The 72089-nt window shown below is 35.3% G+C and overlaps 3 protein-coding genes across 5 annotated transcripts in view; 1 reads left to right on the top strand and 2 right to left on the bottom strand.

The window, feature by feature from the left end:
• LOC146135659 (uncharacterized) overlaps positions 1-3894 on the bottom strand; it is a 32540-nt gene extending 28646 nt beyond the window's left edge. For 2 of the 3 annotated variants that reach the window (XR_014501567.1, XM_083395210.1), the window contains exon 1: positions 299-461. Coding sequence is in view for 2 of the 3 variants with exons in the window: in XM_083395210.1 (XP_083251336.1) it covers positions 299-446 (148 nt within the window). In the remaining variant the exon portion in view is untranslated. Of the gene's footprint in view, positions 1-298; positions 462-3798 lie in introns of those variants that run through there. The other variant, XM_083395211.1, reaches the window with a different exon arrangement.
• A 9854-nt stretch (positions 3895-13748) lies between these two features.
• Positions 13749-45288, top strand: LOC146135658 (uncharacterized). Its single transcript, XM_083396110.1, has 43 exons — positions 13749-13839; positions 16449-16484; positions 17622-17752; positions 18667-18722; positions 19404-19500; positions 19602-19766; positions 20095-20234; positions 20429-20514; positions 25204-25349; positions 25756-25814; positions 26398-26494; positions 26592-26753; positions 26961-27079; positions 27433-27518; positions 27804-27962; positions 28546-28673; positions 29376-29434; positions 29953-30049; positions 30412-30570; positions 31183-31301; positions 31631-31716; positions 32190-32348; positions 32750-32889; positions 33675-33733; positions 33847-33943; positions 34016-34100; positions 35179-35305; positions 36329-36496; positions 36797-36882; positions 37373-37527; positions 38130-38188; positions 38752-38848; positions 38945-39103; positions 39440-39588; positions 40053-40138; positions 41166-41327; positions 41552-41700; positions 42842-42900; positions 42976-43072; positions 43163-43321; positions 43748-43866; positions 44084-44165; positions 45150-45288. The coding sequence occupies exons 1-43, from the start codon at positions 13767-13769 to the stop codon at positions 45153-45155; spliced, it is 4719 nt and encodes a 1572-aa protein (XP_083252236.1). The 5' UTR covers positions 13749-13766; the 3' UTR covers positions 45156-45288.
• Positions 45289-52568: 7280 nt separating this feature from the next.
• Positions 52569-57050, bottom strand: LOC146135657 (uncharacterized). Its single transcript, XM_083396109.1, has 5 exons — positions 57015-57050; positions 54496-54573; positions 53916-53989; positions 53152-53208; positions 52569-52681 (listed from the first exon to the last, which is right to left on the bottom strand). Exons 1-5 carry the CDS (start codon positions 57048-57050, stop codon positions 52612-52614), a joined length of 315 nt encoding a protein of 104 aa, XP_083252235.1. The 3' UTR covers positions 52569-52611.
• Positions 57051-72089: the final 15039 nt, after the last annotated feature.

The raw sequence follows: 72089 nt of genomic DNA, 5'->3' as shown, positions 1-72089 counted from the left end.
CATATGCAACTGGGTCAGTTGGAAACAATGGACAAAATGCGTTCCGAATAATTTATTAATCGTTTGGATTACCAGTGATCAACACTTTTTTGCTCCAATTTTTTTTTCTATTTTTAAACTCTTAATTATATAATCTTTGAGTTACATTGCGCCAATAAAAACCATTTAATGATTTGAGAACCATTTTCATCGTACATTGTGTTTATTTAATAAAAAATAATTTTTTCCATTAGTAAACTAAGGTAATAAAATGTGGCCTAGTTATTTTTTAAAAATGTTTACAATTAGAACTATAAACCTTGGCTTGTTCCAGGCGCGAAGACACAAATTAAGAGCAGTATTTCCACAAAAATGAATCCTTCCTGTACATTGTGCCTTAAAGTAATAACTGAAGCAAAATATGTTTGTCTGTAGCGCTGTACAACATTCCAAAGCGAAACAGTCATTATGGGGATTTTCCATTTAGCGCTTTATTGTCGTTTTGCCCACAGGCTTGATTGTATGTTGTCAAGTGGCGAAGCCGGTCTTAAATGTACTGTCGTTTCTGATATAGCTTTAACCACGTGGCAATTCAACTAATACAGTTATAGGGTCTTTTGAGCGATTAACACTCTTTCGTAGAGACAGCTAAAGACCAGATCAACAAATTTTTGGAGTGAGTGCAAAGTTTACCGGACTATCTTGATGTTGCAAGCTAAAAACCCAAATTTTCTTTGTTGTGTGATAATTAAGATTCATGAAAATACCGGTATGAATATATTTCTCGGTAGGCTGCAGCACACATTCATATATGTAGGCTACACATAGCGCACATCGAAGTGGGCTATACTTCAAAATAGCAAAATGCAGTGTTTCATTAAGAATTGTGTTGTAAAATGGAGTTATGTAATCCAATTATTTTACGTAAAACAATTTGCGTTTTGTATTGTACGTTTTTGATTTTTTTAGTTGAGTTATTGCTCATTAATTATCGGAAGAGTTTATCCATTTTAATAGCTTAACTTAACGTGTAACTTTTTTTAACCTGGACTTGACTTGCTCCAATTGTGACTTAACTTGCTATTATTTAAAAAGACTGGACTTCGCCTTAAGTTGTTTTAAAAATGACTTGACTGGGACATTTTAAATTTACACGTTTGGCAAAATGTGATATGAATCGGCCAAAACTTGATACACAAAGGATCATAGGTCTATGTGGATACTTTTGGTAACAAAATAATATTTGAATTCTTAATTGAATGATTTAAAAGGAATTTTGTTGTTACAACGGTAATAAAACTAAAGTAATCTACTTAAATTAAGTTATCCAAGTTCAAAATATTACAAGCAATCAGAAACTTATAGCCATACGACCGAACTATAATAACAACATTAACTTAAAAAAACACACTTCGAAATAAGATCAAACTAGGAGTAATACCCTAATAGTACTAATACCGTCTAAATCGGAGAATAAGTCCTAAACCAGTCGGAATAAGACTTCAAATGGCCAAAATCAGGCCTATACAACATTTTACCTAATCCCAACCACCACCCCAAGTACATTACTAACTCCCCTAATAATTTTAACCCTAACCCAATTTCGAACCCCAACCAGGGCAAACAATCCGGTGCCAAAACAGCGGTACCGGTCAGACTAGGGGGATTATATTTCATGTATGACTTAAAGCCTTCTATTCGTTTTAGCTAATCATAAAAATCAGTTATACGCCCAAAAAACAACCGGGTCACCGTATAAACACGTTTGTAAGACGAAATGCAAACCCAGAAATACATTAACACCAAATAGAAGTAAATTAATTTTCAAAAAGTCAAATAGACAAGATTTGGCCTGTGTCGTGTGTGATAAGAGTTATCTAACATAGGCAGAATACTGGGTACAATGTATAGCCTACTCATTATATTGTGTAGTTGAGGTTTCAAATAAAATGGAAACACGGCTAATGTGCCAAGAAAATACTTAACAAAGGTGTTAAATACTCATAATATACCGTTTATAATCAGCAAACAGCAATTAAATTAGGGTTCCTCTTTTTCCCGGATTTTTTCACTCCCGGGAAACGGGATTACAAAATAAAAATTCCCGGGAAATAAAAAATTTCGTGTCCTAATTACGTCCTCATGATGTTTAAAATTACTTTATATTAGCTCCAAATATTTACTTAAGCTTATTATGTTCTGTAGTATTGCTTCTGCAATCTTACAAGACCTTTTCGTATTAAAGGCTGGACCATTATTTGCTTTTATTTAGAAAACGCGCATGCAGGTGCATTTTTATCGGTAAAATAAATTTAATTAGGATTTTTCCGCTGGTAAGCGCAAATAAAGCAACTCAGGCAACAACTTTAACAGGTTTGGTAATATTATTTTTCTTTATATTAGTCAAAAATGTTTCTAATTTGGGGGGCGCGACGTTTTTTTTATTTAGACAAGGTATAGAAAACCGCGAATACGTTTACTGTGCTTTATAGCGTAAAAGATGTCTATTTTTAGCCTGTCAGTCGCTGTGGGCGTTTTTCTAGTGCCCCATGACAGAAACAAACAATAAATTTACGCTGCTAGTTGCCAGTTGCCACGAATGACGAAAACGAATTGACAAACCAAAAATAGCAGATGACTTGAAATACAAAACTATGGCATAAATCAGCGTTTTCCAATCTCTGCGCTATACTATATAAGGTTGCCTTGTGTGCCGACGAAAAAATATCTGACATAAATTTATAAAATTATTACTTTCTATTCCGGCTTAGTACATTGAGTGAGCAGTAATAGAAAGAATACCTGACTATAGAGCCTATAATTTAATAAAAATGTGCATCAAATTTGCGGTAGGGCCTATCCCCGAAGTTGCGGACTATAAAAAAAGTTCAAAAAAATTGTCGTAGGGTGTTTGGCTGTTGTGTAACCGAGCGGCCACTTAATAGCTGATGTAGACATTGTATTTTATAGTTTTAAGCCAGATAAAGTGATAGTAAATAGCCACTTTGCTGAGTTTTAGCTCGTCTTATTTTTTATCTCAGCAACGGAAACCTTTACTTATTTCAGATATTCATTTTTACTCAATAACAAAAGTACGCGAAAAAAGTCGTCATCGAAAAACAGGAAAACACTTCAGGGCCTATTTTCAACATATGACGAATCGATAGCCGACACACGTTAACAAATAAGGCCTCGGGTGGATGAAAAATGTATTTTAGTCTGGACGCTGAGTTTAATTACGTTTAATCACTTGCTGGATAATCTTTTAACGTCGCATATTTTGCGTGCTGTGCAATCTCGAGTGTAGCCTACCTGTGTTGGTTTATACGTTGCATGTCTAACATTTGTTTGGACTACTTACTGACTGTACTTTTCTGTAAAATCAAATGAAAAAGGTTTGAAGTAAAGTTTGCACAAATCATTTGATTGACAAAATATGAAGTAGGTTGGTGCTAAATACAAAACTGGTGTGCACGTAGGTAATAAACATACATCACACTAACACACACACGCACGCATATGCAACTGGGTCAGTTGGAAACAATGGACAAAATGCGTTCCGAATAATTTATTAATCGTTTGGATTACCAGTGATCAACACTTTTTGCCCCAATTTTTTTTTCTATTTTTAAACTCTTTATTATATAATCTTTGAGTTACATTAAAAACGCGCCAATAAAAACCATTTAATGATTTGAGAACCATTTTCATCGTAAATTGTGTTTATTTAATAAAAAATAATTTTTTCCATTAGTAAACTTAGGTAATAAAATGTGGCCTAGTTATTTTTTATAAATGTTCACAATTAGAACTATATACCTTGGCTTGTTCCAGGCGCGAAGACACAAATCAAGAGCAGTATTTCCACAAAAAATGAATCCTTCCTGTACATTGTGCCTTAAAGTAATAACTGAAGCAAAATATGTTTGTCTGTAGCGCTGTACAACATTCCAAAGCGAAACAGTCATTATGGGGATTTTCCATTTAGCGCTTTATTCTCGTTTTGCCCACAGGCTTGATTGTATGTTGTCAAGTGGCGAAAGTGGTCTAAAATGTTCTGTCGTTTCTGATATAGCGTTAACCACGTGGCAATTCAACTAATACAGTTATAGGGTCTTTTAAGCGATTAACACTCTTTCGTAGAGACAGCTAAAGACCAGATCAACAAATTTTTGGAGTGAGTGCAAAGTTTACCGGACTATCTTGATTTTGCATGCTAAAAACCCAAATTTTCTTTGTTGTGTGGTAATTAAGATACATAAAAATACCGGTATGAATCTATTTCTCGGTAGGCTGCAGCACACATTCATATATGTAGGCTACACATAGCGCACATCGAAGTGGGCTATACTTCAAAATAGCAAAATGCAGTGTTTCATTAAGAATTGTGTTGTAAAATGGAGTTATGTAATCCAATTATTTTACGTAAAACAATTTGCGTTTTGTAATGTACGTTTTTGATTTTTTTAGTTGAGTTATTGCTCATTAATTATCGGAAGAGTTTATCCATTTTAATAGCTTAACTTAACGTGTAACTTTTTTTAACCTGGACTTGACTTGCTCCAATTGTGACTTAACTTGCTATTATTTAAAAAGACTGGACTTCGCCTCAAGTTGTTTTAAAAATGACTTGACTGGGACATTTTAAAATTACACGTTTGGCAAAATGTGATATGAATCGGCCAAAACTTGTTACACAAAGGATCATAGGTCTATGTGGATACTTTTGGTAACAAAATAATATTTGAATTCTTAATTGAATGATTTAAAAGGAATTTTGTTGTTACAACGGCGATAAAACTAAAGTAATCTACTTAAATTAAGTTATCCAAGTTCAAAATATTACAAGCAATCAGAAACTTATAGCCATACGACCGAACTATAATAACAACATTAACTTAAAAAAACACACTTCGAAATAAGATCAAACTAGGAGTAATACCCTTATAGTACTAATACCGTCTAAATCGGAGAATAAGTCCTAAACCCGTCGGAATAAGACTTCAAATGGCCAAAATCAGGCCTATACAACATTTTACCTAATCCCAACCACCACCCCAAGTACATTACTAACTCCCCTAATAATTTTAACCCTAACCCAATTTCGAACCCCAACCAGGGCAAAGAATCTGGTGCCAAAACAGCGTTACCGGTCAGTCTAGGGGGATTATATTTCATGTATGACTTAAAGCCTTCTATTCGTTTTAGCTAATCATAAAAATCAGTTATACGCCCAAAAAACAACCGGGTCACCGTATAAACACGTTTGTAAGACGAAATGCAAACCCAGAAATACATTAACACCAAATAGAAGTAAATTAATTTTCAAAAAGTCAAATAGACAAGATTTGGCCTGTGTCGTGTGTGATAAGAATTATCTAACATAGGCAGAATACTGGGTACAATCTATATAAACTACTCATTATATTGTATAGTTGAGGTTACAAATAAAATGGAAACACGGCTAATGTGCCAAGAAAAGACATAACAAAGGTGTTAAATACTCATAATATACCGTTTATAATCAGCAAACAGCAATTAAATTAGGGTTCCTCTTTTTCCCGGATTTTTTCACTCCCGGGAAACGGGATTACAAAATAAAAATTCCCGGGAAATAAAAAATTTCGTGTCCTAATTACGTCATCATGATGTTTAAAATTACTTTATATTAGCTCCAAATATTTACTTAAGCTTATTTATGTTCTGTAGTATTGCTTCTGCAATCTTACAAGACCTTTTCGTATTAAAGGCTGGACCATTATTTGCTTTTATTTAGAAAACGCGCTTGCAGGTGCAATTTGATCGGTAAAATAAATTTAATTAGGATTTTTCCGCTCGTAAGCGCAAATAAAGCAACTCAGGCAACAACTTTAACAGGTTTGATATATTGTTTTTCATTATATTAGTCAAAAACGGCAATTTTTTTAAGTTTCGCTATGTTGCCGAATACCCGGGATTGTAAAAAAATTTCCCGGGATTCGGGATCGTAATTTTGCGGGAAATCCCGGGAATTTCCCGTCGAAACATTCCCGGAGAGGAACCCTAAATTAAATACAACACAGTTTGCTAATATATGTAATACAACATAATATTACAAATAATAAACAACGTCTGTTTAAAGCTATTTCACAAGAAATTGTGATGGATAACTGTACAAATAAAACAAACGAAAACATTGTCCAAATACTAATTGTTCCTAAACGTTCCAGGACATTGACCTAAAGTTTGCCCGAGGCTTTAGCGCTATTTCTGATAATATGAAAATTTGAAAACTTAACGCATTTAAGGAAATGGCGGAATGTCTGTGCCTGGCATTACTACACGTTAGTCTGTAGCACAATTACATTTGATAGACACACAATTTTGATCAGGTAAAGGTTATCTGCAAGTAATGAAAAAATGATTAGGTCGCACTGCACGGCTACATTGAAAGTAAATGCTATACAATAGATCACAGTTCACAACTAGTAAATGCTATATAATGGATCACAGTTCGAATACCTAGGCCAAAATTGAATTTTAACTATTTTTTGGGGTTTATAGTGGCTAAAAAATTTAAAAATAAATAGATTTTTAATGAACTTCTCTGACAAAGTCCACTGGCAATCTACTTTGTGACTCAACACCATGCCCAAAAATGACACGCAACTTCGGGCCACGTCCGTGTTTGCCTGCTAAATCATCGAAACGGAAAATATTATTGGGAGCATATGGAAAACGACAAACAAGACCCGTTGGAGGAATATAGTTAACTACCTAATACCACTCTGACAAAATTTAGCAGCACTGCGCTATTGTAAAATACAGTAGTACCGCGCTATAACCCCAGGCAAAATGTACAACAACCGCATACTCAGTCTAAATTTACAACTGTTTATTTGCTCATATTAGGCCGGGCAACTGATAAAATAGCTATCAACCGACCAAAAAATCATGCAATACTTTTCAGGCCAATTGCGAACATAGGTTATAGAGATTGTGACACGTGATTCAGCAAACCTACACAGGGATTCTACAACATAATATTTAAAAGTGATCAAGGGGCGACAGTTTTAAAAACTTCTTACATTTTGTTTAACCACGTTAATTGGGGTAAAGCTTCCGCGCTCATGATAATTAATTAATTAGTGTGGTTGCCTTATTTGTGTTTTCAACAGAAATTGTCCGATGCTGCTTTTGCATTGCCATTTTCCGCCGAAATTGTTTCCCAATCTTCCGGACTTTTGTTTTCCGACGTAAGTTAAGCCGCATGCTACATTATAAATATACATCTTGCGCGTATTAGTAAATTTGGATTGAATGAAAAATATTTTAGCCTATAAGGAAACGTGATGCATTGCCACAGTAATTTACGCTAGTGATTCTCAGCATTTTATGAGTGGTAACCTCCTTACATGTGCTTTTGTTATTTTGCGCCCACTCTATTCACGTTTCAACAAACTCTCCCTTCGGAGGCGCACATTACTGGATAATTTTTCGTCGTGCTGCAACACATCTGCGTTAATATGATTCGATCTTTCATATTCTTTAAAACCTTTTATAAACTTCATCAAACAGAAAGCTGATGGTGATTTAGCGTCAACTCTCTTGGTCGAGACAGCAATCCAACTTACCGGAGCCCCTTCTCCCGAGGTGAGCAAGCTTGACGACACAGCCAGTGACGTAGCATATTAAGATTATCAAATGATTTTTGCATCGATCTTTTTTGGCAAGTGACGTTGTTAACAAGTATTGAAAAATACGGTAGGTGAACCCTTATAAACCTAAAAACTGACATACGCGGCCGTTTGTCTTGCAGAGCCCTTGTTCGACCTTCAAAAGATCGAGAAAAAACTCGGATTCTTCAAACGAAGTAAGACGTTAAGTTACCACACATCAACTATGCAATTATATATTTCATAAATTACTGCGTTAGTTTCTATAAAGAATGCTATTTTGTTGTTTTACGCGTTAAACTTATGCATTAAATCGTATATCATATTTAAATTTTAGCAACTTTCTCTTGGCGATAAAACACCTCATGCCAGAAAGGTTGTTCGGAAAAATCCTCGACCGATGGTGCCTGGTGAATTAGCAATTGTTTTTCCAGGCAACACTTTTGCACCCTACAGTGTTCCTCAGACAACTTAATGTTCATTTTAATATGCAAATCTGGTTTTGTTTGTTTGTAATATGCCGTTGGTTTTCATACAATAGGACCCTTATTATCTACAAATAATATAATAAACAAGTAATATATTATCTATATATTATTTATGCCCGTACTCCAACGCTTGGCTTAAACGCCGTGCTAAAATTTCGTCCAGTCCCTATTTGAACTGTGCGAACTACAGGTGTTTAAAGATTATCGCGATCGGTTATAAGTATGAATTTCGGATATCGTCAATTTAAACCAGAGGTTCCCAACGTGGGCGGTACCGCCCCCTTGTGGGCGTTGGCGAGTTACAAGGGGTCGTTTTGGGTCTGTTTCTAATTTGGGGGGGCGCTGAGCTTTACATAAAATAAATATTATAAAAACGGCCCACAGAGACCTTTCTAAGTTTGATTGTTACCCGTGACAAGAAAAGGTTGCCGACCCCTGATTTAAAGTATTGGTGCAGAAAGTTGAATTTTTCCTGGTGACATAACCTGGTGAATTAATTAATCCATAAATTCCCATAGTGAATGTATGTTAGACAACCTAAAATTAGATTGACAGCTTATCGAAACGAATGTGAAGACAATATGATGTTATACAACGATCAATATAATACTTTACTGTAAAGCAAGGTGAAGGGGGCGTTATGAAATAATATTAAGCCCAAGGGGACAGTAGTGTCAAAAAGGTTGTGAAACACTGATTTAAACCCTTAACCACATAATCAGTGACATCAAGTGTAGCATCGCTACAAAGGTGAGATCAAGGCCTATCCCAATTTGTTGGTTAAACGGTTGGCAAATGTTTTTATCTTGTAATATTTGGCGAATAATAATATTCAATCTTGATATTCTTTTAAGTTTTTATTTATAAAATATAGAACTGTCTTAGTGTGGTGGTAAAATATATTTTCTTAAATTTTGAATAAATATGTTTTTTTATGCCATTGAAATTTTAGTATGAGATAGGGCGAGATTTTGTAGGTTCGCTAGCTCTTGGCTCACGAATGACATCATCAGAGAGGTATAAAAGGCTTGTAAAGTTAACATTATTGAATTCATTGAGGTGAACTCAAAAACAAAAATTGTCGACCGTCCAAAACTAATAAAACACGTGTTTTACTCGGCTTTGAATCGCTGATGGTATCCAACTCAACATTGAAAGTTGGGGAAAGTAGGTCGCCTGAAACACAACAATCATCAAGCCTCACTTCGCTTGCTGTTGCTTCAACTTGGTACACAGACGACTCTGCATCATTTTGTATAATCGGAAGGAACTGAAAGCAAAAAAAGTAAGGTAAGCCCATGGACAAACATGTGTATGCGGCAGAACTGAACTGCCTGCTCCACGAACGTCGAACCGATATCAATTACGTCAACGCTATCTTGCACTAAAGCCATGTGGCTACGTTTCTGTGTCGATTTATATAATGAAGTAAACATTTAAATTACCTCCGAACTACTGTATGATGCAAAAGAGTTGTCATGAAAAACAACTGTCAGTTTACCAGACACCAACGTTCAAACGAGTCGAGGTTTTTCCGACCAACCTTAGTAGAATGGGATGCTTCATCGCCTAGGAAAATTTGCTTAGATTTAAACAGGAAATTTTGCCATTATTGGCTGTTTTTCCTCAATTTTATGCGTAAAATAAAAAAATAAACTTTGATATAGCAATGAACGCAATAATTTATAGTATGAAAAATAAAATTACAGAGTTGCCATGTGTTAGTTTAACGTCTTACTTGGTTTGAAAAACCCGAGTTTTTCTCTTCGATCTTTGAAAGGTTAAAACATTGCATTTATCATAACATGTTTGCTGAATTTTAGGCCATTTTCATGATAACCTGTATGGGGCGATGTAAGGCTTAAATGTTACAATATTCCAGCCTATATAATGGGTCAAAAACGATGGTTTAAAACTTTTTTGAAAACTTAAAGACGGCAACGCAAGCTGATCGGGTAAAACGTAGCAACTATAAAAACTAATGCTTTACTAATGGTTGTTTTTTCGAATCTCAAAAGACAACTTTATAATGAAATGAAAAAGGTCTTATTTTAAATTCGGAACAAAACTTTCGGAAGTCTTTATAGCTGGGTTAGTTGGAAGAACAGTACCAGCACTTATTTAGCAACCAACGTAACCTGAATGCACCTGCTATAAATGGATAACTGTGTTTAAATGTTTAATTGGGTGCATTTAAAAAAACAGATAAGCAAATAGTAAAAATGCATTTCGTATGAGTTCAATAAAATTTATCTAAAAATAAAATTTAAATGCGTTTTGTTTAGCCTGTAGATTGCATTTCACGAATACCGTTGCAGGATTTCGTTAGCAGGTTCCCCTACAATCTTATGAAATATGTACCCATATGTCTCAGCAATAAGTATTTTCCTAAGAAACTGCGCTACTATGTCTCAGCAATAAGTATTTTTCCTAAGAAACTGCGCTACTTATTATAATGTGCCCGCTGCGAAAGTTTTACGACAGTCTACAATATCCCTTTGAGCAGATCCATTTCTTGCTGAAAAATTATTAACTGGAGCTGTTTTCAACAAAAACTTTGAACCGTAAACGTAAACATTAGTCGCATTTGAAAAACTTACTTCAACAGAAGAGTAAATCCAAACACGGCCTTGTCGCCTCCCGATCGGACAAAAGCTAGGTTTTCTGTTTTCGTTCCATGTTTACGTTTCCAATGATACGAAGGAACATCGCTCTCTTGCAGGCTAAGCCTGCGTTTTGAATTCTGAAGCGCAACAAGTGCTTTGATGAATCTGCGGTTTTTCACAGTTAAACACAAAAAAAATTGTTCACATCGAGGGTAGTCGACGGTTATCATAAAAGGTTAAATTGTTTGATCTCTTTTGACAGTTAGACGTCAACCTAAATAATTAACTCTTCTTCCTTTATAAAAAAGAAATTAAGCCGAAATGATGTTTAATGAGAACAAAATACCCTCCTTAATGGGAATAAATTAAACCAGAATGAGGGGGTGTGTTTATAAAAACCTGCCGAAAGGTAACAAAACATTATAAATGCGCAACAATATGTGCGATCCGTTTGTCCAAATCCGATTTCTGTGTAAGTTTAAGGGTTGCCAAACGTCCAGATTTGTACGTGACATTTCGTGAACAACATTTAACGATAAAATCTGTTTTAAAAACGTGTAACGGGTTGTTAGAACGTACAATAAGAATCATTTCAAAGCAGTGGTTAAACGTTTTCACATTGCGGACCCCTTTTAGGCTTTCTTGAAATATTGGCTGACCACTTAAATGTTTTTCAGAACAATGTTTAACAGCTGTTAAAAAAATATTTTTAATAGATTTTGAAAAGAGATCTATTGTCGCACCAATACAACTTTTCAGCCTATAAAAAGGAATGTTCTGCCGACGCCCCTTTCCCATGGACCTCTAGTTTGAAAATCTCAGCTTTTAAGTTCAAATTCTAAAGCTAGAGAAAATTTGCAAAAAGTACGTCGAAGCATTCTACTTTAATTTTGCAGCATCACCACATATTTTAGTTTTGTTTATTGCTGTGATCTCCATTATTGTCCAAAGTATTTCCCAAGATCAGTAACTGTTGTAACTCTGGTGTTAATGCCATCCAGAATAAACTACAAGTTTTTGTTTCCCTTTTAAACAACCCCTCTCCAAATCAGAAATCCATATATATTTCTGCTTTTGGCCTATAGAGGGATGACCGGCAATATCGGTTAAAAGTTAATACCTGACGGAGTAATGTTATCGGAACTGGTCCAATACTAGTTGCAGGGATGACCGACAATTGTAATCCAATACAAAATTAATCCAAATATTTCAGCTATATTTTGCGACGGTTTAAACCCTTGGTCGTCACTGGAGGTAATTAAAACCTCTTATCAAAAAGCAAATTGTGACAAAATAATAACTACGAAATCTTATTTAATTGTCAACTATGTCGCTTGTTTGATCATGGTAATGACGTTATTCAGTATCAAACGGCATCGCGGTACATTTTCTCCAAAGTTTCGAGTCGTAAAACTTGTAAATTAATTATCGGATATCTCTAGTTGGGCCTAAATAGTTACTGGAGTGAGCGGCAAGAAAAAGTAAACTTCGCAAGCCGTTGGATCCTTTTTGGAGGACAGTTGCGTGCCTCGATACTTGAGAGTGTAGTTTTGAAGGAAAACCGAGCCTTCGAAATTCTCAAACAAGCCACGGACGTGTGTGTTGAATTCGGAGATCACCTGTAATATTGACAAGTCGTCCAGACGAAATAGGTAAAGGTTAAGACTACATTGGCTAAATGATGAAATTCAATAGAAAACAGGTTTTGCTCACCTTTATTGAGTACTGTTGAGGACCCGATTTTTCATTTAGAAGAAAAAATTCTGTAAACAATTTTTTATTGCAAAACTAAGGCATAGATTATCCGGTGGTAATCAACAACTAACAATCTATATTCTGTCAATACCTTTAAAATGTTCTGCTAAAAATCATCCAAATAAAGGACCATGCCACTTTTCTAAACAAACTCCAAATTAATTGTAGTTAACTCATTATATACACAATGGACTTTTCCTTCCGGAGAGATTGTTTTTTCTTCAAGACTATTTAATTATTAACGCTACATCTAATTTGCCAACATTTTACTGACCTGTGAGTTTTGTTGTGCACAACAAGTTGTCTATAGGCTCGTCACCAATTTTGAAGTACAACTGAAATGCAGAGGGGTAACGTCTTAAGCAATGGTATGCAAAACATCTATTTAAATTGCGTTGACTCTATTCATATCGTTTCATGACTAACTTCACTTTTTGACACTGTAAATTACCATTAGCCTTCTGCGTTGATGATGACATTTTATTGGCACTTATAACGTGACTCGTTTGTGTACCACACAAAATGTAGGGCACAATTTAAAATCCTAGCAATCCGTTTTATTTCGCCTTGTATATAATTTACATATGCATATATATTTTTTGTTAATTTAGTTAAAATTGAATAAACATATTTGTGCAGCGTTCCGACGGCAGTTAAGTTTACATGATCTAAAAATGTTTTAGTAAACAAAAAAGGGCTTTTAAGTCAGGCACTTCGCAGTATTTCGTGATGGTATTGCATCATACAAAGAAATGAAAATGAAAAGTTAATTAAATTAAAACTAAATATTGAAAATATCCGTTTTTCACCATTAAATTTAGCCTATAGAACATGGTAAATGTTGTTTCTGGGTGAAATTAGCTATAAATGTTATAACCAGCTGGTGTACATTTACCAAATGATCAATAAAAAAAGAGAACATGCACACTTTCAAAAAAACAAAACACGTGAGCTACTTTGATCTCAAAAATCGGTGTATCAGATAAGAGCAAAAATTCATTGAAGGTAACCAGTAATGCTACCCGGTTCGCTGATCTCATAAAATTTTGTGAGAAGGTTCTACACAACCAGTGAGAACCGACTGAATCGCCACCACTGGTTAAAGCTATAGCAGAAACGACTTTAAAATTAAGACCGCTTTCGCTACTTGCCAACATACAATCAAGCCTGTGGGCTAAAATGACGAAGCGCTAACAGGAAAATCCATAATGACTGTTTCGCTTAGGAATGTTATACAGCGCTACATAGGACAAACATGTTTTTCAGTCATTTCTTTAGGCACAATGTATAGGAAGGATACAGTTTTCGTGGAAATACTGCTCTTGATTTGTGTTTTCGCAACTGGAACAAGCAAAGGTATATATTTGCGATTTTGAAAATTCATAGAAACCTATAGCCACTTTGTATTTACTCAGTTTACTAATGGCAAAAATTAGTTTTTTAATAAAAAAATAATGTAGGATAGCCCATTTAATGTTTTTTAGTCGCGCAACATACCTTCAAGATTAAAAGAGTAGGTATAGCCTATACCTGATCAAAATGAATAACAATATGCTATTTTTAAAAAGTACAACAGAAAAGTATAGGATGTTGTTTATTATACAATTTGTTCGTATGTATCTAGTTATCGTTTTAAAAGAACTACAGCCATAGGACCGAAATAAGAACAACGCAACGTTGGAATGAGACCAAAATAGAGCATATACCTTATTGTTGTATTGCCGTTTAAATCGTAAAAATGTCCCAAATCCGACGGAATAAGACCTAAATGGCCAGAATCAGGCCTCCACTACATTTTACCTCACCCCAAACTTCACCCCTAAGTAGGCTACATGACCAATTTCCCTAATAATTTGAAACCTAACCTATTTTCTTACCCTACCCATTTCCCACCAATATTCCTAAATAGGGCCGAAAAATCCACTGCAAAACATGGGCGCTTTAAATTAGCCATTCAAACTATAGGTCGCCCTAACGTCCCATAATCTCTTCCTTCAATTTCAGGCGTTATTTTGGCATTTAACTTTTATTTCGATGAATTTAGGACTTAATCCGACAAGTTTTTTTGTCTTACTCAAACGATTTAGACCATATTCTATCATGAATAATACTGGGTATGGATTTTTTATGTCGTTGATCTTAATATTACGGTTTTATAGATTTTTCTGCTTTAGATTTTGTTGCTTTTTAGGTTTTATTGTGTGTCCCCCTTGAAACAATGAAATTGTGCGGCGCATCTTAAGTAAAAGTAAAAAAAATTGGACAAAAAGTGTTGGTCACCGCGGAACTAAACAACTAATAACTTATTCTGTACCGGTCCGCACTTTGTCCATTGTCTAGAACTGAAGCAGGTGTATATGAGTCCGTGTTTATGTGTTTGTGTGTTAGTGTGTGTGTGTGTTTGTGTTTCTGTGTGTGTGTGCTAGTGTGTTTGTATGTAAGTGGTGTATGTGTATACGCGTACGGCTTTTCGGTGTACTATTGATACGGAAGCCGTAATCGTTGGTCATAAAGCAACTTCCGAGGGGCTAGATCACAGATGTTATTAAACACATATGTTTGTGTGTGTCTTTCATTGATTGATACGGACTGATGATCCCCCAGTGTGAAGTTGCTTGTACTAACAAAATGTGCAAGTATTGGCGCATGGTTGTTTCTCGACTCGCTCCTCTCTGAGCCTGCATAGGTTAGTTGGTAGAGCGACGGTGCCGGCTTGACCGGAGGTTTTGAGTTCGAACCTCACTGCAGGCCAGTTGTTTTTCTGGCTTGCTCTGCTTGCATCATAGATCGACAGATTCGGCGAGTCTGCGATGGCTTTTCGGTGTACTATTGATACGGAAGCCGTAATCGTTGGTCATAAAGCAACTTCCGAGGGGCTAGATCACAGATGTTATTAAACACATATGTTTGTGTCACTTTTGTATTTAGTACAACCTACTTCGTATTTTGTCAATCAAATAATTTGAGTGAACGTTCATACAAACCTTTTCATTTACGGTAATTTGACAGAAAAATACAGTTGAAAATACAGTTAAGAAGCACACAAAAAATACAGTTTAGAAGCAGCCACTTTGAACGATAGTCCCGCAAATTAACATAATTAAACTCAGCGAAATACGTTTTCATACACCCGAGGCCACATTTGCAACGTGCGTCGGTTATCGAATCGTTATATTTTGAAAAGTGAGCCCTGACGTGTTTTCTGTTTTCATGATGACTTCTTTTCGCGTGTTTGTGTTACTGTATTGCGTAAAATTTCAAATAAGTAATGGTTTTCGTTACAGCAACAAAAATAAGAAGAGCTAAATCCAGCAAAGTGGCTATTTGGTGGAACGTTACTGGTTTACAACACTATAAAATACAACGTCTACAGGTATTAAGTGACGGCTCGGTTACACAAAGCCAAACACCCTATGACAATTGTTTTGAACTTTTTTGCGCAGTGCGCACCTTTTACGCAGTATAACGGTAGTTATCGTAAATTTCATGCTCGTTTTTATTGTATTATAGGCTTCATAGTTTTGTTACTGCGCACTCAACAAAGTAAGCCGAAATAGAAAGGAATAAATATAAATATATTTCGAATATTTTTTCGACGGGCTTGGGCGCACAATACAACCTTCTGGCGCACCAATTGAGAAATGCAGCTTTATACCATAGTTTTGTATTTCAAGTCATCTTTTCTTAATTGTCAATTTGATTTCGTCATGCGTGGCAATTATGCAGCAAAAATAATTGTTTCTGTCATGATTGCCTCTAGGAAAACGCCTACAGCGGCTAACAGGCTAATAATAGACATCTTTACGCGTCGCTATAAAGCACAGTAAACGTATTCGCGGTTTGTCGGAATAAGAAAAACACCTCTACGAAGAATACATTGCATCGTTGACTAAACATTTTTCATAATGTCGATTCAATAGCGTTATCACATATTAAATTGTTTGATCTTTATTTTTCGTTTCCAGCATTTGCGTCAGAGACCACTGCATCATTCGCGAATGGTGAGTATAACGTTCATAAAACCTTTTCTGAACTGTATGGTGAATATAAGGCCAAGTCACGCTATAAACAATTTGTACATTATTGCCTCGTGAGTTTTTATATAAACTAATTTTGTTATAATTATTTTATGTTTGAATGAAGTGGTGGACAATTATTTTACCTTCCTCCCAAATATAGATAAACATACTTTCTGTACTTCCACACCCTAATACATATCGTGTGACCACACATAATACCTTTATGCCTTTGAATTCCTAAAAAAGACGCCCAGGATAAACTAACCTTTCAAAACGTGAATTTGTCATTTTTTAATCCAAATAAATCTTATACAAATAAAAAAACAAACACCAGGGTCTGAAGTTGAAACTGTTAAAAGCGATCACTAATTGTCCCACGTTACAGCCGAATTAAAATTTATACACATATGTGTTTGTTCGTAACTGGCATCATTCACTTCTTTGTATTATCAGTATTCCAAATTTAGGTTTAAAACCTCATTTTGTTATCATAAAACAAAACGAGAATGTTATAGTTGCGTTTTTTTGTTAAAGATTTTTATTTTTAATTTTGCTTGGTAACATGTTTCTGCAAATGTGAAATGGTTACCCGCGCGAAACCGTTCAAAAGTTTGAATAACCCATCGCGAGATTTACGGGTTAAATGTGTGAACAATTTGTGCAATTAAGACTAAAATTATACACACGATACAATGGTGTTTAGTAGCATCTGCTTTGACTATACTGTGATCAATTACTTCGGTGGCAGTGGTGCTTAAACTTTTGTAACGGGGACTACTAAAATTTTATTTTGGTTTGCGTAGAACATGGTCGGCAGGATTTTCTAGTAGTAGTAAACATGGCAAAACTGCCGTTTGCGTTCCAAATTTTTTGCAATTGAAATGGAGTGTAATAACATTTAAGGAGAAGGTTCCAAGAGTTTTGTTTTAGTTAATATATTTTCTTCAAAAAAAACTTTAAATCATTCGTTTTTAAAATAATACACTAATATTTCAGTTAGGCCTACGTGGACGCCTTAAACTAGTCCACGTACCCTCAACGGATCCTCGGGCCCCTGGCTTAATCGGTTCAAAACTCCAATTTAATTACAAACAAAATGTATAACATATATTTCAACAGATGCCGTCGAGCGCCTTCGAAGCAACTCTGCTAATCTGACAGGGAACGTGGAAAAGTTTTTCTTCTACAAGTTACCCTCATCCCCGGGAGTTTACAAAATACGCAAGGGCGGGCGAAGAGATGGAAACCATGTGAGCACAAATCCCAGACGCTTATTTATCTCGGCTATCTAATAGTAAACCATAAGATTGAATTTTAAACAAAATTTTGATTATTTATGTCTGTGGTGTTCAAATGGCGGATCTCGATCTGCCATTTGTCAACTTCTTGTGCGCATCGTCCAATTTAGTCTCAAAAAAACTTTTTGCATTATTTCAGATTCAATGCTGTTGTGAGTAGATCTAAACCAACTCATTATAAATATTTTTCTCACTGAAACAATCTTGCATACTTCACTTTTAACTTTTACAAGGTTATTAATATGTTGTACGGTACTATAATAAAGCACACTGAAAATACCATGTCCAATATATTTGCTATTGTGTTTAGCGGATCATCATGTTGTCAGGTTTGACTGTTGCGGACAGAAACCATTTCAACACATCTGATCTATGTTATTGGTTCTTAACTTTCTTTATATCGTTACCTCAAACAATTTTTTTTTTATGAAATACTCTTTTCAGTGATTGAACATCACTAGAATGGCCTAATAATTTGTATTCCTTACCCAAAAATGTTAAACAATCCCATAGGTTGGATACTACATTTTGCTTAACAGCCTTAACATATAGCAATATTATTCCATTGTCAAACTTCTATTTTTTATGTTTAAATTATGTTGTATTTGAATAAACATTAAATAATTTAAAACTGAAAAGCTGTTTACTAGAAACTTTTTGAAATGTGTTGAACTGCGGTGAAAAACAAACATTTGTTTTGAAAAACAAACATTTGTTAAACATTCACATTAGGATTACTTACTCCTTTGGTTAATTAAACCCCATTAGTCGTAACTCGTAATTATACCCCTAGGATTAGGTTAACAAGAGCTGCTCGAACTAACGCTAAAGAAAGTGTTTTATTAACCCATCGAACGCGTTTTCAGGTATCTTTCGAAGGAAAGAAAGGACCAAAACGTGCAATTTACAACAAAACTTACACGTGAGTTCAAAGGGAACGTCAGTATTTCGGTTGGCGCATCTGCCACAAATTAATTATCCCATGAGCGTGGCAAGTTCGGAAGAATCATGGAGGATAGTTAAACTGTGCCAAGCTTGCCTATTTTTAATATAGCAACTATATAGTGAGTTTATTCAGTCGTTTAAAAAGCGGTCGGATTCCATTGACTCTATAAGCATGTTCTATTTATTTATACTTTCACCAGATTAGTAGGACGCTTTTCAAGGATGCCCCAAGTTTGGTTAATATATCGGAACCCGGCCTTTATATCAAAATGATCTGCAACATTTTTTATAGCCACGGGTCAATATTTGTGCGACCCTGAAGTAGCCTATATTCTTTATATTGCCTGACGTAATCAAAGTCAGGGATTTTGTAAGATTGAACGAGAAATGTATTTCGCTAATCTTTCTTTTATTTTTTGCCAAATATATATCTCTGTAAGCGTAAATACAAACTGACTTTCATTTCTTATCACTTATCTTAATTATGTCACTTGCCGTACCTGTAATACCTGTATTGGACATAACCACTTATCGCCTGGCTTGGAAATGGTTCGTTCCATATAATCTGGTTAGGACGTTGTATAAAACCGCATATATAACATTTTTTAATTGGCTGTAGTAGATTATGAAAAGCATCGTTTAATCCAGTTCATTTCAGGGAACCTTTATTCACATTTACATCGTATGGTGTCACACCATTCACAGCACTCTTTCTTCTCGGTGAAAAATCTGGTCCGGAAAAGTACGAAATAAGGGTCAGTGTTTATACTATTATGAAACATTGCTTCATGATTATTTTACGAAATTAGATTACGCATGCCATCACTTAAATAGTTAAACGCAATTTTGTGACCAGGTGCAGAGTTTCCCTACTTACATTAGCGTCGAAGAAGTCAAATTTGAGACTTTTGCGGGCTTGGTTTCAACGCGAAACTATACAATGCAATATGGAGGCGTGCAGGATTTCGCGCCACAAGAACCAACGTTTTGCGAAGTTTACTTTTTTCTGCCACTTTTTCCGGTAGGTATATGTGACAACTCGGATACCTTACTTTGACGGTTGTTGAAAATAGCAAATACATTAATTAATTGCAAGTGTAAAACATAGAAAAACAGACTCGTTATTCCATGTACATTTTATTCAACATTTTTTTCGCATTTATTAAGCTACACAAAAGATTGTTTTAATAATACTTTAATTATAACTGCGGCGAAACGTCTGTCCAAATTTGTACCTGACGAATGGAGAGGGAACTCAAATACCATCTGGAACCATACCTTTTAATATAATTGTTTAATTGTTGAAAGTTTCATTCAAGGAAAAATAAATCTTTTGATATTTTCAACAGAACTCGAACCGTACTTTTGTTGTGTCGACGTCGTATCACGATACTGGACGTCGTCCACGTTATAAAGATTATTCGAGAAACAGGGCTACGGTGAAGTCTGGTGGTGGTCAAGCTGTTCTTGGTTACATACTCTTGTCAAAGTAAGATAGCAGTTAATAAATCTCGCAAAATACTAAAATTATAGTTTCTAAGCTCACGTAAAACTCGTTTGGTCAAAAAAGTGTCTAAGTCAGGTGGAAATGCGAAAGTATTCGTTTGCAAAATTAAAATAACCTAAATAGAGCTATTAGCTTTTCTAAATTTTTCTATTTATAATTTCTACTTTCTTTTGCAGACCAACTGGTGAAACAATTTCGCAAAAAGAAATCAACGCAACAATGATGACGATGATGCATATCATATTGGATGGCGATCGAAGCGGTATGTTACGCATTGAGTGTTGCGAGTCGTAAGAAAGTTATCTCCCAGTGATGATCGTAGTTTACCCAATCTTTTACTCACACATGAGATATTTCAGTGGTTGCATGTCGATTTTTTGTTTAGTTTTACTTCTATACAGTGTAATTTATATGTCGACATATTCTAGGGCAGGGGTCGGCAGCCTTTTTCTAGTCGCGGGCCAAAACCAAACTTAGAGAGGTCTCCGCGGGACGCACAAATGTTAACTAAGAATTGTGGTATTAAAATGTTAGAGCAACTGTCAATCAGGCGGGCCTTGGACATTTTTTGCACTTAAAAACGTTTAATCACATTTACAGTGGCAGTAAATTGTTGACGCAAAGCGCGAAAAAAAGCGTTAGTTTGGTTAAAAAGTCAAGTTCTCACGTCGTCATCCGTGCTACTAATGAAGAGTGTAATAAAACTACTTTGAGAAACGCGATAACATTTAAAGTCAATCTAGCTCAGTGTTTGTTAACCGTTTTAAGTCAAGGCGCACCAGATGAGTGAAGCGAGCGCGATTTTTTTTTTGGCATACAAATATTTCTTTTAAATTTTTTGCAAGTTTTTGTTACTTTGCCGAAAATAAAAAAATGTTAAAAAATATATGTCCAATAATTTTGAATACGTTTTCCGTTTGTCTGCGACGCACTTGGCAGCCTTTTACGGCGCAACGGTAGAGAATCGCTGACCTAGTTAAAAAGGTAGCTTCAATACGTATACAAACCAAACATATAATGAACATTCGCGCGAAGCGCGAATATTTTTCGCAATTACGTAGTTAAATTAATCAAAAAGTATGTCAAATAGACTCGTGTCTGGTTTGTCTAGGAGACGGCGGGCCGAATGGATTTCATCGGCGGGCCTGATCCGGCGCGCGGGCCGTAGGTTGCCGACCCCTGTTCTAGGGCGTCCACAAAGTTAAGCCAGGGCTGACATTTTAAGATTAATTCGGTTACGAATGACGTTTCAATTCTTTTTTTAACTTCCTTGTCAAATCATCGCACGTAGTCATTTGGCCGACTTGCCACTTCACATTGTATCATTTGCATATAACCCGTAACGCTATACCAGTAAGGTAACTGCCCTGTTTAACGTGATCTCTTATGTTCCGTCACTGATGTCGCTCAAGTGTGACCAATGCGCATGAGCTGGATGGGTAAAACGCATCACCACTCTAATACGTTATTCTAATGTGTTGTGGTCCCGCTTCGTTTACTGTCCTTAAGGCAGTAATCGCGTACGCGCATTTTACAGTCACGTGTTTCGTTCATTGTACCGCATTTCTTTACTGTTTTGCCTGTGGTGATTACCACTCGTTTGTGCTATGTAAATTGCCAATTATCCAAGCTTTATAAGCTTGTGCCTTTTTATTCTTACGCCTTTTTCAATTCTACTCTTCGAGCGAACAATACAAGAATACAACAGAGTTATTGGTGGCCAGTACTAAACTCGAAGGGGATTCTACCAACTGAACGAGTTCTACGCAGTTTGGTATCGAATATATTCTTTTCAACGATGGAGAAAGTTGCAAAGCTGATGCAAGAACAACTACAAGAGCAGCAAAGGCGCCATGATGAACAAATAAAGTTAAATTCTTGCCCTAGTCGAGAAAGCCGGTTCAAGTCAAAACGCTGCACCTTCCGTTGCTACACCAAGCTTTACCTCATTCGACTCCACGTCGGAGCTGTGGGACGACTACTGGTCCAGGTTTACAACGTTTATACAGGCACATGCTGTACCAGAAACGAGGGTGGCTCAAGTTTTTCTTACCAATCAAACCCCTACGACGTACAAGCAAAAGGAAAACTTCTTCAACGGCTTAACGACAAAGGTCTACGCTGTCGTTTGGAAAAATGTAAATTCGCGCTAGCACAAGTGGAATACTTGGGACACATTTTGTCAAAAGATGGTATTTCCAAAGGATCAAAGGTGGATGCCGTTATTAAAATGTCATCACCAAAAGATGTGTTAAGCTTACGTTATTTTCTTGGTTCGGTCCAATTCTACTGCAAGTTTCTGCCTTCACAATTTTCAAGCGTGGCAGAGCCAGTGTATCGACTTACCCGGTCAAACATCGCATGGGAATGGGGTCATAACGAGCAAGCTGCATTTTGCAGATTAAAAGAATTGCTGACAGCTGATACAGTTCTGATACATTTTGACCCAATGTTACCTATTGGGATTTCCTGCGATGCATCAAACGTTGGAATTGGTGCAGTTTTTTTTCACCGCTATCATGATGGAAGCGAGAGGCCAATTGCCAACGTATCCAAATCACTAACTAAAAGCCAGCGCAACTACAGCCAAATTCAGAAGGAGGCTCTTGCTATCATCTTTGCGCCGAAGAAATTCTACCAATATATATGTGGTAGGAAATTTATTCTACTGACAGACCACAAGCCACTACTGGCATTGTTCTGTCCTACTAAAGCTACGCCTGCTCTAGCTGCAAATCGCTTAGCACGGTGGGCACTTTTTCTTGGCCAATTTCAATACGATGTTGAATATCGAAATACATCGCAACATCAAAACTCCGATGCACTCAGTCGTTTACCAGTTGGTGAGGATGCTGACTTCGACATAGAGGAAAGTGCACATGACACCGACACGGTTTGTGCAATCACCAGTCTTAGTTTACAAGTGCAACCCACCGATTCGGCGTTACTCCGAAAGGAAAGTGAAAAAGATCCAACCTTATCCAAAGTCATGCGTTTTACGAGAGAAGGTTGGCCATCTACTATTGAATACAACGATCCAGTTGCAAAGTTTCGCAAGGTTGTGGATTCGTTGAGTACAAGTTTTGGGTGTCTACTGTATGGTTCACGGTTAGTTATACCGGAATCACTTCGTTCTGCAGTTCTACAGATCCTTCATCAAGGACATTTTGGGATTCAACGAATGGAGCAACTGGCAAGAACTGCAGTCTATTGGCCAAATATCGATGACGACATTACTGTTCTTTGTCACAAGTGCCAAACTTGTGCTGAACATCAAAACGCTCCACCAAAGGCGCCTGTACATCCATGGATGATGCCGGAAAAGCCATGGAGTCGATTACACATTGATCATGCAGTTAACTTTCTGGGAAGTAATTGGCTTGTGATGATAGATGCTCACTCAAAATACCCATGTGTACATCAAACGCAATCTATGTCATCGAGAACAACTATGGAGTTGTTGGAACAAGATTTTGCCCATTTCGGTTACCCCCATACTATTGTTTCCGACAATGCGCAAGCTTTTATGTCCGCCGAGTTTTAAGACTTCTGCAAACAAAGGGGCATCGTTCATCTGACCGGAGCTCCATACTTTCGTGCTACAAATGGTGCGGCAGAACGATTAGTGCAAACTTTTAAAAACGCACTTAAGAAGTCTTCTAAACCTCCCAAAGAGGCATATTTTAAGAGTTTCTACTGCAATACAGGCGTATTCCGAACGCCAGTGGATTTTCACCAAGTGAACTACTTAACGGCAGACAGATTCGGGCCAAAATAGATACTCTGTTGCCTTCGCCAGCACACCTGATGCAACGTAAACAAACACAGGGAACACGAAAACCCGTGAAGATCACTTCTTTTAACATTGAAGACCCATGTTACGCTTTCTATCTTGGTCCAAGACGTACCGAGGATGCTCGCTGGGTTCCTGCCACCATTATTAAACGATGTGGCAGCCGTACTTTTCATGTTAAGGTTCTTCCACGTGGTCCAATTTGGAGACGTCATATCGACCAGCTACGCGCTCGATACGCGTCCGATGAGGATTTGGAACCGGGAGCGGAAGCAAGTATTCCGCAGGGCCTTACTGCTAGTGCAGATTCAGACATGTCACTGAATCACAGCTCTCCTTCATTCGGTCCCGACAATCCTCGACGAACGAAGAGATCGCGTAAACTTCCCGAGCGATTTCACTTCTGATGAGGGGATTTCGATCTTCGAAGGGGAGATGTTGTGGTCCCGTTTCGTTCACTGTCCTTAAGGCAGTAATCGCGTACGCGCATTTTACAGTCACGTGTTTCGTTCATTGTACCGCATTTCTTTGCTGTTTTGCCTGTGGTGATTACCACTCGTGTGTGCTATGTAAATTGCCAATTATCCAAGCTATATAAGCTTGTGCTTTTTTATTCTTACGCCTTTTTCAATTCTACTCTTCGAGTGAACAATACAAGAATACAACATAATGTATGCTTTGTTGACCGGAGTCGTTGAAAAATATCGTTTATGCTGTTTTATTCTGAGTATTTCGGATACGGTTGTAATTGTGATTGCATTAAACAGTGAGAATCAAATAAGTAAAGTGACGTTGCGTAGATCTCACTAAGTCGTTTCTGTACGGAATAAATCAAAACCCGATTTGTTAAGAGCCAGATGTATACGACGACCAGCCTTACCTCGTGTAAGAGACTTCAAGTTCCAATTGCCACATTAAGGGTCCAATTGCCACATTTAAGTTTCGATTGCCACAGATTCGCTAAACGCTACAATATAAAGGTATTGCTTTACATAGACCTTTGAGTTTCCGAAAAGTACAATATTGTTTGTATTTTGGTAAAAATGTTTCAAATAACTGGGCGAAATATTTTTCTTTATTAATCTACAGAATTTCGCTGTGGCTCTAGTTATTAAATGGTATTGACGAGGCTATTTTTATGTATATGACTTTTTTCAGAAATCTTCCAGCGTATTCGGTCTAACATTAGCAATCTTACAAGGAAGGTCGAAAACTTTTATTCCTACCCGATACCAGATCCTCCCGATGTATATAGTATGACCACGAGCAACTGGAAAATGTACCGTTTTCCTGGTGGAAATCAAGTGAGAGCGTTTATCACGTGTAATCTTTTTACCTTAAAAGAATGGTTAAAGTTGGGGTCACTATGAATTTTTTTTTTACTCTAAAGAAGAACAGATAATTTGCACGAGAAAGAAACCTTTAAATAAACTGCTTTAAAACAAGCTCCGAAACACAATGAAGTTAAGTGTTGTTTGTATTATATATATATTTTTTATACAAGTTTTGTCAGTTTTGGGTCAAACTTGTATTTTATAGAAAAACAGTTTATATTTCAGTAATAAAATAATAACTTGTTTTGGGTCAAACTTGTATTCAGCTGTTATGCTTGTTTCAAAGTAGTACACGTAAAATACTTGCTAATAACTGTTTTTCTATAAAAATTACGACGTATGAAGAACACATAAAACAAGTTATGATTTCTTTCAGATCTATTATAAAGTTGGAAACACTTCCCGTGTGAGTGCAGCATACAACAAAACCTACACGTAAGTTAACACTCAATAATTGAGGTGTCTTGTCAACGTGAACTATTATCTATCGAACATCGCAAACTTGTGCTTACATCACAATTACACGTTTTCGATAATTTTTTATCCACACTTAAGAAACACCCGGTTGAGGTGTTTCAAATAGCGAGAAAATGACTTGAATTGTTTTACACATATGTTAACCGACACTTAAATAAAATGATTTGATGATGAAAAGCCAACGCGCACAAATGACACAAAAAGAATCTACACTTATGCGAGCTTTTCGGGGCAGTTTTTATTACCTTGTGGTGTTTTTTTTGTTTTACCCTGTTTGATGTAGTAGGATTATGACACAAAAGTTTGTAATAGGTTATCGACTGCCCTTGGAATGGCCACGTAAACGGGCTTTTTTTAGTCATTTATCGTTAATTAGTTTTTTAACATTGAATGCGATTGATAAACTGCAACACAGGACCTTGTGTAAACTTTTTAAGTCATTTATCTTTAATATTTTTTTTTAATATTGAGTAGCCTAAGATTGACAAACTGCAACACAAGACCTTAATAATCCGGTGAATCTCGTCTTCATTACTTTCAGGGGTCCGTCGTATATCTTTGCCACTGTCACAATGCACCCCATGACAGCGATGTATTTTCTTGACGCCAATTCAGGCCCAGAAAGTTACTCGATTGAGGTCAGTGTATCTGTGATTTCTAACATAGTTTGTCTTATTTGTCTTACGATATTTAATTGCCCGAATTTAAAACAAAAAAATTGCTTTTTGGAAATAGGTTGATTCCACGCTGTTAATTCGCGGCAAAGGGATTCTTCGGACTTTCAATGGTTCGGTTTCTTTGCGAAATTATACTCTTAAATACGAAGGCGTTCAAATTTACATGGGGCTGCATGTCTCCAGCGTTTGTGAGGTTTACTTTTACCTTCCCCTAACATCGGTAAGTAACAGGCTACATGTGCGACTACATATGCTAAATTTCGTTTATAAATTATAACAGTTTTTTTGCTCAATCACACACAGGTAACCTTACGTTATAGCAAGTTAATAAATTTACTAAATATATAATTTGAGCACGTTTGGTCAAATTCAATTTACTCTCGTGAGTCAGTGTTTCCTGATGTTAACAAGCAACTTTTCTTTGTAGAATTCAAACCGCAAGTTGTCAGTGCTAATACCAGATCGTGGGAGATGGAGTTTTAAAAACAAGGCGTCGGTCGAGTCCGGAAAAGGCGAAGCCGTCTTCGGATACACACTTTTATCAAAGTGAAAAAAAAAAAAAAAAGTTTCCTATACTACTCCTCAACAACTTAACGAATGACTAATCTTGTTTAAAACAACATCTTTATTTTGCGTTAAACTGTATGGCCAAATGTTTACTTAATGTTAGCAAACCGGTCAGGCTCCGATCTTTATAAAGTTATGGATTCTCCGTTCACTTCACTTGATACTAAACACATCTATACACCAGCATTGTTATAACTTGAATAACTTTGTATAACGCAAAATATTTAAGCAACATATTTGGCTTAGCGGGATAAGTTATCCCTCTTCCAGTTTAACCAAATAGAAAATCAATAGTCTCGTATTATTGGCCGAATATAATCATGACATTACAGACAAAAAGGTGAACAAATTTGGAAAGAGGAAATCAAGGCAAGCATGCTGACAATGCTTCACCTTATTTTGGGAGTTGACCAATCAGGTAAGCCCATGGACGCCTCTGTTGTATTTAATAGTTCCAGTTACAGCTTTAAAAAAAATCGATTTCGGCTTAAAAAAAAAGATAAACAAAGCAAAACTATATTCAAAACGTCACAAGTTTTTTTCCTAACCAGTTGTTACACTTGTTGAAAAAATATAATTTCCACACTACATCTTTTTCTGACATGCGTTGTTACAAAGTAGCCTATTACCAATTTGAAACATCAAAACACGGTTTTAAAGGCAACCTATATTGGATCATTTAGAGCATTATATTTTGCATTAGTCGCCAGTACTTGGACCACCTGGTCAGCTGATGGCTCAAGTTGTCGACAAAAGGGAACTCAGTCAAGAACCCGAAACTGCACCAGCGGACATTGCTTGAAAACGTCCAACATTGTTGAAGTGCAAAAACGACCATGTAGCGCATCGGCCTGGGTAGAAGGTAAGAGTGTTGGAAATTTTTTGTCAAGATTAAATTCCAAGTCGACTCATTTTCGAAAAATCATTTTTGTTACGTCAGATTCCGATACAAGTCATTGGCCTAAAGTGAGATCCATGTCACGTCACATTCTAAATTATTTTTTATCTACAACATCGCTGAACAAGACCAATTCTGTAGTTTGCATAGCAAACAACAAGAACAAAACAAATAGCAAGTTGCGACTATTAGCTTAATCAAGTAATTTAAAACATTGATTTAAGTGCACTTAACACTATAGGTACGACTTTACGCAATAACCTTTGCGGTTCATGTACGAAGTTAGTTTCTTGATTAGGATTTATATATGTTTATTGTTATGGTATCCGAAACCTTTGAGAGTAGATTCCTGTTGTTCGATTATAAAGCTTGACTTACTGGTATTACGTAAGTAAAATGTAAAGTTAAAATACTCATCTAAAACACACGATCAAATGTTTGATTAAATTTGGGGGAATATATACGTATCAACAACCTAATGTTTTTTGTATACAAGTAAAAGCGAACATTCAGATTAAATGCACTGTTTGTATTTATCACGTTGTAGGAATCTTCAAGCGTGTTCGAGCCAACTCCCCCGATATCTCGAGAAACGTCAAGAGGTTTTACGCCTATTTTTATAACAAAGCATCGTCGAATGTTAATTTACCTCATTATGGTATAGAGAGAGATTACGTGAGTATTGCCAAATCAACGGGATAAAAGTACAATTTTTTCCAAGTTGCTTCACGATTTTATAAGTTGTGTGTGTCCGATATAATTGCTTATTACTTAAAAATTGTACGTAAGAAATATTTTGTACGTAATGTATAAGGCCATAAAATTGTACGATAAGTATTAGGCCCAAATCTTAATTTAAACTGTACGATGTTCAGAAAGACTACTATTAATTGGGCGGTGCATTTGTAGTGATTTGCATGGTCATAAATTCCTAGATGAATGCTCTGTGCAAACATAATCGCACTGTGTTCGCGTACACGAAAATTCCAAATTGAATAGTATCATGGAATTTTCGTTGAGCAAAGAAATATTTAGGTAGCGTTATATATTAATGTCATAAAACATATATACTTTAGAAGAAACCTGCTGTTTTTAGTCCAACAAAAATGGAACTCCAATGAAGTTTAACTATACATCAAGGAAATTCCGCTTAGCATTTTTTTAATACACTTTTTTTATTACGTCCTATTTTATAAATAATATACTAAGTCGTTGATAAGCCTGGACCACCAAATCTAGTTTACCTACCCCAGTTTATAAACCCCAATCTAGAATGGTATACGCTCCCAGAGTGCCCAAATCTGGTAATTTTGTTACTATATAGTTCAAAGGAAATAACCTCATTTCACGAACTCTTTGCGATGAATAATATTTCAGGTGTATTTTAAAGTGGGACAAGAGCCTCTGCGACGTGCAACGTACGACAGAAGTTACTCGTAAGTACAGGGAAACAACATAAATTAAACCAAGAGCCTTAAATAGTGTTTAACATCACTAATGGTATAAACATTTGAAAATTTAACTGAAATCATAACAATACTTACGCCAGGGCTGCGGAGTCGGTTAAAACTAACCCGAGTCCGACTCCGGTCAACTGTGCGATTTTGTCGAGTCCCGAGTCCGACACTGACTCTACAGCCGGTTTTCCGCCAATTAACGTAACTAAATAAGGTGGATATTCAGCAATGCACTTATAAGGGTGTCGTATAATTCATTCACTCACAATACATGGTTGGAATATATTCACCACATTGTATTAGACCTTTAGAATTTCAACTTGGCGGCTATATCAGTTAAAAAAAATTGGCACTGCGCATGCGCACGTCAGACTCGGGTAGTTTTACGTAGTTTTACTCGATTCCCGAGTCCGACTTCGACTCCGCAGCCCTGACTTAAGCTACTATAGCTTTTTTAGGCTTGCTTTATATGCTAATACTTTTACTACTGTTTGCAGCGGACAGTCGTATTTTTTCGAAACCTTTGCAATCCATCCTTTTACGGCAATGTTTGTCTTGGATGGCAATTCCGACAAGAAAACCTATTCAATCGAGGTCAGTAAAAGCTTTCTTTGGGACTGTAAGTCGTAAGAAGTTTGTTTAAAATTATTGCTTATATTGTACATAGCAATATCTGATACTTAAATTTGATGCAGCATTAAGAAATTAAGTTACCGCCAGTTGTATAACAACAATTGGTTCCTAAATTTACATTTTAAGGTGACAACCGGTGGGTTGCATCGCAATAGTTGCTGAAATGCCTATATTAGGTTGGTGTTGGATCGGCAGTGATACCATCCTAGTATCGGACGAGTAGCAATGCTATCACAATATGAAATCGGGTATCGGCTCCTATCCGATACTATCGGACATACTTAAACGTAGACACAATTTGTATACAATTTTTGTCTCGGCAGGTAAATTCCGGACTTGATAGACCTGGAACCGGCAGATTTCGAACGTATCAGGGGTCAGTGTCCCTTCGAAACTATACGCTTCAGTTTAAAGCAGCGCAGCATTACCGCAAACGTGCGACAACATTTTGCGAAGTTTACTACCTTCTGCCACTAACGTCGGTAAGTAAGTATAGAAAACGAGTAAAAAACTTTTTCTGAAAGGCTAAATGTTATCCAATGCTACCCACCAACAACAGACAAAGTACAAAACCTTAGACCAGTGAAAGATTTGAAGCTTTGAGCTGTCCAAAATACATAATTTTGACTCAGCGGGTCAAGTGCATATGAAATACAACACTATAACCTGAGCTGAGATGGGTTAAAACAAAACAAGTTTCATAAGTGAACCGGAAACCGTTGAAAGATTAACCGGTCGTGAGTCCACTGCAGGCTAGTTGTTTTTCTAGCCTGTCCTGCTTGCATTTTTATCGACAGATTCGGTTAACCTGTCGAAGGTTGTACTATGATGCTATGATGCGTAAGCCGTTATCGTTTATCAAAAATGACTTAAGATAGGCTAGATCACAGTGTTTGTCCACCTGTGTGTTCCTTTTATTGAAGTTTCAGAAGTATTTACTAAATTGCCTTATTACTATAAAAGAACAATAATTGAAATTGAAGTGAACTGATGAAGAACATCAATAATTCAATGAGCGAAATCGTTTCTTACGTTTTGGTCAAGACTACAACCGTCGAAAGTTAGATAAGAACGCATATGTTGGTTTATTTCAGGCATCTAACGACAAACTCGTCTTTCTAGCAAAGGATCATGAGAGAAGATATTCGGAAAATAAGGCGTCGGTCCAGTCAGGAGGTGGCCCAGCTGTTTTGGGATACACACTTTTATCGAAGTGAGAATATGTTTCAAAACGAGTGCTTTGTTATTCAGTTTGCTTATATCTATGTCAAACAATCGGTCATTTACATTATGCTTTTATTTAGAAGAAAAATAGTTGTTTTAAAAAACCTTTCTGTAAATATATTTGAAACAACAATCTACCTGTTTTCCCGCTCTTTTTTTGAAGAATTCGTAGAATTTATACATACTACTAGGTGTTGTGTACAAACTTGTTAGATCGTAAATATTCAAGTATATTCTGTGTTTAATTTAAAATTTTTGCTGGCTAAATACTTTCCATGCCGCACGAATACATTTTTGGCGCTTATCTCGACTTTGCAGATACGACGGAATTGAAATTACAATGGACGAAATCAGAGATACGATGATGTCTATGATGCACCTTATTTTGGGAATTGACCAGCAAGGTATGAGCTGCTATAATATCAAGTCCACGTGGGCGAAAGGGATTGCGATAAAAAAGGAATAACGTTACAAAACATTAAACTGACCCTTTATTAAAGTTGTAAAACATTTTTTTTTAATTTTTCGTAACTGATTAAAAAATGTCAAAAGATTTCAAGTTAGTCATACGTGGTTTTTGGATGATGAGTTTTTTTTTTTTGCCACTGAGATTTAAGCAAATGTAAAAAATTGCAATATGTTTGAATACGTGAATCTAAATGGAGTGTTTTATTGCAACATATTTTCTGTTTTTAACTTTTGTCTTTTAATGAGTTTTGTTGGATTATTAGGAAAATCAAAATCTTGAATGTTTTCCACATTATAAAATAGTATTTGCGGCCAAACTAAAATACGTAAGCCGTGTATTAGGCTGCGCTTAATTGCAACACGAAGTCCCATATAAGGTACGAATGAAAAGCGACCGATTTGTCTTAAGTTTGGAGCCACTGGTCCCAGTGGTCATCTTGTACCGACAACTGCCCTATGCAACAAACACAAATAAGACTCCGGAATTGCATTATTGGCCCCTGTCCGCAAAACAACAGCAGAGTTGAAAGGGAGACACGGCCGTGTAGCATCCCGGTTTGGGTCGCAGGTATGAATGACGTAAAATGTTGACGCTTTGGGTTTTTTAATTGGTTATAGAAAGTAAATTGGCTTTCAAACTGTTTGATCAACTTTATTGGTGTCAAGTAATTTTTTCGAACTTTGTATTTTTTGAAATTTGTAATAATATGTTAAGTTTCGATGTTCCATTTAAATACGCTCTGGGTGAAAAAAGTGTGATTAGTTTTATGCAGATTTCGTTGGGGTCTTGTACTCTGACAAGACACATGTGACTGAAATTGACTTTTAAACAGACCGTGTTGATCCTTTTAATTTTATTAGATGACAAGTAAACAACGCAAAAGTTTGCTGCCTTTTGCCACTATTCTAACTTTTCCATATTCAGCTTGCTGTCTACCAATTAATATTATGGAAATTGCCTTTCTACAGAAATATTCGAGCGCTTTCTATCAGAACGTGGCATTCTTACATGGCTCGTCGAAAACTTTCACCGCTACTTGCTGCCAATTCCCAAGGAGGTGTCTCATTTTATCGACCATTTAGTGGAGAAACACAACAGACGAAACTATGTGAGTTTGATTAAACGACTTAAAAAATCTTTAACAGAAGCGGCTGAGGACGCATACTCGCATAGTTACTACACACAACTGCTGGTTTGTCCCTTTTCAACCTAAAGAAATGCCAGTTAACATTAAATGGCAGACATCTTGCAATTTAAAGTGCATATAAGTGACACAAGTCACCGGTGCATTCCGAGAGCGTACATACATATTGGAAATAAAAATAAGACATTTGCTTATTTGTCGGAACACACGTTTTCGCCGATCTATCGAATCACTTTTTTTGGTAAAAACATTCTTTTGTTATGTTATGTTACTCTACATCAAATTGACGTAGGCCTATATACTATGTTTAAACTTGTAAGAAAATAGCAAAAGTATGCAATGCAGCTTGACAACAAAATGTAACTTAAACTGAAAATAGCTTATAGTCAATTCGTAATAATTATTAACGTGGAATAAGCTTCGTTGTGCACCTGTGGTATGTTCCGCGGCTTCATAACTGGCAATGTAAAGCCACCATAAGCCGCATTAGCAAATGATAAAATCCTATAATTTCACCTGTTGAAGGATCGTCTCGGATATTTTAATTAGTTTTTATGCTTTCTAACCCTCCTATCGCATTTAACCTACCAGCTGAGAATCTCAGTCAGATCATAATTCAGGTTAGTTTATATTAGCCTGCATGCGATGAGTCTGCCTAAAAATCACGAAATCTTCTATCTACGTGCAACAGTCGCCTGTTCAAAGCCAGTCAATGACAGCTTTTGTGTACTAAAATATTTTCGTTCCAGGTGTCATTCAAAGTGGGAGAAGCGCCATTTAAAACTGCTATTTACAACAGGAAATACACGTAAGTTAGTTAACCTAAAACAGTTACATACACTGCATGTGTTTTTGGCCAATCAGGCGATCAACTTAAATAGAATGCATCATTGAACAATTTCTAATGTGATGTCTTTTAAGTGGGCCGTCGTATACCTTTACAACATTCGCAACACATCCTTTTAGAGCAATGTTTCTTCTTAAAAGCAATTCTAGCCTTGAACGTTACGTAATTTCGGTGAGCATACGATTTTATATTTTATTTGTTAAAATTTTTAACAGATTACTGAAAATGCTACATTCTTAAAAGGTATATTCTGATTTCGCTGGAAGTAGCAATGTTGAAGATTTCCATGGATCTGTTACTTGGTTAAACTACACGATGAAATATGGAGGTGCGCAGACATTTTCCACCAGGATTTCAACGGCTTGCAAAATCCTATTTTTCTTTCCGCTGACTACGGTAAGAATTCTGGAATAATTATTTTGTGAACCTTGTTAATTATCGTGTTTTTTTCTCCATTTTAAAAATTGCCCTAAACAAGCAAAATAAACTTGACATGTTTTCATTAATTAGGCTAATCAATCAATTCAAAAATATCATACAGGGTTAATGTGATGTTCAAACTAAAAATGCGCAGTAAACTTTACCTTTTGTAAAGAAGTTTAAAAAAATAATGTGAATTTATTTTCTTTCTTGACCATCTAAGACTGTTTATAAGACAGATAAAACATAAAATAAATTCTTAAAATTTTACAGAAATATATATTCCGCCGACGAACTGACGATGCCTTATAGGCAAAAAATATAATTCTGTAAAAAAAATTTTCTGTTTTTATCAACAGTCTTAGATCATCTGAATCTTTTATTTACATTTTATTGTCTGCGGGAGATTCCTTACTTCCTAAAGTGTTTCAGTTTTCTTGACCATATTTTAGTCTTTTACAAAAAAAATCATAATGGTTCTACATAAACTCTTTTGAGAAGCACTTAAATAGGAAGCTAGCGAGAAGTGACTTTGTCAAATAAAATATTACTGGGTAAAAATACAAAGTAGTAGTAATAACTAACGCATATTTATTGTTAATAACTGTGAAAAGAATGATTTCCAAATACAAGTTTCTTTTATAAAATCTAAATCACAATATTGGATACAAATCATCAATTATTGGAGAGATATCAGCTTTTTTAAAGGAAATATAAAAATTCAAATTGAAGACCATAATAAACATGACTTGTCCATTCCACTGATCCATTAGGGGAGGTGTGGGACCCATGGAACGGATTTGTTTTTTCCGTAATATCTTTCGAATTACAACTCAAAAACACTCGCTGTTATTTCCTTTGGAAAGCTTACAGCTATGGATGCCTACAATCCTACATGAAAAAAATAATTTAAATCTGACATATCCTTCTAAGTTTTTTTATATATATAAAAAAAGAACTTTTTGTTCCATCGGTCCCACCCACAGGACCTATGGAACACCCCACAGGACCTATGGAACAGAGCATGACTGCATCTAAAAAGACTGCGCTGACTATTCCTGAAGTGCATAACTACTCAGTTAATGGTGTATTAATAGTGGCACAAGAAAATGTGTTTGGAGAAATTAAATAAAAACACAGGGAAACAAGCACAAAATGCTGAAATGATATTTTTTTTATTTCTGGTATAATTTGCCACCCAGGTTTATTATATCAATTGTTTTTATTTTTTAGGAGAACATATCTAGAAATATAATAACAGTCAAATGTGCGATTTCGTCGAGTCCTGAGTCCGACTCTGACTTTACAGCCTATATTACGCCAATTTACGTAACTAAATACTCAGCAATCCACTCATAGTGATATCGTATAATTCATCCACTCACAATAACTGGTTTGAAAATATCCACCATATTCTATTCCGCTTGTTAAAAAAATGCAATTGACGGCAATATTATTTCTTAGTACTGCGCATGCGCACGTCGGACTCGGTACTCTGTTATTTTACGTGGTCTGGTCTTACTCGAGTCTCGAGTCCGACTCCTTCGAGGCCCGAGTCCGACGACCCCTGGTCCTCAGTGAAACAACCCCTTATTAGATGTTCTTGTCTTAAAAGTTGGCATACTAATATCCTTAAAATCTAAAAATATGATCATAAAATGTTCAAGAGACCAATGGAACAGACTGTTCCAAGGGTCCTCTAATCGCCATTAAAAAAATACTCATGACTAGCCAGTATTCTGAACCAAATCAATTAAACAAACTTTCAACCTAGATAAACCCTCGTATGTACCTAGATAAACCCTCATCTCCACAAAAATTATTCACTGATTTACAATTACCTAAAGACTATCAAAACACCTTACGAATGTCAAGCTACAAACTATACTTTTCACCCAGAAAAGTGAAAAATGAAATAAATCATCCATTTCCAAAAGCATGCTATAGCCTTTTTGGAAAAAGTTCTGAACATAAAATCTTATTCCCACAACCTAAATTTTATTTAGTTCTGCCAACAGGGGGGGCAATATGCCATTGTTCCATTGGTCTCTATGTTCCATGGATCCAGCACTTCCCCTACGTGAAGGTTTCTATGTAATATTAACAACTGACGGTTACGAGTGTCATATGTCCCAGCCTTGGAAGTACCTTAATGAAAGATCAGCGATTGTTTTCTACCTTCCAGAAGTCTAATCGCGAATTCAATTTGTCGTACACTTTTCCAACACGACGGAGTGAAGCAGTTAATGCGTCGGTTTGGTCTGGCGATGGGGCTTCAGTGCTTGGATACACTCTCTTATCAAAGTAAGATTTGTCCGCATTACGCTTGACGAACTGATTTGCTCATTAAATATATGATTATACATCATCTTTTATGACGAAATGTGAATGCTTCACATATATTTACAGCTTTCACGACATTAAATGTAACATGTGTGAAGCTATCCTTATTTTGATCAACAGTGTTATACATACTTTTTATATTGGGATCCATAATGCAAACAAATTAATATCCGGCTAATAATGTTTTAGATAGTAGGCCTACAGTTATAACTCTTGCCTCCTGAAGCAACTTTTGTTGATTTACATAAACGAACTTTGCAGACCCGTCGGAATAAAATGCTCAGAAGAAGATATTAAGACCGCAATGCGAACAATGATGCATATCATTTTGGGAGGTGATAAAGCAGGTAAATTAAGGTTTTGTATTTTAACATCTTTCAGTTCAACATTCCACTTTTACATTTAACGATGTGATTGAAAATCATTTTCTAATAAATTGTACGGCATATTTAAATCTAGTTAGAGAAGCAAAATAACTTAGTGTACAGAAAGCTTAAAACATTTCTGTAGATTTTACCAAAAATTTCCAAAACGTACACGACACGTTCATTCACATTTAATTTGGCGTTTTCGACAAACTGTCTCACTAATTACTTCACTCACATGAATTTATTTCAAATTCCCAGTCTTTATATTATTTGATTTAGATTAAATTAGATGGAAAACCTTTTCCGCAACAATAACAAAAAGAGAAAATCGTGTTTATTTTTTTGCTTTTTGTCGATGCACCTAAAACAAATTTATATAGATAAAAATGCCCTGCTTTTTTTGTTGGGCGCTAAATCTTTAAAAGGAGTATTCTGTGTCTTGTAAATTGCATGTTTTACTTTATAAAAGAAATCCTTGAGCGCGTTCGATCCAACTCGTGCAATTTCACAAGGGACGTCGCAAACTATTACCCCTTCCCCTTGCCCACCCATTCTGAGGAAACCCTAATGAAAAAAGGTGGAAGATATTCAAAGGTGGAAAATGTATTCAAAACAGGAAATCAGGTGAACAGAATACAACCACGAAATAATGCGAAGTGCCTGACATAAACGCCCGTTTTTGTTTACCAACATATTTTAGATCAGTTTTTCTTAATCGGGTGAATCGATCACCCCAGGGTGAATAAAATTTTTGCAGGGATGAACCAACCAAATGGGGTGAATAGGGGTGAACTGTCAGCAATTGAAGATAGCTCGCGAGTAGGGCGGATATTCCGGGTGTTCTGTTATAAATAGACGAGATAGTTTTATTATATCATGAGACAAAGGTGAATGAAATCTGGAGATAAATCCAAGGGGTGAACGAAACTAAAAAAGTTTAAGAAGCACTGTTTTAGATCATGTGAACTTAACTGCCGTCGAAATGCTGCACCAATATATTTATTCATTTTCAACCAAATTAAAAAATATGTAGATATAAATTATTATATAAATTATATACAATGCGAAATATAATGAAATTGTCACCACCAACACAGGCTAATGGTAATTTACCGTATCAAACCTTAGTTCAAGTCAAGTTAGTCAAACGAAATGAATAAAGTCAACGCAATTTAAATTGATGTTTTGCTTACAATTGCTTGAGACTTTACTCTTCTGCATTTTAGTTGTATTTCAAAATTGGTGACGAGCCTCGACAACTTGTTGTATACAACAAAACTTACAGGTCAGTAAAATGTTGGCAAATAACGATACAAATTAAATAGTCCCGACGAAAAACCAATCGCTCCGGAAGGAAAAGTCTATTGTGTATTTATTAAGAGTTAACCGCAATTAATTTGGAGTTTGTTTGGAAAAGTGGCGTTATCCTTTATTTGGATGATTTTGTCTTCAGCGGAAATTTTTAAAGGTTTTGTTAGCTTTTGACTACCGCCGGTTTTCGTTAATCTATACCACGGGTTCCTAAACTGTGGTCCATGAACCCCTTGGGGGTTCGCAAACTAGTTTTAGTGGACCCATAAGGGCCTAATTGAAATATAGTGAATTATTAAGAAATATTTAAAGTTTCAAATAAACAGTGTTGAATAAAAAATAAAACTTTTAGAATTGACTGTATTTAGACTCTATTTTACTTTTATGTTTTTGTACAGAAATAAGTCTATCTATGAACTCTATTTGTATTGTGACGTCATTTTTGAAAAAAAGTTTCGCCTAACGAAGCAAAACTAAATTTTAGGGGTCCGCAGCAAAAATGTTTAAGAAACCCTGATATATAATTCTTTTTTTCAGAGGTCCATCGTATACATTTGCAACCTTTGCTGTACATCCGTTTACAGCAGTCTTTCTTCTAAATGAAAAATCGGGTCCTCAACAGTACTCAATAGAGGTGTGCAAAACACGTTTTTCGATTGCATTTCATCATTTAGTCAACCTAGTCTTAGCGTTTACCTATTTCTTCTGGATGACTTTGTCAAATTTACAGGTTGTCTCCGAATTCAACACACACGTCCGTGGCTTGTTTGAGACGTTCGAAGGCTCGGTTTTCCTTCAAAACTACACTCTCAAGTATCGAGGCACGCAACTGTCTTCCAAAAAGGATCCAACGGCTTGCGAAGTTTACTTTTTCCTGCCGCTCACTCCAGTAAGTGGTAGCTGGGCCCAACTAGGGATGTCTGATTAATTATTTTTTTGCTACTCGGCAAGTTGGAGAAAATGTATCGCGATCTTATCCCATACCGAATAACTTCATTACTATAATCACATAAGCGATATAGTTAAAAATGACATAAGATTTCTTCCAGTTTTTTTTTGTCACAATTTGCTTTTTCATAAGTTGTTTCAGTTTCCTCCAGTCGCGAACCAACTTTTTTTTAAAGTGCACCTTTCAGGGTAAAATCGAGTACATTGCGGTTATTTTCTGGATACAATAACCCCTGACAGGCAAGGCTTTTGTGAAACACTTTTTGTTCCGCTTCAGAATTCAAACCGCAGTCTTGTCCTTTGGCCAAAAGAGCGCGATGTTCCTTCGTATCATTGGAAACGTAAACATGGAAGGAAAACAGAAAATCTTGCTTTTGTCCGATCGGGAGGCGGCAAGGCCGTGTTCGGATATACTCTTCTTTCGAAGTATGTTTCCCAAATGTGACTAAAGTTTAACGGTTCCAAGCGTTTTGCTGACAACAGTCCCTGCAAATACTTTTTCAGTCAAAAATTGCTTTGGTTGGAGGGTAAGGGTGGTACAACGTCGCAGCAGGCACATTGTAATAGGAAAACGCAGTTTCTTAAGAACAGATTTTTGTTAAGAAACAGGGGTAGCTATTTCATGAGATTGAAGGGAACAGTAGTCGTGAAATATAATCTACAGTCTAAAGATAAACAAAATTAAATTTTCTCTTTAGATAAATTTAAATAAACTCACACAAAGTGCATTGTTACTCCTTGCTTATCTGTTCTTGAAAGCACCCAATTAAACATTTAAACGAAGTTATCCATTCATAGCAGGTGCATTCATGTTACTCGTTTGTTTCTAAATAAGTGCTGTTACGTTGAGAAATAATGGTTGCTCGACCAACGATATATCAACTTCGCAGGCCTTCTGGTGAGAAAATAGCCATAAAAGAAATCAATGAGACGATGTTTGCCATGATTCATATCCTTGTGGGAGCTGATTACTCAGGTAAAGTCGCTCGTGTTACGCTATACATATGTTTGTGTACAATGTTTCACAATCAGTCTATATATACGTGCTTTTATGTAATTACTTATATACCGGTGCATTGCTAGATAATACTGGTACACTTTAGACGCGCGTCTACATTAATGCGTAAATTAAAATAAAAAAAGAATACAATCTTCATTTAATTTAGGTTGATACATGCCGTTTATTTGGTGTTTTTTATTTGGATTATTGCTTAGAATCAAACGAACGAATTTTAATGTTTTTTTGTTTTATTGTTATGTCGGTGATTTGACTTTGAGTTGACTTGCTATAATAATAATGAATTGACTTGGACTTTATTTTGGAAACTGGTGATTAGGACTTTGATTTGACTACGACTTAACTTGTTATTTTTTGAAAAGACTTTACTTTACTTGAACTTAAGTTATTTCACGAATGACCTGACTGGAACTTTATTCAGTTCAAATGACTTGTTTACAACACTGTAGATTGAAAATCAATTTTTTTGCACAATTATCCGCTGCACCTTAAAATTAAAAATAAACGATCCCTACTCTGCACATCTATAATTATAAACTAGGCCTATACCATATAAATTATCGCCTTAAAAGAGGCCAGTTTTGTTCACACATTGCAAATGGAATTTTACTTCAGCAAAGGAACACAAGATAACAAGGCAGATTATTTAGGAAATTCACAACATAAATATTGGATGTTTCCATTAATTTGTCAATGGCAAACATTCTTATAAAAATGAAATATGCCGAAAAATCGCACAGAAAATTAATTTCGTTAAAAAGACTAACAAGAAAACGCAAATTGCAAAACGATGACATTTTTTTAGTGTCCTCCAAAGACCATGCATTTTTTTTGAAAAAGAGGACATATGTTATTCCTATCATAGATAAACCTCTGTGCAGTATACAATTTATTTATATAATTAGGTTTCATTTTGTTGAAGTTGAATATTAAACTGGTTGCGAGATAACTATTGATTGTTGGTAAAATGTTATATCAAATTAAGTTTGGAGTCGTTGGACATCTTGGTCGGCCAGCCCTATCAGTTGTCGCGTGTACGGGATCCAAATAAGAAGCCGAAGTTGCACCAGCGGCCCATGTCTGCAAACTTCCAGCACTTACCAAACCCAAAGTCGTCCATTCAGTGGTTTAAAATGCGTCGCTAAAGGTATGCATTAGTTTATTCTGTGCAAATCGAACCATTTTGTTGGTGAACGATTATTGACAGATAATTTGTACCTTTAATCTTCAGAGTTTTCAAGGAAGAAAACTATAGCATAGTAAAATAAAATCATTCAGTTTATTTCAAAGCTATCATTTCCCCCTATGTGAAGCAACGGTTGAAATATATTTGACATAGGAGTATCGTTACCAAAAATCGTATTGCTTTAGAATTGTTTGAGCGCTTTCCAAAGATGTCGTTCAGTCTTAGACGGCAAATCGACAATTTTCACATGTATAAGTTTCCGAGATTTTCGAGAGGATTTTCAGCAAATGCAATATCAGACGGAGGAAGGGATATGTTTGACGAAGGGAATAAGGCAAGTGCCGTGCTCTTACTATCGTAATGTGTGTGAGAAATATTGTTAGAAACAATGTTTTAGAGTTTAGAGCATTTTTTTAGTATGGCGTTTCGGTTTGCTTAAATTGATGTGGGATTTTTAAAAAACTACTGAATGACTGGTATTTCTTTTTAGGTATTATTACTGTTCTATGGAAAGGTATTATCGTGACTTCATCGTTAATTAAGGATAATCTAAGTACCGTGACGTAACAACCACCGGCTCAGTCTGTGCACCAGGACCTCATAATAAAGCCCCCACATTGCTAGACTTTATTGTAAAATGTAGATGACACCTAACATAATAGACCTGGCAATATTTGATTTAGAGATAGTACAGGTATATTTATTTTTGTAGCTTTTTTTTCGTTTATTATGTGATTTTGTCTTAACCACCTGACATACAGGTTTCAAACAATTTTGCGTATATGAAATATAGGCTGGTACTAAGCATTGCCTGAGTCGTAATTGTTACTTTTTAACGATATAAAAATAGGCCTACAGCGTGTCCTAAAATAAATAGAATATTACATTTTAATACCAAAACAAAACTCGTTTAACTTGGTAACATTTTATGTGAGCTTATATATATAAGGAAATCTTGAGTTCAACTGAGTTATGAAAAAGTTAGGGCTATAAATGACTTTAGCTATAAATAAAAGTAAGGAATCAAGACACGGGGTTTTAAACAAATAATTGTTATTTATTACTGCTAAAAACTAATTTTATACCTAAGAAAAATATCTTAACAGAATACTATTGTATATGGGAGCCACATACTAGAGTTTGTAGCGGACCCCAGCTGGCGAAGATACGGCTCTGCCTAAGTCTGAGTTTTTGAGAGAAAAAAAACGAACCGATATGATTCTGTGTTGTCATAAATAAAATCCCCTCAGCAACCCATCTGCATGGTGCAATTGGGAGCTGTCCTGGACAGAATATATACATTAAATAGGCAACAGATGCAATCAGGTATATTGTTACTGGTTTTTTTTTCATTCTCTGTCCTCAATAACTTACACGAAAATTAAATAACTCCGCGACATTTATCTATACTTTTGAAAAAATATATTCATTGCCGATACCACTTTTAATTTTCAGCAATAAAGTTATATTTCCAGGTTTACTTCAAAGTGGGAAATGCGACACGTCAACGAGCAATTTACGACAGAAGATACTCGTAAATATGTTAATTTTATTAGTGGTTGTCCCTTTAAAACATGTAGCATACTTTTTTTTTAAAAATTATTATCAGAGGTGCATCGTACATTTTTGAAACCTTCACCGTACATCCGTTCACCGCACTTTTTGTTATTGATTTTGAAGCCGGGTCAGGACAATACTCTATAGAGGTAACATTGATGAAGGAGAGATAAGGACTTTGTTCGAAAACGACCTTCTTAATTTAGCCTAAAAATAACGATGCTGAGTGTTTTTGAAAGGTAAATTCAAATCTCGGAGCAGATGGAAGGGGCAAGTTTGGTACTTTTGATGGTTTGCTTCTTTTCCAAAACAATATCTTGCAATATGGTGGCGCCCAAGTGTATTCTGCCGGCGATGCAACAGTTTGCGAGGTGTACTTTTACCTGCCCCTCACTGGAGTAAGTATATTCGAATGCTTAGCCAATTGTTAAACGATGTTTTTTTATCTGAAAAAGTAAATCATAGTGTCTGCTAATATTTTCTGAAAGTGACAAAAGTTGTTTCCCTTTTCGGCCAATTTTCTAAAGAATTTTAATTTCTCCCCCCCATTTTGAGTTTGCCTATCAAAATTTTAATCCCAAATATATTGTGCTTTGAAAAAGTTCGGCCATGTTGAATACGCTTGATGATACAACAAATTTAGTGTTTGATACCTGATACACCAGAATTTAAACAATTGGTATTTGTCATTAAATTAGCAGGCCAAAAGGCCAGACATTGGGGTAGTAAATCATTTTGTTCCACTTCCTACCCTGGTGGGATATATTTTAAGTTGGTTAAATCTTATTTAAACATTCCGTGAAAAACAGTGGTTTTGCTTTCAGGATACGAGCCCCAAACTAATTGTGTCAACACCTGATCGAAAGAAGTATAATATGAAAAACAAAGCGTCAGTTCAATCCAACAGTGGTCTAGCTGTTCTCGGATACACTCTTTTGTCAAAGTGAGAATCGTCCACTTTAACAAATAAAATCAAACCAATAAAAACGTTGCTGCAATTTAAGAACTTAATAAAAATATTTTCATCACTATTTGTATACCGGTATCCTAAATACTCTCAATACTAACTTAAAAGAATGCCACGCGTTTTGCAAGAAAAAACAAAGTGCTTTAATATGTTTGAATATTTGGTATGTAAATCTAAACTTTATCCTTTACAGAACTAATGGTGCAGAAATTTCCAAAGAAGAAATCAAGGCCACAATGTTTAAAATGATGGAAATTATTTTGTTTAGAAGCGGGGTAATAATTGGATCTAAAATCTTAGTGTTGTAAACCAAACATTTTGAAATGTCTTAAGTCCAAGTCAAGTCTTTTTAAATAAATAAGTCTCGGTCCAAGTCATTTTGTGCAAAGTCATCTCAAAGTCAAGTCCTTGCCATGAGAATACTACGTTAAACTATTAAAATTGGTCAAATCATCAGAGTAAGCAATATATCATTTAAAAATATTAAATTAATATAAAGCAAGTAAATTGTTTATGTGTAAACGTTAAGATAAATACGTCAATTTTATAAAAAAAATCGTTTAATGAAAACATCTTATTTCTATCCAAGCTATTTGTCCGAACGTCTTAAGTCACACCAATCTTTTGTCTCAAAGACTTAACTCAAGTTACTTCATTACCCTCATAAAACTTAAGTCGAGTCAAGTCATTTACAAATTGTTACTTGCAGACATGCAGCATGGCGTTTTCCATTGAAATCTATTTAGACCAGGGGTTCTTAAACTGGGGTCCATGGACCCCTTGGGGGTCCGTGAACTAGTTTTAGGGGGTCCATGAAGGCCTAATTAAAGAACTAGTGTATACATACGAAGTAATTAATTTTTTAAAGAAAACACTTTAATTAAAAATTAAACGGCTTTGCACTGAATGTATAGTTAGACTCCTTTCAACTTTCACATTTTCAGACCGAAATAAACAAAGTTATGAAGTCTATTTGTATTGCGACGTCATATTATGACGTCATTTTGGAGCATTTCTTGCCAACCGGGTTCCATGCAAAGCAAAAAATATTTTAGGGGTCCGCGGTAAAAAAGTTTAACAACCCCTGATTTAGACAGACTGATAAATAGGTTGAATACGACCACAAAACAACGTTTAAAGGTTCAACCAAACAAGACAAAAAAATAAATTACCAACAGTCATTTCATTTTTGTCTTAGCTCATGTGGTGTTTGTTTCGACTAAATTAATTTCCTTAACATAACTTTATTTGTTTTCCAGAATTGAACGAAGAGAAACAATTAGGATTATGTGAAAATTGAAAGCAATTTAATCAACAATGCTTCGTATGCTCACGCTTACCATCCTTGTATTACTTTTGTCACATCTTGTTTTTGTTGATTTTTGCTGTAAACGCGACAACCAAATGTCATGGAGTCTCTTTGGTTTGAACCACGAAAGCAAAATATACCAATCAATGATGGAACAAAATGTTTGTGGTGAAAACTGAAACTAGGTTTAAAGGTTTACTAAAGCGAGTCCGTTAAAAATGCCTTGATCAAGACAAAGCAATTCCAACCGTATACCGCGCACTTTTTGTACGAAATAATGATGTCACAAACGTATTGGTGGTTAAAGGACCTGCCAAACCTTCGAAAGATCAGATTTTAATGAATCATCTTGATTTTGCCGCTACGCTTTTGTTTCCAAACTTTATACAAGAGAATCTTCAGTAGCTATATTGCTGCATGTTGAAAACAACCAGAATGGTTGGAGATTTTATCTTTTGAGAATACGAATTATTCCCATTCTATTTATAGATGTAATGTCCCATGCTTTAGTTTAGTGTTTGTATATGAAGTATGGAAACAAGATACCGATGTAGGGAAATCGGGTTCATTGCCGTATACAGTTTGGTCGCAGAGTTACAGATGTGGACACAAGAAGAACGCAATTATTACATTTTATAGGAAAAACGGTTTGGAAGATAAAGCTACTTCAGGTATAACGACGTTTTCAATAAATAAAACGTGAGGTATTCAATCAAGTTTTGGTATGTCAAAATGAGATATTCAATGAAGTTTTCGTATGACGGTAGCAAATTTTCTCGCTTGGATTATTTGAATTTTTATTCGTCGTAAACAAGGAGAATATATTTTGTCTTATTTTTAGTAGCACATTCGGGCAAAACTTTGAAGTCTAAGTTAAAGTGTATACGGCTTAATTATTTATATGTTGTCAAAAAATAGCTTAGAGTCCATCTTGTTTATAAATAAATGCCTACCTGTACCTTATTTGGCTTTTTGTTAAACCCCTTCAAAGAGACTCGTTTCTGCGATAAACCCTGATAAAATATGTACGGTAATTAATGCTATTTTACGATTAAGGATTGGGGTGAATTTAAAATATTTAGTTTTATCAAAGACAGGTTATACTGTGGAGTATTTTTTGGAAGAGTAAATAGTATAAATATCGACTTTGAAAAGACACAATTCAAGAAAGTTCGCAATTCGATGCGCTTTATGTAGAAGATGAAGTCAGTCGCATTTATCAGTGGGACGAGATTGTTAAGAAAAGGAAATGAATAAATCGTAGGCCTACTTAAACAGCGGAAATATAGTGAGTTATGGCGACCCCCAAAATTTTAAACGACCTCAGTTTGGATCGCGACCAACAGGTTGAAGACCATTGACCTACACAGCTGAATGGCGACACCCGCAATCACGTAAAAAATACATTACGTGATATTGTTTTAAAATTTGAATAAATGTTACTCATGACACAATAGCCATATTGCAAAGTTGAATAGAAAATTATATTTAACTATATATATTTTGGTAGAAATTGCATTTTGCGGGGAGTCTTAAGTGCCAACAGCGTTAGGCTGTTGACACCAAAAATAGGTGAAATATTACACGGCAGTAATCTCCCGGTTGTCCTCAAATTGAATCTCATAAGCTTGTGTGGACTTGCCTTATAGGTGCGGACTTTTTTTTTCGGGTACACTCAGTACAGTAGGTAGTACAAAGAAAATAGGCTACCTCTCGGCACAATCAACTCTTTTACGTATAATTAGTGCTTGTACACATGTCCAAATTATAATTCAGCCAAACCTCACATTAATTAATTAATTAATTAATTTACTGTGCGACACGTAACGCTGCTTTATGGCGCGTACCATAACGCGAGCAAAAAATACTGTAATTAACAAGCGCGACATCACGTGAGCACAAAAGCAAAACTTTAATTAAGCAACGTAATACATTAATTATTATTTCAAGTTATTTGAAACTTTACGGACAGGCTAAAAATTTGTAACAAATTAAAATCAGTGTTTCCCCCATTTAATCCTATAGAACGCGTGAAGTAGTGTTACACTAGTAAATTCAACTTAATACTGCAATTTTAACTGCACGAAATGTCAGAAAAAGGCAAGCGATTAAGTGAATCTCAGAGACCAGAAATCATTACTGCAGGGGCTGTATGGTAGCCAGAGGGCTGTATGGTATGGTCCTGGGGCTGTATGGTAGCCAGAGGCCTATGGGTCTATTTTCGTTCTGTTTACTGTTCCAACCACAATTAATATAAAATACCACTGCTTTATTCACCGATCAAACAGATTCAATTAACATGTTTTCTAGCTTAACATAAAGCAATGCTGTGGATAACTTCATAGCTGTCTATTTTTTCTCAAAATCTCGTTTTTAATACAGAATGGAGCTAAGGAATGCAACCTATTTTGGCCCATAGAGTAGAACAGGGGTCGGCAAACTTTTCTAATCGCGGGCCAAAACCAAACGCAAAAAGGTCTCTGCGGGCCTCACAAAATGATAACTAAGAATGGTGTTATTGAAATGTTAGATCAACTGTCAGTCAGGGGAGCCTCGGATATTTTTTGCTCTTAAAAACGTGTTTAGTTACATTTACAGAGACAGCAAAATGTTGACGCAAAGCGCGAAAAAAGTTATTGTAGAATATCCTTTTGTAACACTCCTCTGCACAACAAATTCTTTTAACGTGGCCTATAAGGCTTGTTACCTTACGAAGCATTGTGACACAGCACCGAAATTATAATTCGAAACATTCACGATTTTTAGGTATTGTAACAATCTGGCTGAGCTAAACATAACTTAAGGTAGCTCATTGTGGTTTGTTATAAGTTTGTTTTCGCATAGTAGCTTAATTTGTGTAGTAACAAACATGTACAGACGTCACAAGTTTACAGTCTGACGGCCTTAAAATTGACAAGATGTGCTGATATCTCTAGAATATTACTTTTTATACAAAGATAACCTCGGTTGGTCATATTAAGTTGTTAGCGGTGAGCCTGGGGCTGCAGCCCCCTCAGCCCCCGCCTTAATCCGCCCCTGCATTGAGTTACCCAGGCCACCCTCGTAAGCGAAGTCTTGCAGGAAAGTACGTACCTTGTAGATGAAAAAGCTATTCGAAAAGTTTGGCAAAATAGAGAAGATATTCAAAAACGATCTGCTCCGATGTCAGAAGAAAGTAAAAGCAAACAACTTCGAGCATAACCTTGAATCCCGATTTTCTTGTGGACTTGAACGGGTGCGGATTTAAGCGGGGGATTCTGTAATCTCTTTAAATTGAGTTATCCAAGTCCAAAATATTACATGCAATAAGGAACTTAGCCATACGGTGGAACTATAAAAACACATCAACTTAAAAAACACACTTCGGAGTAAGACTAAACTAGGTGTAATAACGAATAGTCGTAATACCGTCTCAATCGGAATAAGTCCGGAACCTGTGGGAACAAGACTAAATGCCCAGAATAAGGCCAATACAACATTTTACCTAATCCCAAACCCCACCTCAAATAGCCTACGTCACTAACTCTTTCGTATGCAGTGTGCCTGTTTATGAATACTTTATTTTATCAACAACTCGCGTGTAAAACATTTTTCTTTGTTTGACTTTTCACTGGCAGCCAAACACAACAAGAGCCCTGCTCTGGTCAAATAATTTCATCGAATGCCGCATCCTGCTCAGAATCTACAGCCTGTATTTAACCGATTTACGTAACTAAAATAAGATGGATATTCAGCAATCCTTCGTAGGGCTCATATATATGCCACCATTTGCTATTCCACCTATCAATTCACAGTTCGCTGCCTTATCAGTTTCGAAATTTGTACTGCGTATGCGCACCCGTCGCACTCATGTAGTTTTACCTATAGTCTTTCGCGAGTCCCGAGACCGACTCCGCAGCCCTGCTGTGATCTGCTAATTTACTAATGATCTGACATCTAATTTACGCATCTTCGAAAGCGCCATTAAACCTAATTTCAGAAGTTCACACGTGCTACTTTTATTGTGGAATATCCTGCTTCAACGCAGTAAACTACTAAACATCACGCCACAAAAAATAACGTCCAATACAACAGTTAAGACACTGAATTGTGACACGAGCAAAAGATCGAACTGGAAAGTGTGTGCAACCATTTATTAGTTAGCGTTTGTGATAGTAATATGATATGTTAATGATGTGATAGTGATGAAATAGTTGCACTTTCTTAAGGTGGTATAACGTGCGCGTCATTTGGCGTGCCCTAAAAAATCATCTCGCGTGCCACTTTTGGCAAGCGTAGGGTTGCCGACCCCTGACGTAAAACCATCTATGCGTCTTAACTAATAAAATTCAGTTTTAGGCCCCAAAACACAACTGGGTCACAGTATAAACATGTTTGTAAGACAAAATGCAAATCCAGAAAAACATTACTAAACAAAAACACACCAATTAGAAGTATAAAGCAATGTTAATTTTCAAAAAGTCAAACAGACAAGATTTGGCCTGCGTCTTGTGTGTGCTTAGATCTATTTAACATAGGCAGAATAGGCCACTGGGTACAATGTACAGTTGAGTTAAATAATGAAAACGCGGCTAATGTGCAAAGAAAAGACATAACAGAGGTGTGAAATACTCATAATATACCGTTTATAATCAGCAAACAGCAATTAAATACAAAACAGTTTGCTAATATATGTAATACAACAGAATATTACAAACAATAAACAACGTCTGTTTAAAGCTATTTCACAAGGAATTGTGACGGATAACTATGTATAAAACAAACAAAAACATGGTCCAAATACTAATTCTTTCTAAAATTAACCTAAAGTTTGTCCGAGGCTATAGCGCTATTTCTGATAATAAGAAAATTTTAAAACTTAACGCATATAAGGAAATGGCGGAATGTCTGTGCCTGGCATTACACGTCATCTGTCGTACAATTACATTTGATAGACACACAATTTTGATCAGGTAAAGGTTATCTGCAAGTAATGAAAAAATGATTAGGTCGCACTGCACGGCTACATTGAAAGTAAATACTATATAATAGATCGCAGTTCACAACTAGTAAATGCTATATAATGGATCACAGTTCGAATATCTAGGCCAAAATTGAATTTAACCTATTTTTTTTGGTTTTAAGTGCCTAAAAAATTAAAAAATAAATATATTTTTAATAACTTCTCTGACAAAGTCCACTGGCAATCTACTTTGTGGCGCAACACCATGCCCAAAAATGACACGCAACTTCGGGCCACGTCCGTATTTGCCTGCTAAAGCATCGAAACGGAAAATATCATTGGTAGCATATGGAAAGCGACAAACAAGACTCGTTGGAGGAATATAGTTAACTACCTAATACCACTCTGACAAAATTTAGCAACACTGCGCTGTTTGAATATAAAGTAGTACCGCACTATACCCCCCAGGCAAAATATACAACAACCTCATATCCAGTCTAGTTATAAAACTGATTTTTTGTTCATATTAGGCCGGGCAACTGATAAAATAGCTTTCAACCGACCATGAAAGCATGCATTACTTTACAGGCCAATTGCAACCATAGGTTATAGAGATTGTGACACGTGCTTCAGCAAACCTACACAGGGATTGTACAACATAATATTTAAAAGTGCCTAAAAGGGGCGACAGTTAAAGGCTTCTTACATTTTGTTTAACCACGCTAAATTGGGGTAAAAGCTTCCGCGCTCATGATAATTAATTAATTACTATCGTTTCCTTATTTGTGGTTTCAACAGAAATCGTCTGATGTTGCTTCTGCATTTACATTTTCCGCCGAAATTGTTTCCAAATCTTCCGGACTTATGTGTCCAGAGGTAAGTTAGCCACATGCTACATTATAAATATTATACATCTTGCGCGTATTAGTAAATAACCCTGAGACTGTTATAAACGATTTTATTAAGCATGTTTCCCAGCGTTAATTAATTCAATAAAGGTATATTTAGAAGTTTTTTCTGCGGACCCCCTGAAAACGTTTTGCGGACCCCAGTTGAGAACCACTGCTTTAAAACCGTTTATACCCTTCATTAAACAGAAAGCTGATGCAGATTTAGCGTCAACTCTCTCGGTCGAGACAACAGTCAACCTTACCGGAGCCTCGTCTCCCGAGGTGAGCAAGGTTCGTTGACGTCACAGCCCGTGACGTAGCATATTAAGATTATCAAATGATTTTTTGCATCGATCCTTTTTGGCAGGTAACTTTTTCAACTTTACTATAGTTTTAAATTGTTAACAGATATTGAAAAATACGGTAGGTGAACCCTTATAAACCTATACACTGACACATGCGGCCGTTTGTCTTGCAGAGCCCTTGTTCGACCTTCAAAAGATCAAAGAGGAAAACTCGGGTTCTTCCAACGAAGTAAGACGTTAAGTTACCACACATCAACTATGCAATTATATATTTCATAAATTACTGCGTTAATTTCTATAAAGAATGCTATTTTGTTGTTTTACGCGTTAAACTTAATGCATTAAATCGTATATCATATTTAAATTTTAGCAACTTTCTCGTGGCGATAAAACACCTCATGCCAGAAAGGTTGTTCGGAAAAATCCTTGACCGATGGTGCCTGCTAAATTAGCAATTGTTTTTCCATGCAACACTTTTGCATCCCACAGTGTTCCTCAGGAAAGTTAAATGTTAATTTTAATACTCAAATCTGTTTTTGTTTGTTTTTAATACAATATGACCCTTATAATCTAAAAATAATATAATAAACAAGTAATATCTATATATTATTTATGCCCGTGCTCCAACGCTTGGCTTAACAGCCGTGCTAAAATTTCGTCCAGTCCCTATTTGAACTGTGCGAGCTTCAGGTGTTTAACGATTATCGCGATCAGTTATAAGTATGAATTTTGGTTATCGTCCATTTAAACCCTAACCCAATAATAATAAGTGACATCAAGTGTAGCATCGCTACAAAGGTGAGATCAAGGCCTATCCCAATTTGTTGGTTAAACGGTTGGCAAATCTTTTTATCAGGTAATATTCGGCGAATATAAATATTCAATGTTAACATATATATGTATATATATATTTTTTTTTTTGATATTTATAAAATATAGACCTGTCTTAGTGTGATGGCTAAATATTTTTTTTCCTAAATTCTGAATAAATATGTTTTTTATGCCATTGAAAGTTTAGGATGAGATTGGAGATTTTTTAGGTTCGCTATAGCTCTTGGCTGACGAATGACATCATCAGAGAGGTATCAATGGCTTGTAAAGTTAGCATTATTAAACTCAATGAGGTGAACCCAAGAACAAAACATTTAAAATTGTCGACCGTCCAAAACAAATGAACGAAATGTGTTTTACTCGGCTTTGAATCGCTGATGGTATCCAACTCAACATTGAAAGTTGGGGAAAGTAGGTCGCCTGAAACACAACAATCATCAAGCCTCACTTCGCTTGCTGTTGCTTCAACTTGGTACACAGACGACTCTGCATCAGTTTGTATAATCGGAAGGAACTAAAAGCAAAAAAAGTAAGGTAAGCCCATGGACAAACATGTGTATGCGGCAGTACTGAATTGCCTGCTCCACGAACGTCGAACCGATATCAATTACGTCAACATTATCTTGCACTAAGGCCATGTGGCTACGTTTCTGTGTCGATTTATATAATAAAGTAAACATTTAACTTACCTCCGAACTACTGTATGATGCAAAAGAGTTGTCATGAAAAACAACTGTCAGTTTAACAGACAACAACGTTCAAACGAGTCGAGGTTTTTTCCGAAAAACCTTACTAGAATGGGATGCTTCATCGCCTAGGAAAATTCGCTCAGATTTAAACAGGAAATTTTGTCATTAATGGCTGTTTTTCCTCAATTTTATGCGTAAAATAAAAAAATAAACTTTGGTATAAGCAATGAGCGCAATAATTTATAGTATGAAAAATAAAATTGCAGAGTTGCCATGTGTTAGTTTAACAGCTTACCTTGTTTGAATAACCCGAGTTTTTCTCTTCGATCTTTGGAAGGTCAAAACAAGAACTCTGCAAGAAAACCGACGCATAACTTCAGAGTGGTTAAAACATTGCATTTTTATCATAACATGTTTGCTGAATTTTAGGCCATTTTCATGATAACCTGTAAGGCTTAAATGTTACAATATTCCAGCCTATGTTATGGGCCGTAAAAGAACTTTTTTGAAACCTTGAAGACGGCAACGCAAGCTGATCCGGTAAAACGTAGCAACTAAAAAACTAATGCTTTACTAATGGATGTTTTTTCGCATCTCAAAAGACAACTTTAAAATGAAATAAACAAGGCCTTATTTCAATCTGGGAACAAAACTTCCGGAAGTCTTTCTAGCTTGGTTAGTTGGAAGAACAGAATAAGGCAAACGGGTGTTCTAAAAACACAAGTCTAACGTTATATGGAAACAATATTGGCTTTTGTGAAATAACTAAAGTTAATGTGTAAGTATATGTCAACCCACGCTGGCATACTGAAGCATATTTGGTAATCCTAATATATAATGTCACAGAACCTTACTCACCTCAGGAGATATTGGCTTTTTAAACTTTTGAATAGTTTTATTTTATTTTATTTATATATAATTTTGGTGTTTCGTTGTGTTTGTAGTATATTAGCAGAACTGACGATGCTTTTTGCGTAACTATAGTATTCTGCTTTTGTTGAATAAAGTTGTTTTTGGATCTCTTTTACATTACAACCTTTGTGGTTTTGCTTGAATCACCTCAGGAGACGAGGCTTCGGTAGGGTGGACGTTGTCTCGACGGAGAAAGTCGACGCTAAATCACCATCAGCTTTCTGTTTAATGAAGTTTATAAAAGATTAAAATGAAAGATCGAATCATAATAAGGCAGATGTGTTTTTTACAGAACGACGAAAAATTATTCAGTAATGTGCGCCTCCGTAGGGAGAGTTTGTTAACACGTGAATAGAGTGGTCGCAAAATAACAAAAGTACATGTTAGGAGGCTACAACTCACAAAATGCTGAGAATCCCTAGCGTAAATTACTGTGGCAATGCATCACGTTTCCTTATAGGCTAAAATATTTTTCATTCAAGCCATAAAAGGTAATTTTGCTCTCGGAAGGGCGTCACTTTTTTTTGCTACTTTGCAGAGACGTTATGACTATATTTTGTTACAACAATTTTGTGAATTGATTGGAACTTGTCATGTGCACATTTGCATTACATCAACAGTTTTGTCTGAGATTTTGTCCGCGTTAACAAATCGGTTATAACAGCCTGTTGGTAATTTACTAATAGGCGCAAATGTATATTTATAATGAAACATGTAGCTAACTTACCTCTGGACAAATAAGTCCGGAAGATTGGCAAACAATTTCGGCGGAAAATGTCAATGCAAAAGCAGCATCAGATGAGTTCTGTTGAAAACACAAGTAAGGAAACGATAATATTTAATTAATTATCATGAGCGCGGAAGCTTTTACTCCAAATAAGCGTTATTAAACAAAATGTATGAAGCCTTTAAAACTGTCGCACCTTAATAACTTTTAAATATTATGCTGTACAATCCTTTACTTAAAATACTACACAATACAAACGAAGCTATAATATTTACGAGGACTCAACTTATTTATTTATATAAAATAAGCAAATGCCAGTAAAGTCACAATGGCAAATGACATAATAGAGTAGCATTTGATTCGCTTTGAATTTAATTTTTACTACTCAACCAAGAAATAAACATGAGTATATTTTTGGCAATTTAATGGACAGGAAAACCTAAAGAACCACTACCCAATTTTCAGATATAGTTTTGAAAGAACTTTGCTAAAATTACAATATTTTTAGTACCATATAACAAATAAACCAAAGTGTAATATATAATAATAAAAAATTAACCTGGTAATCAACCCTATTTATAATAACCCAATTATTGAATCACCCATACAAATAGGGCCCTGAAAAATATACGACAACCGCAACCCCATAAAACGATGCTGGAATCATTTTGCAACAATTAAGCAGAAATTACTCACAATATAACCTATGATCTATCACACAAAGCAAATAGTTAAGCGTTACTCGATAAGAAAAATTATGCGAGTTACCGGTGGGTCAAATCGCACTGGCTACAATATAGTTTGTATATTCTTTGTCTGTTTTAAATTACATAAATGCAAAAAATGCCTCATGCGTACTAATTGAGTTTTGCTATGTTCCTGTCCTGTCTATGTATTAGGCAAATCTGATGAGCACAAAAGCGCAAAGCGGAAATGAAATGTTTTGTTATGTAAATCAGAACTTTCAATTTCCATTAAATTGGACTATAAATACCTATATTTCCGGCAATATGCGAATCTCTTTTATGAGCCTAATGTGTCGCTTCAAAATTTCTAGCAATTTAACCAAATAAAAGCCATTTGTCTTGCATCGCAAACTTATACTGGATTTCAGCTGCATGTTTGCACACAAGTTCGAGTAAAACCAACCTATGAAACAGTGTCCATGAAAATCAGAATTGTGCACCTACAGGTTGGAGTTTTGCATCCCCATATGTAAATAATGTCACAAAATATTATACACCTGCTTCGCAACTTTTGATTAAATTGCCATAACTTACATTCAAGTGAGGGTTATGCTTCACACATAACCACAGTCACCAAAAAAAGCTAAAATTTTTTAGAATATAGAAAGGTAAAGGACTGAAAATATATATAATTCATTGTTTAAATCAGTGGTCGGAAAACTGTGGCCTGGCAGCCCAAATGTTGGTCTTTTAGGCTTTTTTTATATGTAAGGAGCTATTTTTTTATAGTATTTTATTTCTACTATGCATTTGTGGGCCATGTTATAGTCGTACATTTGTTCTACTGTAATTAGAGTTGGTACAGCGAGTTTTTATCTTTGTACATTGTTGCATCACAGGGCCACCAGACTATACCACCGCCCTATTCTCTTAGCCAAGTTTAACTATGTAAGGATAAATTTTATTGCAAAACATCAATTTTTTGGCACAAATTTTAATCTGTTTACTTAAATCCATTCATACAAAAGACTATACGCATTCTATGGCATTACAAGTCATATGATTCATGAAGTCTACAGTATAATTTCTGTTAAAATAGAATATAAATACCGTTATTTATATCAACATTTAAATGTCTTTTATGATCATTTTAATTAAAGTTTTTAACAAAAACAGTATTTTTTTATGTTACTTGTGATTTAACTGCATTTGAGCTGGTTATGTGCATAAGTTTGCTCAAGAACAACAGGTGTTGTAAGAGTAATGTTTAATGTCGTACCTTTGTAACATTATACTCAGCATGGCAGAAAGCTGGCGACTTAGCGACTATGTCGGCCGAAGAATCAGACAGAAAACCGAAGAAATTGGTCAAAAAAAAATGTGGAAAAAAAATTTGTAAAAAATTTTAATTTTTTTTAAACCACCGGTTTAGGTATACATCACACATGTATTTAACAAAATCTACTAAACAAAATGATTTTCGGATGTTTTTAAACAAAGCTTGGAGTATTTCCAGCCAATGTCCTAAACACAGTAATAGACTTGGTTTAAATGTCATGGATTTGTTATTCTTTAATAAAAACCTACAAGGTAAGAATAGTAAGGAATTTTATTTTGAACAAATTTTTTAACATTAAGATCTATGTTTGGACTAATAACTGAAGATACATCAATAATACAAATAAATACAGCCATCCGTGAAACTTAACTATCAGTTTCTAACCATGAAAGGTTCTTTTTAGGTATGGAAACCCTCAATTTGGGCACAAAGAAACAAAACAAACTAGACGAAAAACTGCTCAAAAATTTACAATCTGTACCTTCGGATAATACCCTTTTCATTCTTCTGTCAGCACCACATGAATTCATCTAAATAACCAGGATTGTGTTTCTCTTTCTCTGCTTCGGTTTTAGTGTTCTGCACAATTTTTTATATTACTTGTGTTAAGCCATACGGTGAGAGAAATTAGAAAAAATGCTTGATGGCCTGACGACAATAACAGAATACTAAAAGTGAATTTCATTTATTAAGTGACATTTGTAATGCTAAGGGTTACATTGTTTATTTTAAACACATATTTTATATATACCTATTTAAATTATAAGTCAGCCACTTATTTTACCAAATTGAGGTCTTGGACACAATGCTTACCTTGATATTTGATTGCGTAGCAGTATCATCCTGTCGTTCTTGGGCAATCTAGAGCTTCTTGTTTGAGCTTAATTTTTATTGAGCAAAAACCAACTCGTCGATGGCCGCTAGATGGCACACTGGGCAAATTATTTGCAGATTGCGAATCAGGTTTGCTACTTCTGAAAAAACGTTGCTTGTTTCAACTACAATTATTGTGGACTACACAGGCTAAAACACAAAAATAAGCTCTATATTTCTACATTTTTCTTTCAACAAGCATTTTAGACAGTAGATTTACATTATGATCTCCCAGAGATAGTTTATCCAGTCAATAACTGTGTCCGGAGGATTATTGTCAACATAGTGTCATACAGCCCAATAGAAAACCACATCCAGAGTTTTGAATTTCAAGACTTCCTTCTTGAAAAAAGGAATACAGGAAACTGCTTTCAAAAATCATTAAAATATTACTAAACAAAGCTTTCTCTATTTTCTTGTAATAAAGTGTTTGTAACACTGATTCCAAGTGACTAGCGGCCTATAAATTGAATGAGATCATTTTAAGGTGTGAATAACAATAAGAACTAAACATATCTAAAACATTACAAAATTTTCTCATGAAAAAAATTAAATTCTACACACACAAAAAATTAAGCGAAAGTACAATTTACGAATTTTAAATTTGCCGTTTTACAATAAAAAAATATCCTTTCTGGCGTCTATATCACAAAATGTTCATGAGATTTAAGCAAAAAAAAAAAGTTGGCTAGAATTTTTTGGCTGCCACAACTTAAAGAAAGCAGTCGGCCACAATTCTTTAAAATCCATTAATGTCGTCTAATTTGCCTCCATGGGGGGTTACAAAAAAGTAAGTAGAATTTAAAGACTCTAATGGGGGCTCATATCACAAGATGCCTTCGGAAAGGATTACTAAAATCAGTCAACCTAATTAGGATTTTCGGCGCTCTTCTAGAATCCTACGACAACGCAAATTATTTGGTTTTGTTAAGAATTAATATCAAAAATATAAATATAACAATAATTGACTCACCCTCCGCTCCGCCAATAAATTTCCTAGGCCAGCTCCGAATCCTAACTACTAGTTTAGTGTGTTGCGTCGTGTGACCTTGAAGCGTTCGCTGTTTTTTCAAACGCATCAGAGCATGACAGACGACAAAAATCCGCCATATTAATTTATTTTCCAGTCATTGGTATAAAAATCTCTTTGCTTTGAATCCGCAAATCGAACCGATTTTTTTTCCAGTTCAAATTTTTTTAAAAATTACGATTTTCGTTCGGAGCATTTCAAAGTTGCGGTTTAGCTCTGGCTCGACCAAAGTTGTTTTTGAAACCTGTTTATAGATTTTCGATACGGAGCAATATCAACGTCTTCAACTAAACTGAAACCTATATAATACTGTAATTCGATGTTTAATCTAAAAAGCCTAAGAAGTAAAAAACTTAAAAAAAGCATTTACTTAATGAAAACAATGAACACTACAATCGGGCCATTTTTTAAGAAAGGGCAATGTTTGCCGTCTTCTTTCGCACAACCGTCACGTTTTTGTGGGGTCTATTAGACTATCAATAATGTAAAATGAAAAAACTAGGTAATTAGTATCTTAACCATTAGTTTTTTAATTAATTTATTTTTCCACTTGATAAAATTATCTGTGAATTCCTATATACCTGAAGTTTATTATTGCCTGTAACAACTAGTATTTTGTTAGAGCCCTTCAAGTTAGCACATTCCGCTGAATTTATATTTCTTATTTGATGCTTTGTTGTTAAACTAAAACTCGTCTTCCGTTTCATTTCTATATAGACCAAGGGTGGGCAAATGTATTCAATTGAAGAGCCATTTGCAGAAAATACAAGTACCAGAGAGCCACAAAAATATTTTAATACAAAACGGTAAATAATGCAAGGTCAGTAATAATAACAGAATTGTAACACAACAAAACGGTAATAATCAACAAAATAATAATAACGGTAGTAGTAACATAACACGCACAGTATTTATTAATATCAGTCTTTTGATAACTAACTTCGGACTCATGGATAGTGTTAGGTCATAAACGAAATGCCGGCCTACATGAAGAAAAGAAAAAGAGAGAAACGTTTATAAACGGTACTCTTGTTAATTTATATTTTTTGGGAATTTTACGATTTAACTAGAAGAGCCACAAAAAAACATGTCGAAGAGCCGCATACCGCTCGCGAACCGCAGTTTGCCCACCCATAGAAAATTAACATGTATTTCTCAGCAATTTTACTCAACCTGGTTATATTCAATGGTAATTGTTTTATATTGTTACGTAACAAAAGCAGGCAAGGTAAAGGCAGGGAAAATTTTTTTAGACTTTACGTTTTGCCTTGCTTGCAACGCAAAATACTGTTGGAGAACTTTACGTTCAAAAACTCTCTATAAAGTCTATTGATTTTATCAAAAACCCAGCGAAAGCATGTCTGAAATTGAGGTAAGTGTACCAATTAGTGTTCCAGTCAATAAACTTTAAAAAATCGATTTAAGTCTTTTTATCTTAAGGTTTATAATTATTTTCGTTATAACATTAATGTAAATAAGTACATCTGTATAACGTAGCGCATTACATAGACAAAATTATTACTCCTATAATATAAACAAACACAGAGATGATTAATCTATGACAGCCCAAGAGTTTTATTTACATTTTTTCCTTAAATTCAACCAGAATTCTCGTGATGGTTCGGCTGCGTCGACTCTTTTGGTCGACCCGGCAAACCAACAACCCGGAAATCAATCTCGCAAGGTAAGTCGGAAAGTGTTTTGTGTTTTTGATTTTGATAAGGGCGATATTAGTTCACGAATTATTTAGCATCAATGATTAAAAGTGTTTCGCGCTCGGTTGTTCATTTAAATTGTAAGCCTTAGTGTATAATATTGTGTTCCCTAGCGCATTGCGGCATATGTTTTTTTTTTTCAGTTAACTTGCAGACTTAATTTTTCCAAAAGTATATTCTTGAATAACTTAATCTCGCGGTCCGCGTTATGACGTCAATATTCTGTTTGTGTTTTGTTGTCTGGTATTTTTGAATGCCATAAAAAAGAAAGAAAACAGATGTTATGAGCCTTAAAAATATTTCACTTAATATTAAAAGACCGAAAAAATGATTCGGTGTTTCACAACTAATGTTCCTCCCCACCTATAGTCTCTATTCATCCAAAATTTTAAAAGTGTGGATTCTTTAGAGAGTTTGCGATTAGGTTTCAGCAAATAGACTTGATTTAAAATAATATCGCGCGCTCTCCCGTTGGATTTTCTTTTTACTTTTTCTTCCAATTTTTTATATTAATTTTAAACGGTATTTACTGGTATTATGGGTAAGTGTTTAGTCATCCAAATCCCATGCCGCTTTGAAAAACAGTCAGTAACAAATAACATAACGATAATAACTAAGCGCCTGTTTGACAACCTTGGTTAATTTTTTGGCCAAATACAAAAAAATCATTTTATTATGAAATTCCTATTGACTGTATAGCGTTGTTACCGCAAGGTTCATTTTTTTAACTCGTTACCTTATATCTGTTTTCAACAGAAATCGTCTGATGCTTCTGCACTGACATTTTCCGACGAAATTGTATTCAAACCCTCCGGAATTATGTCTCCCGAGGTGAGTTAAGATATGTTAAAGCCGCATGCTACATCATTAGATACATATTGTGCCTTGCGCCTATCAGTAAATCACCATAAAGCTAGCCTGTTTCATTAAACCTGCATCTCGGACAGCAATGCTGGCTTAGAAATGCACAACACAATTTTCTGTCAATTTACAAGATTGTTATTAAAACATATAGTCCTATAGTCATAACATTGTACAAAATAGTAAACAAATAAAGTAGACACCCTAAAGATTCCTTGAGATCGTTAACACAAAGCGAAAACCAACTCACCTGTGATGTTTTAATGGCATTTTTTTTATAAGAAAACGTGGCGCATCAACACAGTAATTTTCGTGCTTTAACAAACTCTTTCTCTTGAAGCATGCATTACTCGATAATATTCCGTCGTGCTGCTACACATCTGCGTTGATATGATTCGATCTTTTGTATTCTTTAAAACCTTTTATAACCTTCATTGAACAGAAAGCTGATGGTGATTTATCGTCAACTCTCTCGGTCGAGACAGCAATCCAACTTACCGGAGCCCCTTCTCCCGAGGTGAGCAAGGTTAGTTGACGTCAAATCGCGTGACGTAGCATATTGAGATCATCGAATAATTGTTTGCACCGAAATTCTTTGCCAAATAGCGTTCACAAGTTTGCTTTAGTTTTGAATTTTTAACAAGTGTTGAAAAATACGGTAGGGTAACCCTTCTAAACCTATAGACCAGCGGTTCCCAAACTTTTCTAAAAATTTTGTCTGGCGGGCCCTTTTTATTTCTTTTTGATATTTCGCGGCCCTATAAAAATCAAAGAGTGCTATTGGAAAAATGCAAAAACTACACCAATGAGACAAAACAAAAACTTTGAAATACGGTAAGCGTTTAATAAGATGGGTGAACTTGTTTTGCTGCAACTAACCTATCAAGTAACCGGGGAAGCTTTTTTATCGAAATACAATCATTGCTGTACTTTGCGGACCGTCTGAAACTGCTCTACGGACCCCAGTTGGTCCGCGGACACCAGTTTGGGAACCGCTGCTATAGACTAACATATATACGGCCGTTTTTTACAGAGCCCTAGTTTTGAGCTATCAAAGATCGAAGAAAAAAACTCTGGTTCTTCAAACGAAGTAAGACGTTAAGCTAACGCACACCAACTCAAGTTTTCATAACATAAAATACCGCGTTCATTGCTATAGTATAAAGAATACAATTTTGTTGTTTTACACATTAAACTTAATGCATAACATCGTCAAAATATGATAAATATCCCTATTTCAATTTTAGCAACTTTATCTTGGCGATAAAACACCTTATGCCAGAAAAGTTGTTCCGTCAAAACCTCGAACGATGTTGCCTGCCAGACTGGCAATTGTTTTTCCAGGCAGCAGTTTTGCAACTGACAGTGGTCCTGCGGTAAGTTAAATGTTTAATTTAATAGTCTAATGTGGTTTTGTTTATGTTTTTAATATGTCGTTGGTTTTAATACAATATGACCCTTACTATGATTTGAAAATAAGATAGGCCAAATATACATATATACACATTGTAAAATAATACAGTATTGCAGTAAGGGTCCTATTTACAAGGCAGTAAAAACCACCGCAAATTTATATCAGTGGTTTTAAACCTTTTGTCTGTGAAACCTCTTTTGTTTGCCCTAAAGCGGTCACGGAACCCTACGTATTTTTTATATAAAAAAAATTATCTTAGTTCTATATCGCAACGGATCCTTATATTTTACACAGTAGGATACCTTTATTAGAAAATTAACAAACCATGTTATCATTTAAACTTGAACAATAGGCTGTAATTACATGTTACAACTTAATTAAAACTTCAATAGATTCTTAAAACACCTCTGTGTTAGGCAATGTTATGTGTTTGTTTCTACAGCTTCAACACTTTGGATATATTAAAGTGAAGTTTAATTTGACAGGCAATGGAAAAAAAGATTAGTTTGCCCTAACGCGGGCACGTACCCCTAAATATTTTTTCATCTAAAAAAAAAAATTATTTTTAAATCCCACTGGATCCTATAACATTTTCCACAGTAGGGACAATTTAATCGATAAATAAAAAAACATGTGAGTTTTTAAACTTGTTAAAACACGTTTGTGTGAGTCAATGTTAAATGTTTGCTTCTGGAGCTTCCACACATTGGATTTATTAAAGTAGAGTTTAATTTGACAAACAATGGACGTTGATTGTATTGTACGTCAGTCCCTTATGGAATTGGGCGACTTATCGTCAAACGATTCCGAGGTTTCTGTACAGGGGAATGGCCCGAAACCACAACCTGCTGAGGTATTATTGTTGTTGCGAAATTAATCAACCGTTTGGGTTGATGGACAGGGCTTCATTAAACTAAATTTTACCTCAATGTAATGCTTATTTGGTATACAGGGCTTTGAAAAAGCTGATAAAATATATGTAAATACATCATAAAATTCTATTTAAATTTTAGCAACTTTCTCTTGGCGAAAAACCAGCGCATACCAGAAAGATTGTTAGTTCTCGACCGATGGTGCCTGGTAATTCAGCAATTGATTTTCCAGACACCACTTTTGCACCCGAAAGTGCTCCTCAGGCAAGTTAAATGGTCATTGTAATATACTAATCTGGTATTGTTTATGTTTTTCATACGCCATTGGTTTTAATACAATATGACCCTTAGAATTTTTTAAAAACAATTTCCTCTTTAAGTCAAACAGTATTGTAGTAAGGGTCATTTTACAAGGCAGTAAGAGCCACCGTAAGGTACACCTGTTGTTTAACCCTTTTTGTCTTTAAAAAAACATTTGTTTGCCCTAAAGCGGTCACGTACCCCTAAATATTTTTTTATCTAAAAAACATTTTAGTTTTATATACCACTGGATCCTATAATATTTCCGCAGTAGGGTCAATTTAATCGATAAATAAACTAACATGTGAGTATTAAAATTGTGTATTAGGCTGTAAACTACTTATCCCTTGTTTCAGCTCACTCAAAACTTTAATAGATTTTTAAATACCTTTGTGTAAGTCAATGTTAAATGTTCGTTTCTGGAGCTTCCACACATTGTTTTTAATAAAGTGAAGTTTAATTTGACAGGCAATGGACGTTGGTTGTATTATACGTCAGTCTCTTATGGAATTGGGCGACTTATCGTCAAGCGATTCCAAAGTTTCTGTAGAGGGGAATGGCTCGAAACTACAACCTGCTGAGGTATTATTGTTGTTGCGAAATTAATCAACCGTTTGGGTTGATGGACAGGGCTTCATTAAACCAAATTTTACCTCAATGCAATGCTTATTTGGTTTACAGGGCTTTGAAAAAGCTGATGAAATATATGTAAATATATGATAAATATCCTATTTAAATTTTAGCAACTTTCTCTTGGCGAAAAACCAGCGCATACCAGAAAGATTGTTAGTTCTCGACCGATGGTGCCTGGTAATTCAGCAATTGATTTTCCAGACACCACTTTTGCACCCGAAAGTGCTCCTCAGGCAAGTTAAATGGTCATTGTAATATACTAATCTGGTATTGTTTATGTTTTTCATACGCCATTGGTTTTAATACAATATGACCCTTAGAATTATTTAAAACAATTTCCTCTTTAAGTAAAACAGTATTGTAGTAAGGGTCATTTTACAAGGCATTAAGAGCCACCGTAAGTTACACCTGTGGTTTAACCCTTTTTGTCTTTAAAAAAACATTTGTTTGCCCTAAAGCGGTCACGTACCCCTAAATATTTTTTTATCTAAAAAACATTTTAGTTTTATATACCACTGGATCCTATAATATTTCCGCAGTAGGGTCAATTTAATCGATAAATAAACAAACATGTGAGTATTAAAATTGTGTATTAGGCTGTAAACTACTTATCCCTTGTTTCAGCTCACTCAAAACTTTAATAGATTTTTGAAATACCTTTGTGTAAGTCAATGTTAAATGTTCGTTTCTGGAGCTTCCGCACATTGTTTTTAATAAAGTGAAGTTTAATTTGACAGGCAATGGACGTTGGTTGTATTATACGTCAGTCTCTTATGGAATTGGGCGACTTATCGTCAAGCGATTCCAAAGTTTCTGTAGAGGGGAATGGCTCGAAACTACAACCTGCTGAGGTATTATTGTTGTTGCGAAATTAATCAACCGTTTGGGTTGATGGACAGGGCTTCATTAAACTAAATTTTACCTCAATGCAATGCTTATTTGGTTTACAGGGCTTTGAAAAAGCTGATGAAATATATGTAAATATATGATAAATATCCTATTTAAATTTTAGCAACTTTCTCTTGGCGAAAAACCAGCGCATACCAGAAAGATTGTTAGTTCTCGACCGATGGTGCCTGGTAATTCAGCAATTGATTTTCCAGACACCACTTTTGCACCCGAAAGTGCTCCTCAGGCAAGTTAAATGGTCATTGTAATATACTAATCTGGTATTGTTTATGTTTTTCATACGCCATTGGTTTTAATACAATATGACCCTTAGAATTATTTAAAAACTATTTCCTCTTTAAGTAAAACAGAATTGTAGTAAGGGTCATTTTACAAGGCAGTAAGAGCCACCGTAATTTACACCTGTGGTTTAACCCTTTTTGTCTTTAAAAAAACATTTGTTTGCCCTAAAGCGGTCACGTACCCCTAAATATTTTTTTATCTAAAAAACATTTTAGTTTTATATACCACTGGATCCTATAATATTTCCGCAGTAGGGTCAATTTAATCGATAAATAAACAAACATGTGAGTATTAAAATTGTGTATTAGGCTGTAAACTACTTATCCCTTGTTTCAGCTCACTCAAAACTTTAATAGATTTTTGAAATACCTTTGTGTAAGTCAATGTTAAATGTTCGTTTCTGGAGCTTCCACACATTGTTTTTAATAAAGTGAAGTTTAATTTGACAGGCAATGGACGTTGGTTGTATTATACGTCAGTCTCTTATGGAATTGGGCGACTTATCGTCAAGCGATTCCGAGGTTTCTGTACAGGGGAATGGCCCGAAACCACAACCTGCTGAGGTATTATTGTTGTTGCGAAATTAATCAACCGTTTGGGTTGATGGACAGGGCTTCATTAAACTAAATTTTACCTCAATGTAATGCTTATTTGGTATACAGGGCTTTGAAAAAGCTGATAAAATATATGTAAATACATCATAAAATTCTATTTAAATTTTAGCAACTTTCTCTTGGCGAAAAACCAGCGCATACCAGAAAGATTGTTAGTTCTCGACCGATGGTGCCTGGTAATTCAGCAATTGATTTTCCAGACACCACTTTTGCACCCGAAAGTGCTCCTCAGGCAAGTTAAATGGTCATTGTAATATACTAATCTGGTATTGTTTATGTTTTTCATACGCCATTGGTTTTAATACAATATGACCCTTAGAATTTTTTAAAAACAATTTCCTCTTTAAGTCAAACAGTATTGTAGTAAGGGTCATTTTACAAGGCAGTAAGAGCCACCGTAAGGTACACCTGTTGTTTAACCCTTTTTGTCTTTAAAAAAACATTTGTTTGCCCTAAAGCGGTCACGTACCCCTAAATATTTTTTTATCTAAAAAACATTTTAGTTTTATATACCACTGGATCCTATAATATTTCCGCAGTAGGGTCAATTTAATCGATAAATAAACAAACATGTGAGTATTAAAATTGTGTATTAGGCTGTAAACTACTTATCCCTTGTTTCAGCTCACTCAAAACTTTAATAGATTTTTAAATACCTTTGTGTAAGTCAATGTTAAATGTTCGTTTCTGGAGCTTCCACACATTGTTTTTAATAAAGTGAAGTTTAATTTGACAGGCAATGGACGTTGGTTGTATTATACGTCAGTCTCTTATGGAATTGGGCGACTTATCGTCAAGCGATTCCAAAGTTTCTGTAGAGGGGAATGGCTCGAAACTTCAACCTGCTGAGGTATTATTGTTGTTGCGAAATTAATCAACCGTTTGGGTTGATGGACAGGGCTTCATTAAACCAAATTTTACCTCAATGCAATGCTTATTTGGTTTACAGGGCTTTGAAAAAGCTGATGAAATATATGTAAATATATGATAAATATCCTATTTAAATTTTAGCAACTTTCTCTTGGCGAAAAACCAGCGCATACCAGAAAGATTGTTAGTTCTCGACCGATGGTGCCTGGTAATTCAGCAATTGATTTTCCAGACACCACTTTTGCACCCGAAAGTGCTCCTCAGGCAAGTTAAATGGTCATTGTAATATACTAATCTGGTATTGTTTATGTTTTTCATACGCCATTGGTTTTAATACAATATGACCCTTAGAATTATTTAAAACAATTTCCTCTTTAAGTAAAACAGTATTGTAGTAAGGGTCATTTTACAAGGCATTAAGAGCCACCGTAAGTTACACCTGTGGTTTAACCCTTTTTGTCTTTAAAAAAACATTTGTTTGCCCTAAAGCGGTCACGTACCCCTAAATATTTTTTTATCTAAAAAACATTTTAGTTTTATATACCACTGGATCCTATAATATTTCCGCAGTAGGGTCAATTTAATCGATAAATAAACAAACATGTGAGTATTAAAATTGTGTATTAGGCTGTAAACTACTTATCCCTTGTTTCAGCTCACTCAAAACTTTAATAGATTTTTGAAATACCTTTGTGTAAGTCAATGTTAAATGTTCGTTTCTGGAGCTTCCGCACATTGTTTTTAATAAAGTGAAGTTTAATTTGACAGGCAATGGACGTTGGTTGTATTATACGTCAGTCTCTTATGGAATTGGGCGACTTATCGTCAAGCGATTCCAAAGTTTCTGTAGAGGGGAATGACTCGAAACTACAACCTGCTGAGGTATTATTGTTGTTGCGAAATTAATCAACCGTTTGGGTTGATGGACAGGGCTTCATTAAACTAAATTTTACCTCAATGCAATGCTTATTTGGTTTACAGGGCTTTGAAAAAGCTGATGAAATATATGTAAATATATGATAAATATCCTATTTAAATTTTAGCAACTTTCTCTTGGCGAAAAACCAGCGCATACCAGAAAGATTGTTAGTTCTCGACCGATGGTGCCTGGTAATTCAGCAATTGATTTTCCAGACACCACTTTTGCACCCGAAAGTGCTCCTCAGGCAAGTTAAATGGTCATTGTAATATACTAATCTGGTATTGTTTATGTTTTTCATACGCCATTGGTTTTAATACAATATGACCCTTAGAATTATTTAAAAACTATTTCCTCTTTAAGTAAAACAGAATTGTAGTAAGGGTCATTTTACAAGGCAGTAAGAGCCACCGTAAGTTACACCTGTGGTTTAACCCTTTTTGTCTTTAAAAAAACATTTGTTTGCCCTAAAGCGGTCACGTACCCCTAAATATTTTTTTATCTAAAAAACATTTTAGTTTTATATACCACTGGATCCTATAATATTTCCGCAGTAGGGTCAATTTAATCGATAAATAAACAAACATGTGAGTATTAAAATTGTGTATTAGGCTGTAAACTACTTATCCCTTGTTTCAGCTCACTCAAAACTTTAATAGATTTTTGAAATACCTTTGTGTAAGTCAATGTTAAATGTTCGTTTCTGGAGCTTCCACACATTGTTTTTAATAAAGTGAAGTTTAATTTGACAGGCAATGGACGTTGGTTGTATTATACGTCAGTCTCTTATGGAATTGGGCGACTTATCGTCAAGCGATTCCGAGGTTTCTGTAGAGGGGAATGGCCCGAAACTACAACCTGCTGAGGTATTATTGTTGTTGCGAAATTAATCAACCGTTTGGTTTGATGGACAGGGCTTCATTGAACTAAATTTTACCTCAATGTAATGCTTATTTGGTTTACAGGGCTTTGAAAAAGCTGACAAAATATATGTAAATATATGATAAATATCCTATTTAAATTTTAGCAACTTTCTCTTCGCGAAAAACCAGCGCATGCCAGAAAGGTTGTTAATCCTCGAACGATGGTGCCTGGTAATTCAGCAATTGATTTTCCAGACACCACTTTTGCTCCCGAAAGTGCTCCTCAGGCAAGTTAAATGGTCATTGTAATATACTAATGTGTTATTGTTTATGTTTTTCATACGCCATTGGTTTTAATACAATATGACCCTTAGAATTATTTAAAAACAATTTCCTCTTTAAGTCAAACAGTATTGTAGTAAGGGTCATTTTACAAGGCAGTAAGAGCCACCGTAAGTTACACCTGTGGTTTAACCCTTTTTGTCTTTAAAAAAACATTTGTTTGCCCTAAAGCGGTCACGTACCCCTAAATATTTTTTTATCTAAAAAACATTTTAGTTTTGTATGCCACTGGATCCTATAATATTTCCGCAGTAGGGTCAATTTAATCGATAAATAAACAAACATGTGAGTATTAAAACTTGTGTATTAGGCTGTAAACTACTTATCCCTTGTTTCAGCTCACTCAAAACTTTAATAGATTTTTGAAATACCTTTGTGTAAGTCAATGTTAAATGTTCGTTTCTGGAGCTTCCGCACATTGTTTTTAATAAAGTGAAGTTTAATTTGACAGGCAATGGACGTTGGTTGTATTATACGTCAGTCTCTTATGGAATTGGGCGACTTATCGTCAAGCGATTCCAAAGTTTCTGTAGAGGGGAATGGCTCGAAACTACAACCTGCTGAGGTATTATTGTTGTTGCGAAATTAATCAACCGTTTGGGTTGATGGACAGGGCTTCATTAAACTAAATTTTACCTCAATGCAATGCTTATTTGGTTTACAGGGCTTTGAAAAAGCTGATGAAATATATGTAAATATATGATAAATATCCTATTTAAATTTTAGCAACTTTCTCTTGGCGAAAAACCAGCGCATACCAGAAAGATTGTTAGTTCTCGACCGATGGTGCCTGGTAATTCAGCAATTGATTTTCCAGACACCACTTTTGCACCCGAAAGTGCTCCTCAGGCAAGTTAAATGGTCATTGTAATATACTAATCTGGTATTGTTTATGTTTTTCATACGCCATTGGTTTTAATACAATATGACCCTTAGAATTATTTAAAAACTATTTCCTCTTTAAGTAAAACAGAATTGTAGTAAGGGTCATTTTACAAGGCAGTAAGAGCCACCGTAAGTTACACCTGTGGTTTAACCCTTTTTGTCTTTAAAAAAACATTTGTTTGCCCTAAAGCGGTCACGTACCCCTAAATATTTTTTTATCTAAAAAACATTTTAGTTTTATATACCACTGGATCCTATAATATTTCCGCAGTAGGGTCAATTTAATCGATAAATAAACAAACATGTGAGTATTAAAATTGTGTATTAGGCTGTAAACTACTTATCCCTTGTTTCAGCTCACTCAAAACTTTAATAGATTTTTGAAATACCTTTGTGTAAGTCAATGTTAAATGTTCGTTTCTGGAGCTTCCACACATTGTTTTTAATAAAGTGAAGTTTAATTTGACAGGCAATGGACGTTGGTTGTATTATACGTCAGTCTCTTATGGAATTGGGCGACTTATCGTCAAGCGATTCCGAGGTTTCTGTAGAGGGGAATGGCCCGAAACTACAACCTGCTGAGGTATTATTGTTGTTGCGAAATTAATCAACCGTTTGGTTTGATGGACAGGGCTTCATTGAACTAAATTTTACCTCAATGTAATGCTTATTTGGTTTACAGGGCTTTGAAAAAGCTGACAAAATATATGTAAATATATGATAAATATCCTATTTAAATTTTAGCAACTTTCTCTTCGCGAAAAACCAGCGCATGCCAGAAAGGTTGTTAATCCTCGAACGATGGTGCCTGGTAATTCAGCAATTGATTTTCCAGACACCACTTTTGCTCCCGAAAGTGCTCCTCAGGCAAGTTAAATGGTCATTGTAATATACTAATGTGTTATTGTTTATGTTTTTCATACGCCATTGGTTTTAATACAATATGACCCTTAGAATTATTTAAAAACAATTTCCTCTTTAAGTCAAACAGTATTGTAGTAAGGGTCATTTTACAAGGCAGTAAGAGCCACCGTAAGTTACACCTGTGGTTTAACCCTTTTTGTCTTTAAAAAAACATTTGTTTGCCCTAAAGCGGTCACGTACCCCTAAATATTTTTTTATCTAAAAAACATTTTAGTTTTGTATGCCACTGGATCCTATAATATTTCCGCAGTAGGGTCAATTTAATCGATAAATAAACAAACATGTGAGTATTAAAACTTGTGTATTAGGCTGTAAACTACTTATCCCTTGTTACAGCTCACTCAAAACTTTAATCGATTCTTGAAATACCTTTGTGTAAGTCAATGTTAAATGTTCGTTTCTGGAGCTTCCACACATTGTTTTTAATAAAGTGAAGTTTAATTTGACAGGAAATGGACGTTGGTTGTATTATACGTCAGTCCCTTGTGGAATTGGGCGACTTATCGTCAAGCGATTCCGAGGTTTCTGTAGAGGGGAAGGGCCCGAAACCACAATCTGCTGAGGTATTATTGTTGTTGCGAAATTAATCAACCGTTTGGGTTGATGGAAAGGGCTTCATTAAACTAAATTTTATCTCTATGCAATGCTTATTTGGTTTACAGGGCTTTGAAAAAGCTGATAAAATATATGTAAATATATGATAAATATCCTATTTAAATTTTAGCAACTTTCTCTTGGCGAAAAACCAGCGCATACCAGAAAGATTGTTAGTTCTCGACCGATGGTGCCTGGTAATTCAGCAATTGATTTTCCAGACACCACTTTTGCACCCGAAAGTGCTTCTCAGGCAAGTTAAATGGTCATTGCAATATACTAATCTGGTTTTGTTTATGATTTTAATATGCCGTTGGTTTTAATACAATATGACCCTTAGTATTATTTAAAAACAATTTCCTCTTTAAGCAAAACAGTACTGTGGTAAGGGTCATTTTACAAGGCAGTAAGAGCCACCGTAAGTTACACCTGTGGTTTAACCCTTTTTGTCTTTAAAAAAACATTTGTTTGCCCTAAAGCGGTCACGTACCCCTAAATATTTTTTTATCTAAAAAACATTTTAGTTTTATATACCACTGGATCCTATAATATTTCCGCAGTAGGGTCAATTTAATCGATAAATAAACAAACATGTGAGCATTAAAATTATGTATTAGGCTGTAAACTACTTATCCCTTGTTACAGCTCACTCAAAACTTTAATAGATTC

The sequence above is a fragment of the Ascidiella aspersa genome, chromosome 8 (assembly GCF_963924565.1).
Source record: "Ascidiella aspersa chromosome 8, kaAscAspe10.2, whole genome shotgun sequence".
In the NCBI taxonomy this organism is placed as follows: Eukaryota; Metazoa; Chordata; class Ascidiacea; order Phlebobranchia; family Ascidiidae; genus Ascidiella; species Ascidiella aspersa.
The sequence above is the reverse complement of the archived record's forward strand: the minus strand, read 5'-3'. Positions and strand labels throughout refer to the sequence as shown.

Coding starts and splice junctions, on each gene's coding strand:
- LOC146135657 (XM_083396109.1), bottom strand. CDS start 57,050: ATGAATTCATGTGGTGCTGACAGAAGAATGAAAAGG. Junction 54,574..57,014: donor CTGACAGAAGAATGAAAAGG/GTATTATCCGAA, acceptor TGTTTTCAACAG/AACTCATCTGATGCTGCTTT. Junction 52,682..53,151: donor ACTCGGGTTATTCAAACAAG/GTAAGCTGTTAA, acceptor TTTTGCTTTTAG/TTCCTTCCGATTATACAAAC.
- LOC146135658 (XM_083396110.1), top strand. CDS start 13,767: ATGTATAGGAAGGATACAGTTTTCGTGGAAATACTGCTCTTGATTTGT. Junction 27,519..27,803: donor TTTGGGAGTTGACCAATCAG/GTAAGCCCATGG, acceptor ATTTTGCATTAG/TCGCCAGTACTTGGACCACC. Junction 33,734..33,846: donor ATTTACAACAGGAAATACAC/GTAAGTTAGTTA, acceptor ATGTCTTTTAAG/TGGGCCGTCGTATACCTTTA.